This window comes from Apodemus sylvaticus, chromosome X, assembly GCF_947179515.1.
Source record: "Apodemus sylvaticus chromosome X, mApoSyl1.1, whole genome shotgun sequence".
Taxonomy (NCBI): Eukaryota; Metazoa; Chordata; class Mammalia; order Rodentia; family Muridae; genus Apodemus; species Apodemus sylvaticus.
Window position 1 is genome coordinate 77,705,606 of NC_067495.1, and position 72,089 is coordinate 77,777,694.

The following is a 72,089-nucleotide window of genomic DNA, read 5'->3' on the forward strand; positions in this document are numbered from 1 at the left end:
CTGAGAGTAAATGCCTGGTCTGTTGTGGAAACTGTACTTCAATCTTAAGAAAGTGAATACCTTTGATTGCCTTGATCCATCAATTGTAACTGGCAATGAATAAGGTGGCCCAGTATACAGTATTTCCTACAGTTTGGGGGAATATATGGAAACTAATTTTGCTAGATTGTTGCTATTAGTATCACTGAAAAGATTAATTGATAAAGATATAGAATGAGCTATCTGATAAAATTAAATGACTCCAGGTTTTAATAAACAATCTAAGGTTTTCTAAATGTGTCCTTAAAGAGAATCTTCTCTCCAGCAGCCATAGAGTTAAAATTGTGAAAAGCAATCTGCAGCCTTCACTATATGGTTGGCTATATTACAGTGAAAATTCAAATCTCAGCCTCAGATGGTGCCAGCTTTTAAAGTAAGGACTTAATTGATAAACAATGGGATCCTATAACTTGAGATGTGGATGTATGGGAGGACCATATTGAAGTTAAGAATGCTAGATTTTAAGATTTTCAAGGGTTTGCCTCACCTCAGAAAAAATTACTTTCATCCATACCCCTTAAAATAATGTCCTTTTCACAAGAGGAAATCAATTGTTCATTTCCTGATAAACCAGCAGTGATTTTCTTTGAAGAAATTGAGAAGCAAGACAAGGCTGATGTTCTTCTAGGCCAATAATTTTTTCTAGACCTATAACGAGACTCAAGACAAAGCAGGACCCTAAAAAGGAGGTAGAAAGTGTAGTCTATGAGGAAATGTGCTATACTACTAAGGATCTTAATGAGTCTGTTAATTCATTCAATCAAAATTCTGAGAAATATGTGTGGGAATGTATTTTAAGGGTGTCAGATTGTGGTGGAAGGATCATAAAACTATATCACGCTGTTTATTGATATGGGTCCTCTGAGTGGAGATTCTAGGTTTATTATGGAAGCTCTCACAGTTAAAAATGGTGTCAGAAGTTTGTTTGAATAGTTAGCTGACACAATTATCAAAAGATTGCCTAGTGGATATGAGTTAGAGATGCCTAATATTCTTTGGCTTGTTGTTGATGAAGCTATTTTAAGGCTCAGAAAAATTGCAATGCTAGTTACTCTCTGTAAAACACATTCCTCCACAATGGGAAGGTGATTAAAACAGACTGGTATCACTGAGATGAAATCTGGAAACTGTGTTCTGAGAGCACAAAGAAGCTGTGTTCCAAATATAACCAAGGATATGCTGGTAGCTGGACTTGGTAACATATAAGAGTCATCCAAATGGTACTGGTTTGTAGGTATGAAGGGGTCATGGTGAGCAGCTGAAGCTTGGCCTAGTGAGAGGCCAGGAAAGGCCATTGGTGAAGTTATAGCCTCAGCTGTAGCTGGCAGTCCAGAACTGAAGTGGTCATGCAAAAAATTTGAGGCTTGACATGATAGTGGAAGCCTATGAGAGGCTATTGGTGAAGCCTAGTTGCAGCAGAAGACCCCAGTGTACTATAGATGCCAGTACCATGGGATAGCCACCAAGAACATCAGCAGCACTAGAGTGGACTCATCTAGAGCCTAGAGTGCTACAAAATGTCAAGCTGGGAAAGTGACCCAAGCTCTTTTGAAAAGCTCAGAAGATCATGTGCCGATCCCTGACACTGGAACAAGAAGCTGTAAAGCTGAAGTTGCCTTGGAAGAACCAAGATGTTGGACATGACACAGCTGTGGGAAAACTTCCAAGGAAAGTTCTTAACAGAGTGTGGAATTGGCCCAAGTGACATAATTGTACTGGATTAAAAAAAAAAGAGCTGAAAGGAGTTGGACATATGACTTGGAGATGCAGAATTTAGAGTTTGCCAACTGGATTTTAGTCCTGATATGTATATGGTTTCCTCACTATGTCATTTTGGAATGGCAATGTTTATACTGTGATGTTGGTAATTGACCTACTTTTTAATTTTGATTTTATAAAGGATTACAATTAAAAGACTGCATGAGTCTCAAAAGAGACTGAATTTTGGACTTAACAATCTTGAGAATGTTATAGAGAGTAGGACCTTTGAAATTGTACTAAACATATTTTGCATTATTCTATGAATAGATATTCCACCCCCCATCAAATCATGTGTTTGAACAAGCCTATGGGTGTAGCTGCCTGTGGCTACTTATGAATGGTTCCCTGGAAGGATAGGAAACAGGGTGACAAGAGAAACATAGAACCAAGGAAAGATTCCTTTTCAAGGCTCAAACTTTATTTGGGGTCTGAGAATTTACGACTTTGGGGTGAGACCCTTCTCCCAAAGTTGAAAGTCTGCTCCACAGGTGTGGGCTCCACTCTTCCATACTGCTCAGCAGGTAGCCTGCTTGATTCTGGAAACTGTAGGTCTGGCAGATCAAAGGACTTAACCTTGATCTCAGTGCTCCATCCTTGGCTAGCATCAGGTGCTCTCAGGTATATCACAGGAATCTGCAGGTTCTTTGCAGAACAATGGGCCAGAACTTCAAAAGCTGAGAAGTAGTAGCTAGCCCCAAGTTCCGAACTCCCCCCCCCCAAAGGCTGGGGGGAGGGCACAGTTCTTGACAGGTGGCATGACACCCCAATTTCAGCCCTCTATATATGAGGGCCAGGCCATAGGATGTGGTGGTTTGAATATGTTTCACTCAGGGAGTAGCACTATTAGGAGGTATGACCTTGGTGGAGGAAGTGTGTCACTGTGGGTAGGCCTTTAACCCAGTCTTCCAGATGCCTTCAGAACAAGAGGTAGAACTTTCAGCTCCTCCAGTGCCATGTCTTTTCTGGATGCTGCCATGTTTCCTGCCATGAGAATAATGGACTAACCTTCTGAACATATAAACAATCTCCAATTAATGTTGTTCTTTATAAGAATTGCCTTGGTTTTCTCTTCATAGCAATGGAAACCCTAACTATGTCAACTGAATAAAGTATCTCCCTGAGATGAATAGTTTTCCTTGCAATTTAAGAAAAAAAAAGAATTTATGTTTACTCTTATTATAAAAGAAATTGATATACCAAGGGATAAATAATTTGAAGAATGGGCTACTAAATTAAAATGCCCAGTTCTTCTGAATTTACTATGAAACATTGTTGAACATGCATCATAACATTATCATGACAAAAACCTGAGGATTCTTTTACCTTAAAATTGTGAGTCCTGTGTGTAGGGGAGGAACAGCTACCTTAGTGTTTACAGTCCAGAACACCAGAGGTTGGTGGGCTGGTCTTGGAACCCAGAAGTTTATAGTTAGGTTTTGACCCTGAAAATTTGAGGTGAATGGGTTCAAATCTCAAATTCATACATTCAATTATCTGTGTGTAAATACTTATGAGTTAAAGGATTTTGATTAAAGACCTTTGACAATCTGGTTCCACATCATGATAAACGTTCTGAAAAGACTCAGTATACAAGAGACTTACCTCCAAAAATAGAGGTGATTTATTTATGCTAGTCCACCCAACATCTTTCTAATAGAGAGAACCTTCTTTAAAACAGGAAGAAGATGGGATGTCCACTTTTCCCCTACCTATTTAATATATAACTTGCAGCCTTAGCTAAAGCAATAAGACTACTGTAGAGGAGTAAGGCAATACTAAGAAAAAGGAAAGAAGTTAAAGTATCTTTATTTGAAGATGATATTATAGTACACATATATGATTCTAAAATTTCTACAAGGAAAATCATATAGCTTTGAAACATTTTTTAGCTAATAGGATAAATACAAGTACACAAAAATCAGTACCTTTTGTATATACTAATTAATACTAGAATGAGAAAAGAATATGGGAATAAATACCTTTTACAATAACCTAAAAATATTTTGGATGAACTCCACCCAAACTAGTAAAAACTCCTGTAATTAAAGCAAAATAAAACATATGGATCATTCTCTACTCAGTTACCATCATAGAAGCTTTTTCCTGAAGCAGATAGAAACAAATAGAGAGCCAATGTTCAGAGAATGAAAAACCTTACTGAAAAACAGTACTGAATGGGATTTTTCTATGACATTCAACACCTGAGACACAGAAAAAACAGTGGAAACAGAGACGGGAATCTTAATTTCCAAAGGAGATGGAGAACACTAAGGAAATGAGGCATTTCAGACACAGCAAGACTGATGAACATTTGAAGTCAAAGACTGTTGCAACATGAACAGGGCCAGCACCAGTCTGTGCCAAATGAAGTCCCAGTTCTGGGACTAGAATTGGAAAACACTGAACAATCATGAGAATGCTGTTTATGCTTTTGCATCTTTTAATATTACTTTGAAACTTTTCCAATAAAATTTATTTTCTCAAATATGCATGGCTTCTTCAACTTGTGTACAGGATTGGCTCTACAGCCTCATACAAGTTTTCAAATGTTCATTATATGATGACATTTATTGTAAAGTCTATTCTTCACACCCAGAGAGTGAGTTTCTGAAGCTTTACCTATCCTTTCTTGTTTAATCTGATATTGAACATGGTTTGTAGCTATAAAACTCTAAGATTACAATGAAGGACAATGGAGAATGTATCAGAAATGTAAAGTTTTTCAGATAGTGTTGTAACAATGTTACTCATGAAACTTTAAACAGAATAAGATATAAAGAAATGTGGACAAAGTATTAAATGCAATTTCCTTTATTTTCACTGTCTGAATTACTGATAAAAGTCATTATGGCTGTCATATAATTTTCTTCACGTATAGTATAGTTATTAACGTCTATCATACAATTAGACTCTGCCACTCATGGAAATCTCAATTAATTTTTTCGACAAAAATCTCAACTATATTACATTGTACAATTTATTCCATATACCTATTAGATTTGAGGTGAGGATACTTACAATTTTTCATATGAGAATGCCTTATTTACAAATGTGTAAAGAGTTATTTGCAATTTCACTTTTATTCCCATTTAAATGCATATGGGAGAAACAATGCATCTAATTAATTTAAATAAAAGATATTACTTTAATTCATGACTAAAACAATGCAAAAGCTATGTGTTGCCCTATAAGTATTCAAGTAATACTATTTTTATATATTTTACTCCTCAGCTCTTGTTGACAATTAATGCAGCCTGCCAAAGTTGATTACATGTGTTTGAAAAGCTGCAAATGTAAGATTCCTGGTTGAGGAAACTACAATGTAATCATTGGTTCATTTTTGTTGAACCAGTTATTTGTATTATTTTCCCATGTACTGCTTATATTATAGTTAGGTTGTGGTGTCTGTTTTTGAGATACTTATTTCAAATATATATTATTTTCTCTCAGAGGTTGTGGTGGTTTAAATAGGTTTGACCCTTTTAGATGCATACATTTAAATGTTTGGCCCATGGGAAGTGACACAGTTAAGAGGTATAGCACTGTTGGAATATGTGTGGACATTTTGGAGAGAGTGCATCATAGTGAGGGTGAACTTTCAAGTCTCTATGTTCATGCTTCACCCAGTGTGGAATTCCAATCTCTCCTGGCTGGCTCTGGGAGAATCTCCTTCTGCTGCCTTCAAACAAACATGTAGAACTCTGGGCTCTTCCAGCACCTTGCCTGCCTGCACATTGTTATGCTTCTCACCATGATGAAAATGGACTGAACTTCTGAGATGATAAGCTAGCACTAATTAAATGGTTTCCTTTCCAAGAGTTGCCTTGTTCATGGTGTCTCTTCACAGCAATGAAACCCTAATTAAGGCAGAGGTATGGGTAGAAAAAGAGACTGTTTACCATTTTATAGGAAGTCTCATCACACAACAAATGAATTCTTTTAGAATATGGCAGTAAAAGAAATCTGGATATGGTTTTAATCTTTGTCATCATAGATGAAACCAAAGAACTTTGAGTAAATAAAGTAGTACACTAGAATATCTATATAATATAAAATTAATGAACATATACTTTTTGCAATTAAATATTTGACTTAAAAAGTTATGTGACTTGAGAAAGATACTACGGATGATACCAGGGAATGGCAGACTTAAATATAAAGAAACCTAGAAAAGCAATAGTATATTTCTCCTTGAATTGGTCATGGTCCAAGACATTCTCTTTTTGTTTCAAGTAAAGTAAACATACAAAATATCTATTTGATACAATCAATAATATTTAATTACTGTCTTATCAAAAACTGTTAATAATGACATTATTTTCATGTTATCCAGAGAACTGTGTCATCCTAGTTAAGTGAATGTTGAGCATTTAATTTATTTTTAAGAAAAAAACTAATATGGGGTAATTACCATAATTGACTTTGTTCAGAACAAGATTTTCTTTTGTAATAGAGGAATTTATAACAATTTTGATAGTAAAAGACATTGCATTGATAAATATACAATATGACATTTGTCAGGAGTAAAAAGTATTGGATATGGATATCATTAAAATCACCTGAGGAGAGAGTTCAATTAATTATCAAAAGTAAATGAATCACAGGTACTGAAAGAATACAGAAATGCTCATATATTTCATGAGGGTTATCCACAAATTATATTTTTGTTTTTAAAATTGTTTAAGTCCTAAATATAGTAAGATGTGATTCCATTTGTAGAAAGCAAAAGGTAAAATGGAGATTAATGAGGTACAAAAATCTGGTAAACTGAAAGAGTTATGAAACATGAGATGATGAGAATGTTTTAAATATAAATTAATTGCCATCTATCAGATAATTTAGAAATGCATGTGAAGGCTAGAGACATTGTAAGTACACCAGGTCAATATCAAATGCTGCTACACATGACACCACAGAAATTTATAATCTGTGTCTTACATAGGTAATGCCTTAACCATCAAATACGATGAGAAATTGAAGAGTATGATAAATCCTTACCTGTTACACATTTTAAGATGTTCATAAAATTCTGTAAAATTTACAGAAGTTCATTTTGAGAGGTAGAGTGGTGAAATTGGAGCATGAAGAATAACATTGTGAACAAATAACAGTGTGAACATGAGGTAAAAAGAAAAATTGTATCTCTAATAATTCATATAGGAAAGAATGTGTGCAGAAAATCATAGTTCTATGCCAAGCATTAGTGTCACTTACCTTTAATACCAGAAGTTTGGAGGCAGAAGTAGGTGGATGTCTGTGGGTTTGAGGCCAGCCTGCTCTAGAGAACTAGTTCCAGGACAGCCGTGGCTACACAAAGAAACCATTTCTGAAGAAAACCAAAAGCATACAAACAAAAAAGAACAACAAAATCATCAAAAATAATAGTTCTTTAATACATTTTTAAAGACAATCACATTCATGAATTTTAGAATTGTGAAAGGATTTAATTTTATAAGTTTTCCTCACTTGATATAAAATAATATTCTTAAATATTAAATATAATTTTCATAATAGGTAAAATAGCTATCTAATTAATAAATGACAATGTAATTACAAAATTCTAAAGAGCAAATATATGTGAATCCAGTAAATGTTTCTCATTTGATACTAGAATCAATTTTTACTTCCAGAAAATCAAAATTAAAGACTTGAAATTCCATCATTTACAGACAATGAATCCTTTTGTAAATGTGAACTATAAAATGAATTAATTATTCTGATGAAGAAAACATACTCAGAACTCTAGATAGTATTTGCCTAAGCTGTCTGAAATACTCAACTAAATTTTCCACAAATTAAACTTCTTAATTTTATGTTTGATGAGTATTTCTGCTCCCACAGGAATGTGGTACATGCAGTAATGTTCACATGAGATTTCTTCCAGTATAAAGTTTTCTTTTTTGTTTTGCTTCTTTGTTTTGGTTTCACAATTTGTATGATAAGAATTATTCAATCCTTCTGTATGAGATACATCTTAAGTCTTTCAAAGATTTTGCTGTAGTCAAAGCATATATAAGCAAAGAAGACTCAGCTAAGATCAATTTGTGTTGCTCCATAAATTTTTAAATCTTAGTGAGGAGAGGATGAAATAGAGAAACTACTAACATTGTGTGGACTAAACTTTCAAGAAATTATTCTTGGGAAACCAGAAAAGCAATGATCAGAAAAACACAGACATTCTAAATAGCTTTAAAAAGTCAGGGTGACACCACAACAGCAGAGGAAACTAAGCAAAACCCTTTCTCCTTGATTCTGGGTGTTTTGGCAACTAAAAGGACAAAGACAAGATGAAATTTCCAAAAGATTTCTGATGCTGTGGCAGTTCAGCAGCTGGACACCCTCCGCTCATTTCACTGTAGCAAAAGTCAAACTTAGTGTTATGAGACTAGGGTGAAAAGTACCAACCAGATGATAGCTAAGGGACTGCAAAAAGAAAATTTGAACCACATCTTTGAACTACATTTAGCAAGCTGAAAACCTGGTAGTAACTAAAGTACAAATGGAAATTTCATACATATTCTATGGAGTGAGCATGATGTTAAAAAGGGTTGCTCAGAGGTGAAACACAGATTCACAATCCTAAATGGATTTGCAGAGGTTTGACTATAACTTTGACTCTGAATATGAAACACTGGCCACAAACTAGAACAGCATCAATTCTAAAAACAAAAAGGTAGACTCATCAGAGCAAACAGAGCTTTTTACCTCAGCAAATCTCTGAGGGGTGGCACAACATTTCAGGAGAGAGAGAGAGAGAGAGAGAGAGAGAGAGAGAGAGAGAGAGAGAGAGAGAGAGAGAGAGAGAGATTAAGAAAAGCCAAAGCAACAAGCAGGCCAATTAGTTTTCATAACTGATTTATCCACTTCTCTTTCTGCATCTATCACAACTTTGTTTTAATACTCTGTATCATTTTGCCTGTCATGACACTCTCACTTTGTTTTTGACATGTTTCACTTCTATTTCCTCTCTTTACTGGTTTCTCATTCTCTTTCTTCTCCAAAATTACCAAATCTGGCTTAAATTGAAAGATCTATGTGCCCTATGTTCCTGGTCATATACCTTTACTTCTCTTTTCAGCACACATGTAGTCAACATTTCATCAATCTCTAAATTTTTGCCTTTGTAGTTTCCCCTTCTATTTACATGCTCCCATGGTTTGAATATCCTTTAGCCATAGTAAGTGGAACTGTTGTGAGTTGTGGCCTTATTGAAGGAAGTGTGTCACTGTGGGAGTCGATTTGTAGACCCTACTAATAGCTACTTGGAAGACTCCTTTGGATTAAGGTATAGAAAATTCACCTCAACCCAAGAAATGCCTGCCTGAACTCTGCCATGTTCCCACTTTGATAATAATCAACTGAATCACTGAACCTCTAAGTCAGCCCCAATTAAATGTTGTCTTTTATAAGAGTTGCCTTTGGGGCTGGAGAGATGGCTGAACAGTTAAGAGCACTGACTGCTTTCCAGAGGTCCTGAGTTCAAATCGCAGCAACCGCATGATGGCTCACAACCATCTGTAATGACTTCTGACGCCATCTTCAGGAGTGTCTGAAGAGAGCCTAAATACATTAAATTAATTAATTAGTTAATTAATTAATTAATCTTAAAAAAGTTGCCTTGTCATATTGTGTTTTCATAGCAATGGAAACTCTAAGATATATAACTATCTTCCTTTGTAGTTTATCATCTCAATACTAGCTACTAGGCTTGAAGTTTTACCCATTTTCTTTTATTTTGTTTCATGAATATTTAAAATAACTAATATATTAGTTTACATTGTATCAACAGAATAGCCTTACTCCTTAAAATAATTAGGGCTTAAGAGCTAGTTGTTTATAAGTTACTAAAAATGTTAGTTGTAGTATGTTTATCAGTAGATATTTACAGTGGTTCAAGGCAGTATTGTACTCATAAGGGAGGACGAATATAAAGCCTGATGCCCTGTAAACATCTTTGACAGAAAACTCCAACAGTGCAAATATATTACAATTATGTCTGCTATGAATATTGGAAAGACATCTTTTGAAAGGATACAGCTGACCAAAATAGAAAAATGAAATTCATATAGTAATCTAACCTAAAGCAAATCCAAAGCCAAAAATAAAAGGAAAAATAAACCAAGACATGAAGTCTCAATTATTATGAGAACAAACATCTACAATGAAAGCTATATAAATAAAATTAAAACAAAAATTCAAAATAAATGATGATAGATATATTAAAAAAAGGTAAAATGATAGACTTGTACTAAAAAGATTCCTAAATTATTTCCAAGAGAAAACAAAAATCAGAATGAACGATGAATGAAAAATGCATATAAAATTGAATTCAATACAAAGATTCAGATAGTGAGTAAAAGGCACATGAAAATGATGCTTGAAATGACAAACTCAATAATCAACAAAGCACAGAAAAATTATCAGTATAATGGATCCTGAGATAGAATATCACTGAGTTAAAACATGGAAGAATTTATATATGCTTATAAGAAAATGATGTTTTTTAATATGAAAAAGAACATGTAAGATCTTTAGAGTACCATGTAAAAGGCTGCATCAATGAATCATGGTAATAGAAGAAAGAAAAACTCCCCTCTATTAAGAAGGCATAAGGACTATTTTCAATGCCATCATTAAAAAAACCCACATCTAGAAAAACAATTGACCTAATATAAGGAGCATGTGGAACACCAAATAGATAGTACCAGAAAAAGACAACTGAAGCCCATATTTTAAATAAACTGCAATACTACAGTATAAAAGAGACAGTGTTATGAAAGCCTAAAGGAAGTAATATGAAGTCACACATAAGGACAGGCACCTGAGCTAAAGATCCCAAGAAACAAGCTGGAGTATCCATTGTAATATTGAATAAAATTGACTTCCAACCTAAAATTATCAAAAAAGATAAGAAAAGATATTTAAAAAACACAGAAGAACACTTGATACTCATCAAAGGAAAAACACACCAAAATATACTCTCAATTCTGAACAACTATGCTTTAAACACAAGCGTACTCACATTCATAAAAGGACCTTTACTCAAGTTCTAAACACATATTTCACCCCACACAGTAATAGTTGGAGACTTCCACACCCCATTCTAATCAATGGACAGGTCATTGAAACAGAAACCAAACAGAGAAAGAGTAAAACTAGCAGAAGTTATGAACCAAGTGGATTTAACAGATATCTATAGAACATTTTATCCTAAGACAAAAGAATATACACACTTCTCAGCAACTCATGGTACCTTCTCCAACACTGACCATCTGATCAGTCACAAAACAAGCCTCAACAGCTACAAGAAGATTGAAACAAGTCCATGCATCATATCAGATCATCAAAGATTAAAGCTGATCTTCAATAACAACAAAAATAATACAAATAATACAAAGCCTGGATACATGTGTAAGCTGAAAAACAACACTCTACTCAATGATAACTTGGTCAAGGAAGAAATAAAAGAAATTAAAGACTTTTTAAAAATTTTAATGAAAATGAAGGCACAACATACCCAAACTTATGGGACACAATGAAAGCAGTACCAAGAGGAAAACAGAAAAAGTGCTTCCAAGAAGAAACTGGAGAAAGCATACAATAGCAGCTTGATAGCACTCCTGAAAGCTCTAGAACAAGAACAACAACAACAGCAACAAAGCAATTACACCCAAAAGGAGTATAAGGCAGGAAATCATCAAACTCAGGGCTGAAATCAACCAAGTAGAAACAAAGAGAACTATACAAAAAATCAACAAAACCAGGATCTGGTTCCTTGAGAAAATCAACAAGATAGATAAACCTCTTAGATAGACTAACCAGGAGGCATAGAGACAGTATCCAAATTAACAAAATAATGAAAAGGGAGACATAACAAAAGAAACCGAGGGAAACTCATATCCCATTACAGAAGCCTTAATTCAACAAAACTGGAAAATCTGGATAAAATAAACAATTTCCTAGACAAATACCAGGTACCAAATTAAATAATGACCAGATAAATTATCTAAACAGTCCCATAACCCCTAAATGAAATAGAAGTAGTCATCAATAGTCTACCAACCAAGAAAAGCCCAGGACCAGATTATTTTAATGCAGAGTTCTATCAGATCTTTAAAGAAGACCTAATACCAATACTCTTCTACCCTTAGATGTCCAACAAGGCCATGTTCTGCTACATATGCATCTGTAGCCATGGGTACTCTTTGGTTGGTAGCTTAGTCCCTGGGAGCTTTTGGGGTACTGGTTGGTTTATAATGTTGTTACTCCTATGGGACTGAAAGCTTCTCAGTGCCTCGGGTATTATCTCTAACTCCTACATTGGGGACTCTGTGCTCAGTCCAATGGTTGCCTGGGAGCACCCACCTCTGTATTTTTCAGGTACTGGCAGAGCTTCTCAGGAGACAGCTATATCAAGCTCCTGTTAGCAAGTGCTTGTTGGCTGCTAATGTACACTCTCTCCAGTTTCTTTTTAGAGGCACTCACAGCTATGAGTTTTCATCCTAGCACTGCTTTCATTGTCTCCGATATTTTGGGGTATGTTGTGCCTTCATTTTTATTAAATTCTAAAATGTCTTTAATTTCTTTCTTTCTTCTTTGACCAAGTTATCATTGAGTAGAGTATATTTCAGCTTCCATGTGTATGTGGGCTTTGTATTGTTTTTGTTGTTATTGAAGATTAGCCTTAATTAGTGATGGTCCTAGCATGCATGGGATTATTTCAATCTTATTGTATATATTGAGGCCTGTTTTGTGACTGATCATATAGTCAGTTTTGGAGAAGGTACCATGAGGTCCTGAGAAGAAAGCATATTCTTTTGTTTTAGGACAAAATGTTCTATCGATATCTGTTAAATCCATTTGGTTTATAACTACTATTAGTTTTATTCTTTCTCTCTTTAGTTTCCATTCCCATGATCTGTCCATTGATGAGAGTGGGATGTTGAAGTCTTCCACTATTATTCCACTATGTAAAGCACAATGTGTACCTTGAGCTTAATAAGGTTCTGTTTATGAATGTGGGTGCCCTTGCATTTGTAGCATAGATGTTCAGGATTGAAAGTTCTTCATGGTATATTTTTCCTTTGATGAATATGAAATGTCCTTATCTTTTTTGATAGCTTTAGGTTGGAAGCCGATTTTATTCGATATTAGAATGGATTCTTCAGCTTGTTTCTTGGGACCATTAGCTTGTAAAATTGTTTTCCAGCCTTTTCCTTTGAGGTAGTGTCTGTCTGTGTCACTGAGGTGAGTTTCTTGTATGCAGCAAAATGTTGGGTCCTCTTTATGTATCCAGTCTGTTAGTCTATGTCTTTTAATTGGAGAATTGAGTCCATTGATATTAAGAGATTAAGGAAAAGTGATTGTTGCTTCCTGGTAGTATTGTTTTTAAAGGTGAGTTATGTTTATATGGCTATCTTCTTATTTGTTAATGGAAGATTACTTTCTTGCTTTTTCTAGGGTGGCTTTTACCTCCTTGTGTTGGAGTTTTCCATTTATTATCATCTTAAGGGCTGGATTTGTAGAAAGAAATTTTATAAATTTCATTTTTTCATGGAGTATCTTGGTTTCTCCATCTATGATTATTTAGATTTTTGCATGTTATAATAGCCTGTGCTGGCATTTGCTTTTTCTTAGGATCTGTATGATATCTGCCAGATCTTCTAGCTTTCATATTCTCTGGTGAGAAGTCTGGTGCAATTCTGATAGCTATGATATGTCCTTTATATGTTTATTGACCTTTTCTTCTTATTTCTTTTAGTATTCTTTCTTTGTTTTGTCCATTTGGTGTTGTGATTATTGTATGACAGGAGGAATTTCTTTTCTGGTCCAATCTATTGGAGTTCTGTAGGCTTCTTGTATATTCATGGTCATCTCTTTATTTAGGTTAGAGAAGTTTTCTTCTATAATTTTGTTGAAGATATTTACTGGCCCTTTAAGTCGGAAGCCTTCACTCTCTTCTACACCTTTTATGCATAGGTTTGGCCTTCTCATTGTGTCCTGGATTTCCTGGATGTTTTATATTAGGAGACTATTGCATTTTGCATTTTCTTTAACTGTTGTGTCAATGTGTTCTATGTTATCTTCTGCACCTGAGATTCTTTCTTCTATCTCTTGTATTCTGTTGGTGATGCCATGACTCCTGATCTCTTTTCTAGGATTTCTATCTCTAGAGTTGTTTCTCTTGGTGGTTTCTTTATTGTTTCAACTTCCATTTTTAGATCCTTGATAGTTTTGCTCAGTTCCTTCAACTGTTCGGTTGTGTTTTCCTGTAATTCTTTAAGGGATTTTTGTGTTTCCTCATTAAGGCCATTAAACCATTTTCCTGTGTTCTCCTGTATTTCACTACGGTTGTTATTTATGCCATTTTAAATTCCTCTATCATTATCATCAGATGTAATTTTAAATCCAACTCTTGCTTTTATGTGTGTTGGGGTATCCAGGACTTGCTCTGGTGGGAGAACTGGGTTCTGGTGTAGCTTTAGTTTCTGTTGGTAAACTTCTTGTGCTTCCCTTTAGTCATTTGGTTATACCTGGTTTCAGTTGGTCTTGCTGTCTCTGGCTGGAACATTTTTCTCCTGTGGACCTGTAAGCCTGTGTCAGCACCCCTGTGAGACCAGCTCATGTCTTGGGGTATCTGTGTACAGATGGCTGTGGAATTGCCTAGCTCTGGGGAGCAGATGACAATTGGAATGGTCCTGTCCCAGCTGTTCCACTGATCCTATCTATGCTCTGTGTGCTCCTAGCCATTCCCCTCTGTACAGTTATTGGAAAGAATGTCAGAATATGTAAGACTTAATAGCCTTATGAAGACTCATGGCTCCAGCTGCATATGTAGCAGAGGATTGCCTTATGTGGCTTCAGCTATAGGGGAGACCCTTGGTTTTGTGGAGATTTGATGTCACAGAATAGGGGGATGCTTGCACAGTAAGGCATGAGTGTGCTTGGGTGATGAAGCACCCTCATAGAGGCAGGAGGAGGGGGATAGAATGGGGTGTTGTAGAGAATTCCTGGGAAGGGGGACAACATTTAAAATGTAAATAAAAAATGACCATTTAAAAACAAACAGAAAATGTACATGAATTAATTTGCTTTTCACTAATGATGCTTTCTCAAAGACAAATGTAAAAGATTATTTTTTTTCATTTTTCGTTATTACTATTTTCTTTTTGTTGCTGTTACTTTTTGAGACAAATTTTCTCTATTGCACCCTGTATGTCCTGACATGTATAGTTTTGTCTGGCCTTAAATGCCTGCCTCTGCCTCTCTGCCTGTCCCTCTGCCTGTGCCTGTACCTGTGCCTCTGCCTCTGCCTCTGCCTGTGCCTGTGCCTGTGCCTGTGCCTGTGCCTGTGCCTGTGCCTGTGCCTGTGCCTGTGCCTGTGCCTGTGCCTCTGCCTGTGCCTCTGCCTGTGCCTCTGCCTCTGCCTGTGCCTGTGCCTGTGCCTGTGCCTCTGCCTCTGCCTCTGCCTCTGCCTCTGCCTCTGCCTCTGCCTCTGCCTTTGCCTCTGCTTCTGCCTCTGCCTCTGCATCCTAAGTGTTGGGATTAATAATGGACACCATAATAGAACAAAAGATTCTATTTTTCATCTTTGTATATGAATATTTTTTGTAATTATTTTTCAATGCAAGGGGTTGAAGATGGGACACACCAAAACTGAGGGAGAATATTTTGGAAAGAATGTCAGAATATGTAAGACTCAATAGCCTTATTTTGTAGTAATTATTTTTCATTGCAAGATGGGTTGAAGATGGGACATGCCAAAGCTGAGGGAGAATATTTCAGTGTGCAATGTAAATGCAGTTACATCATCAGTTGTTCCCAAGTGCTACAGGAAATTAGTAGAGAGCACTTTAACACTGATATAGGATGTACGAAGAAATAGAATGTTGGTAAGTAGAATTATAGGAAAAATCACATATTTGTAATTTCTAATTCTATATTTGCTCAAGCTACTAAGAAAAAATACTAAACCTTTGATAATATCATTTGAAAATGATGATTTATGATAACCTTTATTCAGATAAATCAGTTTTCTTCTTTGTAAATAACATTTTTTTAATTTCTTGTAATGTATCATGAATATTTTTTTAATTCCACTACTTTTGAAGACAAACATAATATATTAAAAAATATATCAAACTTTAGGAACACATGAAAATGTTGTGATATGTGGAAATATGTTATTAATCTGAGAAGTTTTTGTTCTATTTTAAGTAGGAAAAATTTAGGATGTAACTGAAATGAGGACAACTTATACTTTTATTTCTTTTTTTTTTTAACTGTTCTTTTTTTATTCGATATATTTTTTATTTACATTTCAAATGATTTCCCCTTTTCTAGCCCCCCACTCCCCGAAAGTCCCATAAGCCCCCTTCTCTCCCCCTGTCCTCCCACCCACCCCTTCCCACTTCCCTGTTCTGGTTTTGCCCTATATTTCTTCACTGAGTCTTTCAAGAACAAGTTTTATTTCTTAAAGAAAATAAAAGTTATAAAGATTCAACACATCAGATATCAGGATAGGAACCTTCTAACTTAAAGAAATGCCTAAGTCCTTATGTGCTATGTACTGCACCATATAGGTAAAAAGAGCATATGAGCTATACAGAAATTAAAGAAATGTCATCTTCTGAACACCTGCTCTATAACTTACAAATAACTTTTATTTGCAAGATGTAATTGTCATGTTGGGGGTTTACTGCTGAATAGGCTCACTCTTTCTAATTCTTTCTTAACTCTGCTGGCTGATTCAACTCTGCTATTCTAGCTCAAAACTCCTGTCTATGCTGACAGATTCAAAATGTTTTTTTCTTGGCTTCTTACTGAGTTAATCTGCTTGGAAATACTACCTCTGAACTCTATGAACCAAAGTGGTCTGAACTGAACGGCTTTGAACAGCACTGAACTGAACTCAGCTGAACCCCATAGCATTGCCTGAACTTGACTCAACTGCACTCTCTGAACTGTATGCACTGAATTACATTACATTCCTGACTCATTCTGTGCTGATCTTAGGAATCCTCCTTTTCCTTTTTCTTCTCATAAGAACAGAGTATATCCTATTTCTGACTCATTCTGTCACATCTTTTTCTGATTCATTATTTTGCCATCCCCTCAATTATACTTCACTTTCTAACATACCTGATTACTTCTACAAACTTACTACATGATTATTGTTTTGGATTAAAGGTGTGCACTAAGGGTGTGTTTTCTTTGTTTTTTTTTATTGATATATTTTTATATACATTTCAAATGATTTCCCCTTTTCTGGGTCCCAACTCCCCACAAGTCCCATAAGCCCTCTCTGTCCCCCTGTTCTTACATCCACCCCTTCCCATTTCCCTGTTCTGGAATTACCCTACACTCTTGCACTGAGTGTTTCCAGAACCAGGGGCCACTCCTCCATTATTTTTGGACATCATTTAATTTGTGGATTATGTCCTGGGTATTCAAAGTTTCTAGGCTAATACCCACTTATCAGTGAGTGGATACCATGACTGATCTTTTGAGACTGGGTTACCTCACTTAGTATGATGTTCTCCAGCTCCATCCATTTGTCTAAGAATTTCATGAATTCATTGTTTCTAATGGCTGAATAGTACTCCATTGTGTAAATATACCACAATTTTTGTATCCATTCCTCTGTTGAAGGACACCTAGGTTCTTTCCAGCTTCTGGTTACTACAAATAGGGCTACTATGAACATAGTGGAGCATGTGTCCTTATTACATGCTGAAGAATCCTCTAGATATATGCCCAGGAGTGATATAACAGGGTCCTCAGGAAGTGACATGCCCAATTTGCTGAGGAACCGCCATACTGATTTCAAAGTGGTTACATCATCTTGCAATCCCACCAGCAGTGGAGGAGTGTTCCTCTTTCTCCACATCCTCACCAACACCTGCTGTCTCCTGAGTTTTTGACCTTAGCCATTCTGACTGGTGTGAGGTGAAATCTCAGGGTTGTTTTGATTTGCATTTCCCTAATGATTAATGATGTTGAACATTTCTTAAGGTGTTTCTCAGCTCTTCGAAGTTCTTCATGTGAAAATTATTTGTTTAGCTCCGTACCCCACTTTTTAATGGGGTTATTTGTTTCTCTGGGTTCTACTTTCTTGAGTTCTTTGTATATATTAGATATTAGGCCGCTGTCAGATTTAGGGTTGGTCAAGATCCTTTCCCAATCTGTTGGTTGACGTTTTGTCCTTTTGACAGTGTCCTTTGCCTTACAGAAACTTTGTAGTTATATGAGGTCCCATTTCTCAATTCTTGATCTTAGAGAATAAGCTATTGGTGTTCTATTCAGGAACTTTTCCCCTGTGCCCTTGTCCTCCAGGGTCTTCCCCAGTTTCTTTTCTATTAGTTTCAGTGTGTTAGGTTTTATGTGGAGGTCCTTGATCCATTTGGAGTTGAGCTTGGGACAAGGAGATAAGAATGGATCGATGCACATTCTTCTGCATGCTGACCTCCAATTGAACCAGCACCATTTGTTGAAAAGACTATGTTTTTTCCACTGGATGCTTTCAGTTCCTTTGTCGACAACCAAGTGACCATAGGTGTGTTGGTTCATTTCTGGGTCTTCAATCCTAATTCATTGATCCGCTTGGCTGATATTGTACCAATACCATGCAGTATTTTTTTTTACTCTTTATTTTTTTAAATGTATTGATATGTTTATTTATATTTCAAATCATTTCCCCTTTTCTGGACCCCCACTCCCTGAAAGTCCCATCATTCCCCTTCCCTCCCCCTGTTTTCCCACCCATCCCTTCCCACTTCTCTGTTCTGATTTTGTTCTATACTGCTTCAATGAGACTTTCCAGAAAAAGGGGCCACTCCTCTTTTCTTCGTGCACATCATTTGATGTGTAGATTATGTTTTTGGTATTCCAGTTTTCTAGGTTAATATCCACTTATTAGTGAGGGCATACCATGATTCATCGTTTGAATCTGGGTTACCTCACTTAGTATGATGTTCTCCAGCTCCATCCATTTGCCTAAGAACTTCATGAATACATTGTTTCTAATGGCTGACTAGTATTCCATTGTGTATATATACCACATTTTTTTTATCCGCTCTTCTGTTGAGGGATACCTGGGTTCTTTCCAACTTCTGGCAATTATAAATAGGGCTGCTATGAACATAGTGGAACATGTATCCTTATTACATGCTGGGGAATCTTTTGGGTATATGCCCAGGAGTGGTACAGCAGGATCTTCTGGAAGTGAGGTGCCCAGTTTTTGGAGGAACCGTCAGACTGATTTCCAGAGTGGTTGTACCAATTTGCAACTCCACCAGCAGTGGAGGAGTGTTCCTCTTTCTCCACATCCTCACCAACACCTGCTGTCTCCTGAATTTTTAATCTTAGCCATTCTGGCTGGTTTAAGGTGAAATCTCAGGGTTGTTTTAATTTGCATTTCCCTAATGACTAATGAAGTTGAGCATTTTTTAAGATGTTTCTCTGCCATCCGAAGTTCTTCAGGTGAGAATTATTTGTTTAACTCTGTACCCCATTTTTAATAGGGTTGTTTGGTTTTCTGGAGTCTAACTTCTTGAGTTCTTTATATATATTGGATATTAGCCCTCTATCTGATGTAGGATTGGTGAAGATCTTTTCCCAATTTGTTGGTTGCTGATTTGTCCTTTTGATGGTGTCCTTTGCCTTACAGAAACTTTGTAATTTTATGAGGTCCCATTTGTCAATTCTTTATCTTAGAGCATACATTATTGGTGTTCTGTTCAGAAAATTTCTCCCTGTACCGATGTCCTCAAGGGTCTTCCCCAGTTTCTTTTCTATTAGCTTCAGAGTGTCTGACTTTATGTAGAGGTCCTTGATCCATTTGGATTTGAGCTTAGTACAAGGAGACAAGGATGGATCAATTCGCATTCTTCTGCATGCCGACCTCTATTTGAACCAGCACCATTTTTTGAAAAGGCTATCTTTTTTCCATTGGATGTTTTCAGCCCCTTTGTCGAGGATCAAGTGGCCATAGGTGTGTGGGTTCATTTCTGGATCTTCAATCCTGTTCCATTGATCTGCCTGCCTGTCACTGTACCAATACCATGCAGTTTTTAACACTATTGCTCTGTAGCATTGCTTGAGGTCAGGGATACTGATTCCCCCAGAATTTCTTTTGTTGCTGAAAATAGTTTTAGCTATCCTGGGTTTTTTGTTATTCCAGATGAATTTGATAATTGCTCTTTCTAACTCTGTGAACAATTGTGGTGGGATTTTGATGGGTATTGCATTGAATCTGTATATTGCTTTTGGCAAAATGGCCATTTTAACTATATTGATTCTGCCGATCCATGAGCATGGGAGGTTTTCCCATTTTTTGAGGTCTTCTTCCATTTCCTTCTTCAGAGTCTTGAAGTTCTTGTCATACAGATCTTTCACATGTTTGGAAAGAGTCACCCCAAGATACTTTATACTGTTTGTGGCTATTGTGAAGGGGGTCATTTCCCTAATTTCTTTCTCAGCCTGCTTATCCTTTGAGTATAGGAAGGCCACTGATTTGCTTGAGTTGATTTTATAACCTGCCACTTTGCTGAAGTTGTTTATCAGCTGTAGGATTTCTCTAGTGGAGTTTTTTGGGTCACTTAGGTAGACTATCCTGTCATCTGCAAATAATTATAGTTTGACTTCTTCCTTTCCAATTTGTATCCCTTTGTCCTCCATATGTTGTCTAATTGCTCGAGCTAATACCTCAAGTACAATATTGAAAAGATAAGGAGAAAGTGGGCAGCCCTGTCTAGTCCCTGATTTTAGTGGGATTGCTTCAAGTTTCTCTCCATTTAGTTTGATGCTGGCTACCGGTTTGCTGTATATTGCTTTAATGATGTTTAGGTGTGGGCCTTGAATTCCTGTTCTTTCTAAGACTTTAAGCATGAAAGGATGCTGAATTTTGTCAAATGCTTTTTCAGCATCCAATGAAATGACCATGTGGTTTTTTTCTTTGAGTTTGTTTATGTACTGGATTGGATTGATAGATTTCCATATATTGAACCAACCCTACATCCCTGGGATAAAACCTACTTGATCATGGTGGATGATCGTTTTGATGTGTTCTTGGATTTGGTTGGCAAGAATTTTATTGAGTATTGTTGCATCGATGTTTATAAGGGAGACTGGTCTGAAATTTTCTTTCTTTGTTGGATCTTTGTGTGGTTTTGGTATCAGCGTAATTGTGGCTTCATAGAAGGAATTGGGTAGGGTTCCTTCTGTTTCTATTTTGTGGAATATTTTGAAGAGTATTGGTGTTAGGTCTTCTTTGAAGGTCTGATATAATTCTGCACTGAAACCATCTGGTCCTGTTCTTTTTTTGGTTGGAAGACTTTCTATGACCCCTTCTATTTCTTTAGGGGTTATGGGACTATTTAGATGATCTAATTGGTCCTGATTTAATTTTGGTATTTGGTATATGTCTAGGAAATTGTTCATTTCCTCCAGATTCTTCACTTGTGTTGAGTATAGTCTTTTGTAGTAGGATTTGATGATTTTTTGGATTTCCTCAGTTTCTGTTGTTATATCCCCCTTTTCATTTCTCATTTTGTTAGTTTGGATACTTTCTCGGTGCCCTTTGGTCAGTCTCGCTAAGGGTTTATCTATCTTGTTGATTTTCTCCAAGAACCAGCTCCTGGACTCATTGATTCTTTTCATGGTTCTCTTTGTTTCCACTTGATTGATTTCAGCCCTGAGTTTGATGATTTCCTGTCTTCTACTCCTCCTGGGTGTAATAGCTTCTTTTTGTCCCAGGGCTTTCAGGTGTGTCACTAAGCTGCTAGTATATGCTCTCTCCATTTTCTTTTTGGAGGCACTCAGGGCTATGAGTTTTCCTCGTAGCACTGCTTTCATTGTGTCCCAAAGATTTGGGTATGTTGTGCCTTCATTTTATATTAAATTCTAAAAAGTCTCTGATTTCTTTCTTTATTTCTTCTTTGGCCAAGGTGTCATTGAGTAGAGTATTGTTCAGCCTTCATGTGTTTGTGGGCTTTCTGTTGTTTTTGTTGCTATTGAAAACCACTCTTACACCATAGTGATCTGATAGGAGGCAAGGGATTAGTTCGATATTCTTGTATTTGTTGAGGTCTGTGCTTTTTTTGGTCAGTAGGCTATCTATGACCCCCTTCTATTTCTTTAGTGGTTATGGGTCTGTTTAGATTGTCTATTTGATCCTGGTTTAATTTCGGTAATTTGTATCTGTCTAAGAAAATGTGTATTTCCTCCAGATTTTCCAGTTGTGTTGAGTACAGGTTTTTGTAGTAGGATCTGATGATTTTTTGAATTTCTTGGTTTCTGTTGTAATATCTCCGTTTTCATTTCTAATTTTGTTAATTTGGATACTTTCTCTCTGCCCTTTGGTTAGTCTGGCTAAGGGTTTATCTATCTTGTTGATTTTCTCAAAGAACCAGCTTTTGGTCTTGTTGATTCTTTGTATGGTTCTCTTGGTTTCTACTTGATTGATTTCAGCCCTGAGTTTGATGATTTCCTGTCTTCTTCTCCGCCTGGGTGAATTAGCTTCTTCTTGTTCCAGGGCTTTCAGTTGTTCCATTAATCTTCTAGTGTATGCTCTCTCCAATTTCTTTTTGGAGGCACTCAAAGGTATGAGTTTTCCTCTAAACACTGCTTTCATTTTGTCCCATAGATTTGGGTATGTTGTGCCTTCATTTTCATTAAATTCTAAGAAATCTTTGATTTCTTTCTTTATTTCTTCCTTGACCAAGGTATCATTGAGTAGAGTATTGCTCAGTTTCCATGTGTATGTGGGCTTTCTGTTGTTTTTACTGTTACTAAAGACCACTTTTACTCCATAGTGATCTGATAGGAGGCATGGGATTATTTCAATCTTCTTATATTTGTTGAGGTCTGTCTTGTGACCAACTATATGATCTATTTTGGAGAAGGTACCATGAGGTGCTGAGAAAAAGGTATATTCTTTTGCTTTGGGATGAAAAGTTCTATATATATCTGTTAACTCCAATTGGCTCAAAGCTTCAATTAGTTTCATTGTCTCCCTGTTTAGTTTCTGTTTTCCTGATCGGTCCATTGGTGAAAGTGGTGTGACACCACAATTATTGTGGGTGACATCAGCACTACATGATTATTGTTTTGGATTAAAGGTGTGCACTAAGGGTGTGTTTGTATACCTCCCAAATAAGAATGTAATCCAGAACATGTGTACATTCCAGCAGAACCTTCGTTTGGATGAGTCCTGCCAAGAGAAGCTATGCTACTAAATTAAATATTCCTGTACAAGAACTGGTCCATATAATATAAGTAATGCTAGGAATTCATCCATCTCTTTCTGTCATCTTAGTAAAAACACATCTTGAAATTGTATTTATTACATAGTAATAATAATATTAACTCATGAATCTCTTACTACTTTTAAGATATTGGTGATTTTTTTCACATAAAGAATAAAAGATTAAAATCATGGAAGCATTTATGCTTTTCATAAGAAGGTAGATGTGTTTGAAATAGTAAGGTTCAATATTTAGGTACTCATTATTTTTAAAGTCTTATTTTATTTTATGTGTGAGCTTTTTCCCTGTGTATATATGTGAAACACTTAACTCCAGTACCTACAGAAGAAGGAAAGAGTCAGCAGATCCTCTGGCACTGGAGATACAGATGAATGTGGGTCGTCATGTGTGTAAAAGAAATGAAGCCATGATCCTCTGCAAGATCTTGTGCTATTAAGCATTGAGAAATTTCTCCAGACCTTTGTTTTACATTTTCAAGTTCCACAAATTATAACTATTAGTGAAATAAAATGCATCAATGTATTTAGAAATGTTTTGATTACTACATATGTGATACTTTTGTACTACTTAACTGGAGTATTTGCTTATCTTATTTATCATATGTTAAAGGAACATGTTAGATCATGGAAAACTTAGGCCAGAACATATAAATATATATGGAATTTATGTATATAAAATACAATTCCTTGGTTCTTTTGTATCCACAATCCTTCCCTAAACATTAATAAAATAACTAAACATTAATAAAATAATCTTAGGTGAGCTAGAATGCTTATGAATAAGTCCTTTACAAGGGCATTGGTAGGGGCTTCACCCATGGATAATGGGGCTGTATTGAATACATCTGAAAAAATTTAAAGAAATATTTTGCAGTACATCAATTTCTGTTGAATTTTCTGATATGTATATTATGACTCAATGAATTTTCTAAAAAAAACCACCTAGCTACCACTTATTCAATATTCTTACCCCCAAAAGGAATAAAAACACATATGTTTCAAAACAGAATGTACATGGATAGTGACAACATTTTTATTCACATTATCCCACATGGGAAGCCACCCAAAATGCTCATCAAGAAACTGGATAAACATTTTCTAGTTTATTCAGACAAATCAAATCACTCAGCTTCATAAACAGAGTCAGCTGCTTATTCATAGCCATAAAATTTGGAAGGTTCTCAAAAATGTTATTTTGAGCAAAATGAAAACATCAAAGTATAAATTAGAATTCATTTCGCTTTATGGTATTCAACATGTTGCCAAATTGACAAGTTAATAGATATCTAAACAAAAGGCACTGTATGATGGTGATTGGTAGGTATTCAGTGACAATGTAAGGGAGACATTTCTGTGCTATGAATATTGATTATACATTATTAGAGTTGTTGGATACTGTAGACAAGATTGATTTTAAAGGTAAACCAGGCATATATGAAGGTTGGCATGTTTTAACATTTTTATATTTTGTTGATGTAAACAGATGTAAACTATGATTAGTGAGTATTAAGAAGACAGGCATTTCATTTGTACCTCCTACCCCAAGTATACACACATTGTATGGATATCCAATCCAGAAGCCAGGATGATCTTTGGTGGTAGGGTTTTAAGAAAAATCTTGGGCTTTTCTCTTGATGTGCTTGATTAAATTTGGGGTTATAGAACTGCATTTGCAGTCATTGAGATGCTGCCATACTCCAGGATCTGGATCTGAATCTGGCTCATCCTATGGCAAGAAAATATTCAGGGAGGATGGAATTCTTCACCAACAATGCAGCTCACTTTCTCAGTTTTTAACTATAGATGATATACCTGGAAAAAATGTATATGTCTTCACCTAATCATGCATCTGTCTCTTTCTTCCTTGTCCTGCTGTGGATTTCACTCTATTCAGTATTTTTCAGGAGGCTTCCTCATTACATGAATTTTGAAAACACAGAAGAAATGTTTGCTCTAAGGGTTGAAGATAATAACCAAATCATTGACTAGATGACCACTAGACAGGAAAAAGTATCATTAAATATTCCCAGACTTAGAGCTGCTGGTAGAAAGCATAGAATGAAGAACATATTAACTTCACAAACTGAAGGAAAACAAAGTTTCAAACTGCAAAATAGAAAAATAAAGAGTAAACAATGCTAAGTTACTAGGAAAGTTCATGAGAATTACTAAACCCCAATGTGTCCTTTTCATAATTGCTAGTAGATAAAGAGACAAGCACCTGGTACTTCATACAGGCCAGTGTCTCTCAAGCTGGCAGGCTTCTTTCTCATTTTTACTTCACTTGAGAGTCTTCTCAGCCAAACTTCTCTCTCTAGTGGAGGTCCTTTTCTTTCATATGGCAGACAAAATGAGAAATTTCTGTTGGAATCAGTCCCCAAATCTGAATTTAAAACTTTACTGCATAATCAATAAATGATAGTTTGTCTATTCAGAGACTTCAGCAGTAATGAAAAGAATGCTGTAATAAAGTTGGAAACCTTTTACCAATATCAAATCTTTATCAAATTACACTTGTCAAGATAATCATTTGTAAATATTATTCATAAATTATCATAACAAATAACTTTATTTTTATTATACCTTAACATTGCATTGTAATTTTGAAATATGTTGAAGGTAGCAATAAGGACTTTTAGTAATAGATAACATATTTTCCTGATGCTATACTATAAATGTTCAGTAATAGGACTATATTTTTACTTTAGTAAATATCTACTGAAATATATGTGTTTCTTTGAGTTAAATGTTGTGCTTTGAGATAAATTTCTAGTAATTAATAATATATCAATGTTAAATGTATATATTATTTTACATTTTTCTATATTTTTGTCATAATATTTCATCTTGGTTTACTCAGCATATTTTGTTTTAGAAATACCCTCAATCATTATGTGGTTCTCATGTGCTCACTAACATCTATATGCTGTTATTTTCTGTGGATACTCTAAGACCCTGTGTTGAATATGTCTTTTGTTGCTTCCATGGATGTTACTTGGTGAAGACATCTTCAAATCAAGAGGTCTTTTCTCTACATATCCATACTTCCACTCAAAAGTATTCTGCACTCTACTGTTTAGCAGCAGTGAGCATTCTAGACACTGAGTAGGAAAAGGATGGTGTATGTTTTACTATTGTTTTGCTTACTGTTCACAATGCATCTCTTTCAGAGCCCAGTATTTTCTCTTATTGGGTACTACAAAATTGAGCATTATGTGCTCATTAGTATTTTATCTGTTTTCCTAAAGAATAATTCTAACATTTTTGAGTTCCTTGGGCAGTTTAGAATCAATACTGTTAAAGTGTTTAGCAACTTTTACTTATTATGTTATTGAGTGATAGCAATTATATGCTTCTGGATTTATAAAAGTTCTCTCTCAGTCTGTCACTCACCTAGTCAATATACTGAGGCCTTTGCTTTTTATTAGTGCTAATGAATTCAAAATAGAGTGAAAATATTACACCTAAAAGACCAGATTTACTGCCACTTCTCCTTATATTCTGCTTTTAAAACATTTCTGCTCCTTCCTATGAAGCATTTTCTATGCCTTTGCAGTGGGTGATACAGATTCTGATTCAGGGTTCAGCACTCAATAGGCACTTATTCCTAGCATTTTAACTAGTTGTGATTTTTTTTTTTGAATTTCCACCTCTCACTTCAAAGAAATGTTTCTCTCCCTAAGACTGGGGATAGAACTAGTCTATAGTTACAACCAAAATATTTGGACAGCAGTTTGGATTTATGTTCATTTGACAAATGTAGTAGATTCCCTCACTAAGGAGTATAATTTCTCCAGTTATAGATTTTAACTTGGTTTATAGTCCGAGCCTTATATTCATTTCAAAGAACCAGCCTCAATTTTAAGCAGAAAGTTGGTGGTTAACCTTAAAACAGTTTCTTATCTTATGAGTTCGTACTGTGTCCTGAAAAATTCATAGCTGAGTAAGACTTTTGATGCCTTTTCTACTCCAGAAATCTGCACATCACCTCCTGAAAACTAGACAGCTAAGACAAAGTTTCTAGTTCTTTTTCTGCTTGATTTTCTTTGTCCTATATCTGATATTTATGGATTCTTCAGCATAAGGTCTTACAACCTAATTCCAATGGATAATGAAGAACAATAGCAATATCCTGGAATGTTCTGGGGGCCTTGGCAACTCTCTGAAACTTAGGTAGTAGGAAATGTACTGTGAGATCTAGGCAACTACCCTATTTTAAATACAGGCCCCTGCACATTCTACCTTTTCACCAGATCCTGGAATGTAGGTGCATGAACATAACAACCCCTGACTCCTAACCAGTTCCCTAGTCCCTGAAAAAACAATACGCAGAAAAGGCCTGAACAGAAAATCAAGGCCATCTCCCATAGCAACAGTCAGTCAAGCAAAACCTGTTTTTTTATGGGGGAGGAGAAAATGGCCTTAAGTGATTTAACAGTCATAATGAATGACCTCTTTGATGCCCTTTGCAACAGACTCCTCTTATTTGCACCAAAATCCCAAAACAAAAAACAAAAACAAAAAAAACAAAAAAAAAACAAAAAAAAACAAAACAAAACAAAACCACAAAACAAAATGAACAACAATAAACAAAACAAAGTCATATAACAAATAAGAACTTTGAAATACTAACCAATCCAGATCCTACTTAAGTGGATAATTATTGAATGTGTGATGTGTCCTATAAAAGTTTTGTCTCCTCTGAGCTCTTGGCTCTCATTTAAAGTCCACTGTTTTGGAGATGGTGAGAGACCCTGCTGGAGCTTGTAATGAAGACCTTGTGTGAATTGCACAAGAAATAGCTCATTGGTGATCTTTGAGGTATCTGTGATCTGGGCATAACAGTATCACATCATGCAATAGAATTTATTTCCTTACTAGTGGCCTCTAGAAGAATATCCCATTTAATCTGTGTACATTATTAACAACATCAACTTTACACCTTTAATTCACATTTTTTTATTTTGTCTTGGAAACTTGAATGAATGTAAAGGCAGAGCTTCACAATGTGTTTTTCACCCCATTTAGTTTTGTTTCGTTTTTTTATTCGATATATTATTTATTTACATTTCAGATGATTTTCCCTTTTCTGGCTCCCCACTCCCTAAAAGTCCCATAAGCGCTCTTTCCTCCCCCTGATACCCCATCTACTCCTTCCCACTTCCCTGTTCTGGTATTCCCCTATACTGCTGCACAGAGTCTTTCCAGAAGCAGTGGCCATTCTTCTGCTCTTCTTAGACATCATTTAATATAAGGATTATGGCTTGGGTATTCAAAGTTTCTAGGCTAATATCCACTTATCAGTGAGTGCATACCATGATAAATCTTTTGAGACTGGGTTACCTCACTTGGAATGATGTTCTCCAGCTCCATTCATTTGTCTAAGAATTCCATGAATTCATTGTTTCTAGTGGCTGAATAGTAAGTACTCCATTGAGTAAATATACCACATTTTTTGTATCCATTCCTATGTTGAGGAACACCTGGGTTCTTTCTAGCTTCTGGCTACTAGAAATAGGGCTGCTATGAACATAGAGGAGCATGTGCCCTTATTGCATGCCGGGGAATCTTCTGGGTATATGCCCAGGAGTGGTATAGCAGGGTCCTCCGGAAGCGTAATGCCCAGATTGCTGAGGAACCACCAGACTGATTTCCAAAGTAGTTGCACCATCTTGCAATCCCACCAGCAGTGGAGGAGTGTTCCTTTTTCTCCACATCCTCTCCAGCACCTGCTGTCTCCTGAGTTTATGACCTTAGCCATTCTGACTGGTGTGAGGTGAAATCTCAGGGTTGTTTTGATTTGCATTTCCTTAATGATTAATGATGTTGAACATTTCTTAAGGTGTTTCTCAACTCTCCGAGGTTCTTCATGTGAAAATTCTTTGTTTAGCTCCATACTCCACTATTTTTTTATTCAATATATTTTTTATTTACATTTCAAATGATTTCCCCTTTTCTAGCCCCCCACTCCCCGAAAGTCCCATAAGCCGCCTTCTCTCCCCCTGTCCTCCCACTCACCCCTTCCCACTTCCCCGTTCTGGTTTTGCCAAATACTGCTTCAATGAGTCTTTCCAGAACAAGGGGCCACTCCTCCTTTCTTCTTGTACCTCATTGGATGTGTGGATTATGTTTTGGGTATTCCAATTTCCTAGGTTAATATCCACTCATTAGTGAGTGCATACCATGATTCACCTTTTGAGTCTGGGTTACCTCACTTAGTATGATGTTCTCTAGCTCCATCCATTTGCCTAAGAATTTCATGAATTCATTGTTTGTAATGGCTGAATAGTACTCCATTGTGTAGATATACCACATTTTTGCATACACTCTTCTGTTGAGGGATACCTGGTTCTTTCCAGCATCTGGCAATTATAAATAGGGCTGCTATGAACATAGTAGAGCATGTATCCTTATTATATGGTGGGGAATCCTCTGGGTATATGCCCAAGCGTGTTATAGCAGGATTTTCTGGAAGTGAGGTGCCCAGTTTTCAGAGGAACCGCCAGAATGATTTCCAGAATGGTTGTACCAATTTGCAACCCCACCAGCAGTGGAGGAGTGTTCCTCTTTCTCCACACCCTCTCCAACACCTGCTGTCTCCTGAATTTTTAATCTTAGCCATTCTGACTGGTGTAAGGTGAAATCTCAGGGTTGTTTTGATTTGCATTTCCCTAATGACTAATGAAGTTGAGCATTTTTTAAGATGCTTCTCCGCCATCCAAAGTTCTTTAGGTGAGAATTCTTTGTTTAACTCTGTACCCCATTTTTTAATAGGGTTGTTTGGTTTTCTGGAGTCCAACTTCTTGAGTTCTTTATATATATTGGATATTAGCCCTCTATCTGATGTAGGATGGGTGAAGATCTTTTCCCAATTTGTTGGTTGCCGATTTGTCCTTTTGATGGTGTCCTTTGCCTTACCGAAACTTTGTAATTTTATGAGGTCCCATTTGTCAATTCTTGATCTTAGAGCATACACTATTTGTGTTATGTTCAGAAACTTTCTCCCTGTACCGATGTCCTCAAGGGTCTTCCCCAGTTTCTTTTCTATTAGCTTCAGAGTGTCTGGCTTTATGTAGAGGTCCTTGATCCATTTGGATTTGAGCTTAGTTCAAGGAGACAAGGATGGATCAATTTGCATTCTTCTGCATGCTGACCTCCAGTTGAACCAGAACCATTTGTTGAAAAGGCTATCTTTTTTCCATTGGATGTTTTCAGCCCCTTTGTCGAGGATCAATTGGCCAAAGGTATGTGGGTTCATTTCTGGATCTTCAATCCTGTTCCATTGATCTGCCTGCCTGTCACTGTACCAATACCATGTAGTTTTTAACACTATTGCTCTGTAATATTGCTTGAGGTCAGGGATACTGATTCCCCCAGAATTTTTTTTTTGTTGCTGTGTACTCCACTTTTTAATGGGATTATTTTTTTCTCTGTGCCAGGAGCCATCCTCACTTAGAACTCAATGCCAAGAACTCTCCATACCAGGAGCCATCCCCACCTGGCTCTCAATGCCAGGAGACCTCGATACCAGGAGTCATTCTCACTTAGATCTCCATGCCAGGAACTATTCCTACGTAAATCTCAAAACCCCCTCCTTTTGACGTTCATCTGTAGATAGGTTACTGTAGCAACCCCTTTCAACTTCACCGCCTCATGACCCCCCTTTTATCATGCCAACATTCCCACAACAATAACTAGCTTTACCAGAAATTATGAGAAACTGTTTCTTAGAAATGATGCCAACCCCTTGAGATTGTTCACCCCTTTACCCCTCCCAAACCTTGTATGCTTCCCTTTATATTGACTTGTCTGAAAATTAAAGTTTGACAGCTTGATCAGAACTAGACAGGCTGTCCGGCCTCTCTCTCTTGTGTCTTGTCGCCCCATCACCTTTCCTCTAGGTGGCTTAAAGGAACCCTGTTGACTGTCCTGCGGGTCGGGACATCTCTGGGTTCTACTTTCTTGAGTTTTTTGTATATATTAGATATTAGCCCGCTGTCGGAATTAGGGTTGGTGAAGATCCTCTCCCAGTCTGTTGGTTGACGTTTTGTTCTTTTGAAGGTCTCCTTTGTCTTAGAGAAACTTTGTAGTTTTATGAGGTCCCATTTGTCAATTCTTGATCTTAGAGCATAAGCTATTGGTGTTCCATTCAGGCACTTTTCCCCTGTGTCCATGTCCTCCAGGGTCTTCCCCAGTTTCTTTTTGATTAGTTTCAGTTTGTCAGGTTTTATGTGGAGGTCCTTGTTCCATTTGGAGTTGAGCTTGGTACAAGGAGATAAGAATGGATTGATACACATTCTTCTGCATGCTGACCTCCAATTGAGCCAGCACCATTTGTTGAAAAGACTATCTTTTTTCCACTGGATGCTTTCAGCTCCTTTGTCGAAGACCAAGTGACCATAGGTGTGTTGGTTCATTTCTGGGTTTTCAATCCTATTCCATTGATCCACTTGCCTGACATTGGACCAATGCCATGCAATTTTTAAGACTATTGCTCTGTAGTATTGCTTGAGGTCTGGGATACTAATTCCCCCAAAAGTTCTTTTACTGTTGAGAATAGTTTTAGCTAACCTGAGTTTTTTGTTATTCCAGATGCATTTGAGAATTGTTCTTTCTAGCTCTATGAAGAACTGGGTTGGGATTTTGATGGGGATTGCATTTAATCTGTAGATTGCCTTTGGCAAGATGTCCATTTTAACTATATTAATCCTGCCAATCCACGAGCATGGAAGATTTTTTTTCATTTTCTGAGATTTTCTTCGATTTCCTTCCTTAGAGATCTGAAGTTCTTGTCATATAGGTTTTCACTTGTTTGGTTAGAGTCACCCCAAGATACTTTATCCTGTTTGTGGCTATTGTGAAGGGTGTCATTTCCCTAATTTCTTTCACAGTCTGCTTATCCTTTGAGTATATAAAGGCTACTGATTTGCTTGAGTTGATTTTGTAGCCAACCACTTTCCTGAAATTGTTTATCAGCTGTAGGAGTTCTCTAGTAGAGTTTTTTTTGGGGGGGTCACTTAATTATACTGTCATATCTTCTGCAAATAGTGATAGTTTGACTTCTTCCTTTCCAATTTGTATTCCTTTGACCTTCTTATGTTGTCTAATTGCTCTAGCTAGGACTTCAAGAATTACATTGAAAAGGTATGGAGAGAGGGGGCAACCTTGTCTAGTCCCTGATTTTAGTGGGATTGCTTCAAATTTCTCTCCATTTAGTTTGATGTTGGCTACTGGTTTGCTATATATTGCTTTTACTATGTTTAGATATGGGGTTTGAATTCCTTTCCTTTCTAAGACTTTTAGCATGAATGCATGCTGAATTTTGTCAAATGCTTTTCAGCATCTAATAAAATGATCATGTGGTTTTTCTCTTTGAGTTTATTTATGTAGAGGATAGCATTGATGAATTTCCATATATTGAGCCATCCCTGTATCCCTGGGATGCAGCCTACTTGATCATGGTGGATAATCATTTTTGATGTGTTCCTGGCTTCAGTGGGCAAGAATTTTTTTCTTTTTTTTCTTTTATTTTATTCGATATATTTTTTATTTACATTTCAAATGATTTCACCTTTTCTAGTCCCCCACTCTCCGAAAGTCACATAAGCCCCCGTCCCTCCCCTGTTGTCCCACATACCGCTTCCCACTTCTCTGTTCTTGATTTGCCTTATACTGCTACACTGAGTCTTTCTAGAACCAGGGGGCACTCCTCCATTCTTCTTGTACCTCATTTGATGTGTGGATTATGTTTTGGGTATTCCAGTTTTCCAGGCTAATATCCACGTATTAGTGAGTGCATACCATGATTGATCTCTTGAGACTGCGTTACCTCACTTAGTATGATGTTCTCCAGCTCTATCCATTTGCCTAAGAACTTCATGAATTCATTGTTTCTAATGGCTGACTAGTACTCCATTGTGTATATATACCACATTTTTTGCTTCCATTCTTCTGTTGAGGGACACCTGGGCTTTTCCAGCTTCTGGCTATTATAAATGGGCTGCTATGAACATAGATAGTGGAGCATATATCCTTATTACATGCTGGGGGATCCTCTGGGTATATTCCCAGGAGTGGTATAGCGGGATCTTTCGGGAGTGACGTGCCCAGTTTTCTGAGGAACTGCCAGACTGATTACCAGAGTGGTTGTAACAATTTTCAACCGGTGGGCAAGAATTTTATTGAGCATTTTTGCATCGATATTCATAAGGGAAATTGGCCTGAAATTTTGTTTCTTAGTTGGATCTTTGTGTGGTTTTGATATCAGCGTAATTGTGATTTTGTAGAAGGAGTTGAGTAGTGTTCCTTCTGTTTCCATTTGGTGGAAAAGTTTGAAGAGTATTGGTGTTAAGTCTTCTTTGAAGGTCTGATAGAATTCTGCACTAAAACCATCTGGTCCTGTGCTGTTTTGGGTCAGAAGGCTATCTATGACCCCTTCTATTTCTTTAGGGGTTATGGGTTTGTTTAGATGATCTATTTGATCCTGAATTAATTTTGGTATTTGGTATCTTTCTAAGAAATTGTCCATTTCCTTCAGAATCTCCAGTTGTGTTGATTATAGGCTTTTGTAGTAGGATCTGATGATTTTTTGAATTTCCTCGGTTTCTATTAAAATATCTCCCTTTCCATTTCTAATTTTGTTAATTTGGATAATTTCTCTGTTCCCTTTGGTTAGTCTAAGGATTTATCTATCTTGTTGATTTTTTCAAAGAACCATCTCCTGTTTTTGTTGATTCTTTCTATGGTTGTCTTACTTTCTACTTGATTGATTTCAGCCCTGAGTTTGATGCTTTCCTATCTTCTTCTCCTCCTTGGTAAATCAGCTTCTTTTTCTTCCAGTGCTTTCAGTTGTTCCGTTAATCTTCTAGTGTATGCTCTCTCCAATTTCTTTTTGGAGGCACTCAAAGCTATGAGTTTTCCTCTTAACACTGCTTTCATTGTGTCCCATAGATTTGGGTATGTTGGGCCTTCATTTTCGTTAAATTCTAAAAAATCATTTATTTCTTTTTTTATTTCTTCCTTGACCAAGGTATCATTGAGTAGAGTATTGTTCAGTTTCTATGTGTATGAGGGATTTCTGCTGGTTTTATTGTTATTAAAGACCACTTTTATTCCATAGTGATCTGATAGGAGGCATGGTATTATTTCAGTCTTCTTATATTTGTTGAGGTCAGTCTTATGATCGATTTTGGAGAAGGTACAATGAAGTGCTGAGAAAAAGGTATATTCTTTTGCTTTGGGATGAAAACTTATATACATATCTGTTAAGTCCAATTGGTCCAAAGCTTCATTTAGTTTCGCTGTCTCCCTGTTTAGTTTCTGTTTTCCTGATCAGTCCATTGAGGATAGTGGAGTGTTGAAGCCACACACAATTATTGTGTTAGGTGTAATGTGTGCTTTGAGCTTTAGCAAAGTTTCTTTTATGAATGGGGGCACACTTGTATTTGGAGCATAGATGTTTAGGATTGAGAGTTCTTGTTGTATTTTTTCCTATGACCAGCAAGAAGTGTCCTTCCATGTCTCGTTGATGACATTAGGTTGAAAGTCAATTTTATGTGATATTAGAATGGCAACTCTGGCTTTTTTCGTGAGACCATTTGTTTGTAGAATTGTCTTCCAGACTTTTACTCTAAGGTAGTTTTTGTCTTTGACATTGAGGTATGTTTCCTGTATGCAGCAAAATGTAGGGTCCTGTTTAAGTAACAAGTCTGCTACTCTACTTCTTTTTATTGGGGAATTGAATCCATTGATGTTAATAGCTTATGCTCTAAGATCAAGAATTGACAAATGGGACCTCATAAAATTACAACGTTTCTGTAACGCAAAGGACACTGTTAAAAGGACAAAACAGCAACCATCAAATTGGGAAAGGATATTCACCAACCCTACATCTGATAGAGGGCTAATATCCAATATATACAAAGAACTCAAGAAGTTAGACCCCAGGGAACCAAATAACCCTATTAAAAAATGGGGTACAGATCTAAACAAAGAATTTTCACCTGAAGAAATTCAGATGGCCGAGAGGCACCTTAAGAAGTGCTCAACATCATTAGTCATTGGGGAAATTCAGATCAAAACAACCATGAGATTTCACCTTACACCAGTCAGAATGGCTAAGGTCAAAAACTCAGGAGACAGCAGGTGTTGGCGATGATGTGGAGAAAGAGGAACACTCCTCCACTGCTGGTGGGGTTGCAAATTGGTACAACCACTCTGGAAATCAGTCTGGAGGTTCATCAGAAAACTGGACATGACACTTCCAGAGGATCCTGCTATACCTCTCCTGGGCATATACCCAAAGGATTCCCCGGCATGCAATAAAGACACATGCTCCATTATGTTCATAGCAGCCTTATTTATAATACCCAGAAGCTGGAAAGAACCCAGATGTCCCTCACAGGAGGAATGGATACAGAAAATGTGGTATATTTACACAATGGGATACTACTCAGCAATTAGAAACAATGAATTCATGAAATTTTTAGGCAAATGGTTTGATCTGGAAAATATCATCCTAAGTGAGGTAACCCAATCACAAAAGAATACACATGGAATGCAATCTCTGATAAGTGGATATTAATTAGCCCAGAAGCCCTGAATACCCAAGGCACAAATCGCATAACAAATGACTCCCATGAAGAAGTATGGAGAGAGTCCTCATCCTGGAAATGATTGATCTAGCATTGTAAGGGAATATAAGGACAGAGAAAAAGGAGGGAGGTGATTGGAGAAGGGATGGAGAGAAGAAGGTTTATGGGATATATGGGGAGGGGGGATCCGGGAAAGGGGAAATCATTTGGAATGTAAACAAAGAATATAGAAAATAAAAATATTAAAAAATAGATATTAAGGAGTAGTGGTTATTGATTTCTATTATTTTTGATGTTAAATTTGTACTTGTGGTTATCTTCCTTTGGGTTTGATGAAAGAAGTTTAATATCCTGCTTTTTCCAGGGTATAGTTTCCCTCTTTGTAATGGTGTTTTCCCCCTGTTCTCCTTTGTAGGGCTGGGTTTGTGGAAAGATATTGTGTAAATTTGGTTTTTCATGGAATATCTTGGTTTCTCCATCTATATTGATTGAGAGTTTTGCTGGGTATAGTATTCTTGGCTGGCATTTATGTTCTCTTAGAGTATACATGAGCTCTGCCCAGGATCTTCTAGCTTTCAAGGTCTCTGGTGAGAAGTCTGGTATAATTCTGATAGGTCTTCCTTTATATGTTGCTTTCCCTTTTTCTCTTACTGCCCTAAGTATTCTTTCTTTGTTTAGTACATTTGGAGTTTTGATTATTATGTGATGGGAGGTTTTTCTGTTCTGGTCCAGTCTGTTTGGAGTTTTGTAGGCTTCTTGTATATCCATGGGCATCTCTCTCTTTAGGTTAGGGAAGTTTTCTTCCATAATTTTGTTGAAGATATTTGCTGGACCTTTAAGTTGTAAATCTTTACTCTCATCAATGCCTATATTCCTTAGATTTGGCTTTATCATTGTGTCCTAGATTTCCTGGATGTTTTGGGTTACAAGCTTTTTGCATTTTGCATTTTCTTTAACTGTTGAGTCCATGATTTCTATGGTATCTTTGGCTTCTGAGATTCTTTCTTCTATCTCTTATATTCTGTTATTGATATTTGCATCTATGGCCCTAGAATTCTTCCCAAGGTTTTCTATCTCCGAAGTTGTCTCCCTTTGTGCTTTCTTAGTTGTTTCTACTTCTGTTTTTAGATCCTGGAAGTTTTTGCTCAGTTCTGTCATTTGCTTGTTTGTGTTTTCCTGTAATTCTTTGAGAAATTTTTGTGTTTCCTCTTTCATGACTTCTGCCTGTTGATCAAAGTTCTCCTGTATTTCTTTATGTGATTTTGCATTTCCTCCTTATTGGCTACAACTTCTGACCCATATTCTCCTGAATTTCTTTAAGTGATTTTTTTGTTTTCCTTATAAGGGCTTCCAACTTTTGATCATTTTTCTCCTGAATTTCTTTAAGAGATTTATTTATATCCTTCGTGTGTTCCTCTAACAACCACCTTACCAGTAATTTTAAATCCAACTCTGGTTTTTCTGGTGCGTTAGGGTATCCAGGACTTGCTGTTGTTGGAGAGTTGGGTTCAGATGCTGCCACAATACCTTGTTTTCTGTTAGTAAAGTTCCTAGGTTTGCTTTTAGCCATCTAGTTCTCACTGGTGTTAGATGGTGTTATTGTCACAGGCTGGTGCTTCAACCTACTATGGACCTTTAAAGCTATTACTGCGACACTGGATGACTGGGTTTCCTCTGGCACAGATTGCTGATATGCTGCCTTCCTCTTTTGTGCCTTTGGAGCTTTGCTCAGTCTTGCCTCAAGCAATGTTATACTTGGTTTGTCACAGTGAACCAGGTGTTCTCTGATTTCTCTGTCATGGAGTGAAGAGGGTGGTGGTGTGGGGGGTCATTCCCTCTGTTGATTCTCATGTAGGACACAGGCCCCATGACAGACTGGCTGGCAGATGAACTGCCTATGTGCTCAGGTCCTGGGTGTAGACAGACCCCTGGCGGTTTGTACCCCCAGTGATCTTAAACTCGGGATAATGCAGTACCTAGTGATGCTTTTCTGCCCTAGGGTGCAGCAAATATGGCCACAGGGAGCCTCTCCCTCTGCTGTTCCCAAGCCGGACACAGGCCCCATGACCTGCAGGCTGGCAGAAGAACTGCCTATGTGCTCAAGTCCTGGGTGCAGGCAAATCCCTGGCTGTTTGCACCCCAAGAGATCTTAATCTCAGGATAATAACAGTACCTAGTCATGCTTTCCTGCCCCAGTAGGCAATGAAGATGGCCGCACCCCCCCCATTTAGTTTTAAAGATATAATTTATTTCTTTACTTATAAGGTTTTGTCCTGTTGGAATAAATCATTTTTATATTGGCTTCTTTTACATGTAATAATCATTTATTCTTCCCACCATGGCTTGATATTTAATGAGTCAACATTGTTTTGTACCTGGCTATATTTCTTTCTTTCTTTCATTTTTTTTTTTTTTGGAACATTGTCAGAATATAATTGTCATTCCCTTTAATTCACCAATTGAAAATGTAAAGGGGAAATAGTTTTGGCATATTCATAGTCTTGATAAATATTTAGGTGAAACAGAAGATACTATTGGTAAGCATTCAAATTATTACAGCTAATGCTAAATTAGTTTGACGGCTCCAAAAATGTAAAAAAAAAAAAAAAAAAAAAAAAAAAAACTATAGCTTTCATTTGATCTAAATCTACTACTCTTGTGTATGGCCCTTGCTCAGCAATATAGTGATTTTACAGCCATAGGAGTTTGAGATATCTGGTCATATCATATTCACATTCATGAGCAGAGCAAGAATTCATGCATGCTTCTTGTGCATGCTGTATATGTAATGACACACTGTTTATTATATTCAAGCTACAGATTCAGGGTACATACCCATCAATGATCAATACATGAAGAAAATCTGAGATGTATATATTATGGAGAATTAATGAAGAAAATATAGTATACTAGCTACTGTTCTCACAGAAATTGCAGTACATTGAGCTCCATAGAGACAGTGCCAGGGCAAGGGAGGGCTGGATAGGCACTGGGTGACTAAATATGGGTAAAGGAGATTCTAAGAAGCCAAGATGCAAACTTTCCTCTTATGCATTCATTGTGCAAATATGCTGGGAGGAGCACAAGAAGAAGTAACCGGATGCTTCATTCTGCTTCTCAGTGTTCTCCCAAAGGGCTCAGAGAGGTGGAAGACCATGCCTTCTAATGAAAATGGGAAATTTGAAAACATGGTAAAGGCTTACAAGGCTCGTTATGAAAGAGAAATGGAAACCTATATCCTTCCCCAAAGGGAAGACCAAAGAGAAGTTCAAGGACCCCAAAGCACCTAAGAAGCCTCCTTTGCCTTCTTCTTAAATTCTGAGTCCTGCTCAAAAACCAAAGGAGAACATCCTGGCTTATCCATTGGTGATGTTGCAAAGAAACTAGGAAGCAACACTGCAGCAGATGACTAGCAACCCTATGGGAAGAAGGATGCCGAGCTGAAGGAGAGGTACAGAAAGGATATTGCCACTTACAGAACTAAAGGAAAAGTTGATGTAGTGAAAAAGCAGGTTTACAAGGATTAAAAGAACAAGGCAAAGAAGGAAGAGGAATATGATTATGAGGAAGAATAGGAAAATGAAGATTAAGAAGATCATGATGACAATGAATAAGTTGGTTCTAGCACAGTCTTTTATGTTGTCTATAAAGCATTTAACCACCCTGTACACAACTCACTCCTTTGAAAAAAAATTGAAACCTAAGTCTGTGTAAGATTTGTTTTTCAAATGTACAGTGTCTTTTTAAAATTAACACACACTATGGAATGTTTCTTTGCATAGCCCTGTCCTGATGGTATTTCAGTAGCCACTAACGTTGCCTGGTGCATTCTGGGGCTTATAAATTATAATGGAAATTTAAAGCAGGTTCTTGTTGGTGCATAGCACAAATTAGTTATATATGGGGAGGTTAGTTTTGCTTTTTGTTTGTTTGTTTTTTTTTGTTTATTTCCTTCCATCTTCACTTGTCTTTGATGCAGATTACATGAAGATAATTTTTGTCCTGTTATCTGAATATGACTCTGTCATTGAACCAAAAAATATGGCTGTTTTGTTGACACTCTGAATGCTTCTAAGTAAATACAATTTCTATTAGTATTTTCCTTTTCATGTGTCTGAAAGTTTTTTTTTTTTCTTGAGGAGAAGCTCCTGTTTTGCTTTTGCCCATTTTGGGTCACATAGATTATTACAGTGTATATCTTTTCAGATAGTTAGCTGGAAAAAGTCTTTTGTCCACATACCCTGAATATTTTGGTAGGGGTAACATCTTCATCTATACATGAATAATCTTCAAAATCGTGATCATTTGGATAAGATATTTTATATAAACTATTTGATAAAGCAAGGGGGTGATCAATTCTGCCACACTATGGGATTATTAGAATCAAGCAATCTGAATGACTGTCCTTGAATGACTAATAGAAAAGTATGTTCTAATCCTTGCATGAGGACTCTCTTTTAACTGCCATTACTGTGTAATGAAAATTATATGTTGCAGTTCCCCCTACTAAAGAACACCTGAGAGTGTATTCCCCAAAACATCAGCTTAAGATATAAGACTGATTTACAACTTGTTGACCTTAGTCTCAGCAACGGTTATCATGAGAATGCTGGGTATAATGTCTTTGCCCTTGTATATAAATACGGATTGCTCAGGAAACTTGACTGTTTAGGGGCATGTTTAATTAGTAGAGCCAGGTTTTAAATTATGTCACATTTAAAATCAAGGGTATATTTTTCTATATTGTTGTTTGTCCCTTTATAAGTCAGATACAATGAAAGAGGATAAACTTTGCACCCGTTATCCAATCCATTTGCTTTTTCTTTATAAAATACAAACTCATTCATTAATCATGTTTAGCCTGCTTAGATTAGGGGACAATTTGGTAATTTTGTGTGTTTTGAGATTATCTTTCTCTTTAAGTTCCCGTGTTTTAAAATGGCATCCTTGTAATTTTACACACTTTTGTGATGGAGTTTCTGTTATATAATTTTTACTTGGGTTCTTTACATTTGCACCTGTTTATGTAATTTGAGGAGGAATTCTGAACATGAGTCCTATATAATATTAATAAACTACTAATTGAAGAGGTTTTAAAAAGAGAAAATATTATATATATGCATATATACATATATGCACAGTACACCATTAGTGTGCCATATAAAATTATTTTCATTATTTGCAGAGAAAATGCAATTAGTTGGAGTTAACCATGTTAGGAGAAAAAAGCTATACTAAAAATATAGATACCTGCTTATTCTCATATGAGTATTTTGAAAACAGAAAACAAGAAAAGAGTAGGATGCCTCTTAATATCATAGGACAAGATAGAAATGTAATTAGAAGCTGAATACACAATAAATATTTTATGTGTGCATAACAACTCATTTATTTATATAACTAATATATATTAACTATGAAACAATAATTACAATCAATCACAATCACTTCCATGCAAAACTTGATATAATAATGATATGGAATTCATTAGTAGATGGTCAGAGAAAGAATTTTTCTTTGTGATATAAACATAGAGAAGAAAAAACTTTCCCTACTGTAGAAATGTTCTAAAGTCATATACAGCTTCATTCCCTCAAAGAAATAAAAGCTTTAAAACACTTAAAGATGTTCAAAGTGTGTTTTCAACAAAGGGAGGGAATAACCACTACTGTGCCAAAGGAAATGCACAAAATTTACTCTCGTTCCAAATGATTAAAATCTTCTAAAACTTTTGAAGAGACTCACTGAAAAAGCCTCATCCCTCAGATTCTCTAACATAGGTCCTACCTAAACATAATGCTAAAACAAAACAAAACAAAACAAAACAAAACAAAAAAACAAAAACAAAAACAATTCATGCCCTAGAACCACAGTAATAACTATTAAATAATTACATAAGAGACTGAATTTTTTCTTCTAATTACCATTCTTACATTTGTTCTGATGAAACACTATGACCAAAAACAACTTGTGGAGGAAAGGTTTTATTTGGACTATATATCTCAAGTTATAAGCCATTAAGGAAATCCAAGACCAGTCCTCAAACAAGCCAGGAACTAGAACAAGAGTTGATGCAGAGGCCATGGAGGAGTGATTACTCCTATGATGCTCATAGCTTGTTCAGCCTTCTATCTTAAAGAGCCCTGGGTGGCCCTACCTAAAATGTGTTGGTTACTCCCACATCAATCAATAATTTAAAAATATGCCATACAACCTTGCTGACATTCTGATGCTATGGTGTCATTTTTTCAGTTGAGTTCCCGTGTCTCAAATGATTCCAAATTATGCCAAGCTGACATACTTTAGCCATCATAGTTTTATCCTTCTATTCCAATTTATCAACAACGGTCTCAGATATTATAAAATTATTTTCAACATGAGTTTTTTTTTAACTGCCTAGGCTACTTTTTCCAATGATGCCAGTATTATGTTGGACATTAAATCTCTTACTAAGATGGATTCCTATGTATTCCCTTTTTCCATTTATTTAGGCACTGTCTCAAAAACAAATAATTATTTTATTCTTTCAAATCAATAGACATACAAGACTGGTCTTGAGCATTTTTTCCCTTAAAGCCTTAAGTGTTGTGATTATAGCTGTTTACTCTCATGACATATGTTATATTTGTCTGTGTGATACAGCTTCTAGATGTTATTATTTTGTTTTGTGGCACTAGGTGTATAACCTAAGTTATATCCTACATATGAAAAGCAATCATATTACCATTAAACCAACTACCTAGCTTACGCTATATTTCCTTTTTTACTTTTTATTTTTTATTAAATATAGTCTTTATTTACATTTTAAATGATTTCTCCTTTCTGTTCCCGCCCCTCCTTGAAAGTCCTGTAAGTCCTCTCCTCCCCACCCCCTGTTCCCCAATCAACCCCATTGTGCTTTCCTGTCCTGGTATTCCCCTACACTGCTGCATCTACCCTTTCCAGGGCCAGGGGCATCTTCGATGTCCAACAATGCCATCCTCGGCTGCCTATGCATCTGGAGCCATGGTTAACACCATGTATTATTATTATCTGGTTGACGGGGCTTTTTTTGTTGTTTTGCTTTGTTGTTTTTTTTGTTTGTTTGTTTTGTTGTTTTGTTTTGTTTTGTTTTGTTTTGTTTTGTTTGTCCCTGGGAGCTCTGGGAATACTGACTGACTCATATATCTTTGTTTCTCCTATGGCGCTGCAAACCCCTTCAGCTCCTTGGGTCCTTTCTCTAGCTTCCCCACTGGGGACCTTGTGCTCAGTTCAATGGCTGGCTGAGAGTGTTCCCCTCTGTATTTGCCATGCATTAGCAAAGCCTCCCACATGACAGCTATATCCAGCTCCAGTGAGCAAGTACTTGCTGATGAGGGTGGACGTGATGCTTGTGGGCATTGATAATAATGTCTGGGTTTGGTAACTGTCTAGGCAAGAGATCACTATGTGGGGTAGTCTCTGAATGATCTTTCCCTCAGTCTCTGCTCTAAGATCAAGAATTGACAAATGGTTTTCAACTAGACTATATTTGGAATGAACTACTATTAAGAATTAGAACGCTCACCTATGATCCTAATCTGGAGGCTCAGAGATACAAGTTTCTGACCTAGAACTTAGCCTGGAGATCTTGCAGCACAGTGGCTATGAATTCCAGAGATAAAGACAAGGAAATATCCGAGGCAGTGGCACACACCTTTAATCTGTGCCACACCCCCTTCTGGAGACCTACACAAGGACATTAGAATACTCACTCACACACTCTTCTTTGCCTGTTCACTTCATGGGACTGAGCAACATCTAGATCCTTGGATCCACAGCTGCCTCATGAGACTGAGCAACTGCTAGATCTGTGGAATTCCATTCACAGCTGCTGCTGACCATTGTTGGGGAGTTGGACTACAAGCTGTAAGTCATCAACAAATTCCCTAACTATATAGAGACTATTCATACATTCTGTGACTCTAGAGAACTTGACTAATATAGGGACTGTACAAAGTTTCTGTAAGGCAGAGGGCACTGTCAATAGGACAAAATGGCAACTAACAAATTGGGAAAAGATCTTTACAAACCCTACATCCCACAGAAGGCTAACATCCAATATTTACAAAGAACTCAAGAATTTAGCCTCCAGAGAACCAAATTCACTATTAAAAATGGGGTACAAAGGTAAACAAAGAATGTTCACTTGAGGAATATCAAATGTCCAGGAACCACCTAAAGAAATGTTCAACATCCTTAGTCATCATGGAATTGCAAATCAAAATAACCCTGAGATTTCATGTCACACCAGTCAGAAAAGCTAAGACCAAAAGCTCAGGAGACAGCAGGTGCTGGGGAGGATGTAGAGAAAGAGGAACACTCCTCCAGTGCTGGCAGAATTGCAAGCTGGTACAACCGCTCGGGAAAACAGTCTGGAGGTTCCTCAGAAAACTGGGCATCATACTACAGGAGGACCCCATTATACCACTCTTGGGCATATATGCAGAGGATTTCCTAGCATGTAATAAGGACACATGCTCCTTATTCATAGCGGCCCTATATATAATTGCCAGAAGCTGATATATATATATATACTATATCTCTATCTCTATATCTCTATATCTACATATCTGTATTTATATTTATATTTATATCAGATGCCCTTCAACAGAGGAATTGATACAGAAAATGAGGTATACAACAGAATACTACTCAGCTTTAAAAAGGATGACTTCATGTAATTCTTAGGCAAATGGGTGGAACTGGAAAATATCTTCCTAAGTGAGGTAACCCAAACACAAAAGAACACACATGGTATGTACTTAATGATAAGTGGGTATTAGACCAGAAGCTTGTAATACCCAAGTCACAATTCACATATCAAATTATGCCCAAGAAGAAGGAAGAACAAAGTATGCACACTCGGGTCCTTCTTAGAAGGGGGAACAAAATACCCACAGGAGATACACTTTCTTTCTTTGTTTCTTTCTTTGTTTCTTTCTTTCTTTCTTTTTTTCTTTCTTTCTTTCTTTCTTTTTTTCTTTCTTTCTTTTTTTCTTTGGTTTTTGGTTTTTTGGATTTGTTTTTTTGGAGACAGGGTTTCTCTGTGTCGCCCTGGCTGTCCTGGAACTCACTCTGTAGACCAGGCTGGCCTCAAAATCAGAAATTGGCCTGCCTCTGCCTCTCAGAGTGCTGGTATTACAGGCATGCACCACCACTGCCCAGCTACTACATTTCTTAATAAAATTATAGGTATTTGTTCAAGGTAAGACAAAACCTATCTCATTCTTTGATTTATTTTCTTTTGTGGAAATCCTTTTAAATGGAGTCTTGCTAAAATTCCTATACAGTCTTTGAATTAAAGCACTTCAGGGATTCTCCAGTATAATTCTGCAGAGTAGTTAAGAATATAGTGAACACTGTGTGTGTGTGTGTGTGTGTGTGTGTGTGTGTGTGTGTGTGTGAGTGTGTGTGCGTGCACACGCGTGCATGAGTGCACAGACATGCATGTGCCTTAGGAGTAAAGGAAAGGGCAATTTCTACATCTAGAAAAGATAACATGACTTGAGTATTAGGGATGTGATCACTTGAAGCGCCTTCCATACCTCATTCAGCAACATATATTATTATAACGGCATGCAAAAAATGACGTTTGATAAAAGCTTTAAACATCCAAATATTTCCATAAAGTCACATGAAGAAGACATCAAAATGCTGTGTGTTACCTCATAGCTTGACAAGCAACACCACGTCTTCTCAGACCCCAATTGTAGTAAATACATTCATATCCATTTAATCCTCCCAATTTTGATTAAATCACCATTTCATCTAAAGAGCATTGATATTGCATGCATCTATGTACTATTGTATTTTCATCTCCACTTGGAGCTTATTCATTCCTATGTAATTACGAGTGCAAACATTACATATGGATTTAGTAAATCCTCAATGATAGACAGACCCAATCAAATACAAATACCTGATGGCATGCTGACAGAAATATGGGATGGAAAAAAATAATAACTACAGATGCTCCAATAAGATATCTTGGATGTATGATTCTGAGAATTCAAAGAAAATTAGGACACACATACACATATTAAATAAGAAAATAAATAGAGTCTGTATATGAAATAACTGAATTGAATTAACTTTTATCTTTGGTAGGTTAATTAGTATCAAGTAGGTGAAATTTTGATATGGCGTTAATTTTTAACATTTCTGAAATTAAAACAATCAAATGAATATGGAAAAAAGACAAAACACTATTTTTAAATAGTATGAGTCATCGAGGACAAAGATTATTATGCTTACTATTAGGACTTATTATTCAAATTATACCTTTAAGTTAATATTAAAATAAAAGATTAGTGTTTGATTATCATGTACAAGGACTTTATGAAAAGTCTCAAGACCAATTTCAAACTCAAGGAGGAACAAACAAGCTTAAAGTCAAATACTACCAAATTGAATTAGGAAAGACAAATCAATTAAATTCAAATACTGACGTTCCTACTCTTAATCACTATCAAAAGTGGTTAAAATGCTGCATAGTCCAGGACTTCCAGTAGCTTACTTATTTGGATACAAATACAATTGAAATGATTTACAAGTTTGATTTACATATCTGTTAATCTAAAAATAGTACTGAAACTATTGTTATTTCAGTCACAGAGTTAAATACTTAATTTCAAGGGGGATATAATTCATTTCTTAGTTTACATATTTCAAGTAATTTAAGGGAATGCAAGTAAAACCATGCTTGTATTGGAATTTATAATGATAGACACATATTAAAGTAGTATACACATTCCAAATAAAAAATATAACCAATGTACATGCCAAGTAAATGATCTTTTGAAATGCAGAAAAAAGCTAATGATGAACTTCAAACTCTACCTGAATTCTGTTGTTTATAAGGTAAAGTTTGAATGAGATTCTTAACTGAAATATAAAAATTAAAGTTAGTATTTTCTCCACTTTGAACTTTTTATTTATTTTCTATATTCTTTGTTTACATTCTAAAAGCTTTCCTCTTTCCCATTTCCCCCCTCCCCATACGTCCCATAAGTCCTCTTCTCTTCATCCATTCTCCTGTCTTTCCCCCTCGCTTTTCTCTGTCCTGGTACTCCCCTACAATGCTGGAAATATATATCACATTTTCTGTATCCATTCGTCCATTGAGGGATATCTGGGTTCTTTCCAGCTTCTGGCTATTATAAATAAGGCTGCTATGAACATAGTGGAACATGTGTCCTTATTGCATGCTGGGGAATCCTCTGGGTATATGCCCAGGAGAGGTATAGCAGGGTCCTCCAGAAGTGTCATGTCCAGTTTTCTTAGGAATGACCAGACTGATTTCCAGAGTGGTTGTACCATCTTACAATCCCACCAGCAGTGAAAGAGTGTTCCTGTTCTCCACATACTCACCAACACCTGCTGTCTCCTGAGTTTTTAATCTTAGCCATTCTGACTGGTGTGAGGTGAAATCTCAGGCTTGTTTTGATTTGCATTTCCCTAATGACTAATGATGTTGAGGATTTCTTAAGGTGCTTCACTGCCATCCAAATTTCTTCAGGTGAAAATTCTTTGTTTAGGTCTGTACCCCATTTTTTAATAGGGTTATTTGGTTCCCTGGGGTCTAACTTCTTGACTTCTTTGTATATATTGGATATTAGCCTCCTGTCGGATGTAGGGTTGGTGAAGATCTTTTTCCCAATTTATTGGTCGCCATTTTGTCCTTTTGATGGTGTCTTTTGCCTTACAGAAACTTTGTAATTTTATGGGATCCCATTTGTCAATTCTTCATCTTAGAGCATAAGCTATTGGTGCTCTGTTCAGGAACTTTTGCCCTGTGCCCATGTCCTCAAGGGTTTTCCCCAGTTTCTTTCCCCCAGTTTCAGTGTGTCTGGTTTTATTGATCCACTTGGAGTTGAGCTTAGTACAAGGAGATAAGAATGGATCAATTTGCATTCTCCTACATGCTGACCTCCAGTTGAACCAGCACAATTTGTTGAAAAGGCTATCTTTTTTCCACTGGTTGTTTTCTGCTCCTTTGTCAAAGATCAAGTGACCATAGGTGTGTGGATTCTTTTCTGTGTCTTCAATTCTATTCCATTGGTCCACTTTCCTGTCCCAGTGCCAATACCATGCAGTTTTTAACACTATTGCTCTGTAGTATTGCTTGGGTTCTGGGATACTAATTCCCCCAGAAGTTCTTTTACTGTTGAGAATAGTTTTAGCTATCCTGGGTTTTTTGTTGTTCCAGATAAATTTGAGAATTGCTTTTTCTAACTCTGTGAAGAACTGAGTGGGGATTTTGATGGGGATTGCATTGAATCTGTATATTGCTTTTGGCAAGATGGCCATTTTAACTATATTAATCCTGCCAATCCATAAGCCTGGCAGATTTTTCCATTTTTCAAGGTCTTCTTCAATTTCCTTCTTCAGAGACCTGAAGTTCTTGCTGTATAGATCTTTTAATTGTTTGGTTAGAGTCACACCAAGATACTTTATATTGTTTGTGGCTATTGTGAAGGGTGTCATTTCCCTAACTTCTTTCTCAGCCTGCTTATCCTTTGAATATATAAAGGCAACTGATTTACTTGAGTTGATTTTATAACCTGCCACTTTGCTGAAGTTGTTTATCAGCTGTAGGAGTTCTCTGATGGAGTTTTTTGGGTCACTTAAGTATACTATCATGTCATCTGCAAATAGTGATAATTTTACTTCTTCCTTTCCAATTTTTATCCCTTTGACCTCCTTATGTTGTCTAATTTCTCTATCTAGAACTTCAAGTACTATATTGAAAAGATATGGAGAGAGAGGGCAGCCTTGTCTTGTCCTTGATTTTAGTGGGATTGCTTCAAGATTCTCTCCATTTAGTTTGATATTGGCTACCAGTTTGCTGTATAATGCTTTAACTATGTTTAGGTATGGGCCTTGAATTCCTGTTCTTTCCAAGACTTTTAGCATGAAAGGATGCTAAATTTTGTCAAATGCTTTTTCAGCATCTAATGAAATGATCATATTTTTTTTTTCCTTTGAGCTTGTTTGTGTAGTGGATTGCATTGATGGATTTCCTTATACTGAACCATCCGTGCATCCCTGGGATGAAGCCCACTTGATCGTGGTGGATGATCATTTTGATGTGTTCTTGGATTCAGTTGGCAAGTATTTTATTGAGTATTTTTGCATCGATATTCATAAAGGAAATTGGCCTGAAGTTCTCTTTCTTTGTTGGATCTTTGTGTGGTTTTGGTATCAGTGTAACTGTGGCTTCGTAGAACAAGTTGGGTAGTGTTCCTTCTGTTTCTATTTTGTGGAATAGTTTGAAGAGTATTTGTGTTAGGTCTTCTTTGATGATCTGATAGAATTCTGAACTGAAACCATCTGGTCTCATGCTTTTTTGGTTGGGAGACTTTCTATGACCCCTTTTATTTCTTTAGGCGTTATGGAATTGTTTAGAAGATCTATTTGATTCTGATTTAATTTTGGTATTTGGTATCTGTCTAGGAAATTGTACATTTCCCCCAGATTCTCAACTTGTGTTGAATATTGGTTTTGGAAGTAAGATTTGATGATTTTTTGAATTTCCTCACTTTCTGTTTTTATATCTCCTTTTTCATTTCTAATTTTGTTAATCTGGATACTGTCTCTGTGCCCTTTGATTAGTCTGGCTAAGGGTTTATCTATCTGGTTGATTTTCTCAAAAATCAGCTCTTGGTTTTGTTGATTCTTTGTATGGTTCTCTTAGTTTTTACTTGATTCATTTCAGCCCTGAGTTTGATGATTTTCTGCCTTCTACTCCTCCTGGGTGAATTAGCTTCTTTTTGCTCCAGGGCTTTCAGGTGTGTCATTAAGCTGCTAGTGTATGCTCTCTCCATTTTCTTTTTGGAAGCACTCAGGGCTATGAGTTTTCCTCTTAGCACTGCTTTTATTGTGTCCCATAGATTTGGATATGTTGTGTCTTCATTTTCATTAAATACTAAAAAGTCTTTGATTTCTTTCATCATTTCTTCCTTGACCAAGGTATCATTGAGTAGAGTAGTGTTCAGTTGCCATGTGTATGTGGGCTTTCTGTTGTTTCTGTTGCTATTGAAGACCACTTTTACTCCATAGTGATCTGATAGGAGGCATGGGATAAGTTCGATCTTCTTATATTTGTTGAGGTTTGTCTTGTGACCAATTATGTGGTTGATTTTGGAGAAGGTACCATAGGTGCTGAGAAAAAGGTATATTCTTTTGCTTTAGGGTGAAAAGTTCTATATATATCTGTTAAATCTAATTGGTCCAAAGCTTCAATTAGTTTCATTGTGTCCCTGTTTAGTTTCTCTTTTCCTGATAGGTCCATTGAGGAAAGTGCAGTGTTGAAGTCACCCACAATTATTGTGTTAGGTGCAATGTGTGCTTTGAGCTTTTGTAAAATTTCTTTTATGAATGAGGGTGCCTTTGCATTTGGAGCATAGATGTTCAGGATTGAGAGTTCTTCTTGGTGTGTTTTTCCTTTGACCAGCAAGAAGTGTCCTTCCATGTCTCTTTTGGGCTACTCTGGCTTGTTTCCTGAGGCCATTTGCTTGTAAAATTGTCTTCCAGCCTTTTACTCTAAGGTAGTGTTTGTCTTTGACACTGAATTATGTTTCCTGAATGCAGCAAAATGTAGGATCCTGTTTAGATATCCAGTCTGTTAGACTATGTCTTTTTATTGGGGAATTGAGTTCATTGATGTTAAGAGATATTAAGGAATAGTGATTATTACTTCCTGCCATTTTTGATGTTATCTTTTATATTTGATTGGTTATCTTCTTTTGGGTTTGATGAAAGAAGGTTACTATCTTGCATTTTCCAGGGTGAAGTTTCCCTCCTTGTATTGGTGTTTTCCTCCTATTATCCTGTGTAGGTCTGGGTTTGTGGTAAGATATTGGGTAAACTTGGTTTTATCATGGAATATCTTGGTTTCTCCATCTATGGTGATTGAGAGTTTTGCTGGGTCTAGTAGTTTTGGCTGACATTTGTGTTCTCTTAGAGTCTGCATGAGATCTGCCCAGATCTTCTAGTTTCATAATCTCTGGTGAGAAGTTTGGTGTGATTCTGATAGGTCTTCCTTTATATGTTACTTGGTCTCTTTCTCTTACTGCCTTTAATATTCTTTCTTTGTTTAGTACATTTGGGGTTTTGATTATTATGTGATGTGAGTTATTTCTGTTCTGGTCCAGTCTGTTTGGAGTTCTGTAGGCCTCTTGTATGTTCATGGGCATCTCTCTCATTAGGTTAGGGAACTTTTCTTCCATAATTTTATTGAAGATATTTGCTGGCCCTTTAAGTTGTAAATCTTAGCTCTCATCTATGCCTATAATCCTTAGGTTTGGCCTTCCCCTTGTGTTGTGGATTTCCTGGATATTTTGGCTTACAACCTTTTTGCATTTTGCATTTTCTTTGACTGTTGAGTCAATGGTTTTTATGGTATCTTATGCATCTGAGATTCTTTCTTCTATCTCTTGTATTCTGTTGTTGATATTTGCATCTATGGACCCTGATTTCTTCCGGAGGTTGTATATCTCCAAAGTTGTCTCCCTTTGCGATTTCTTAGTTGTTTCTACATCTGTTTTTAGATCCTGGATGTTTTTGCTCAGATCCTTCTCTTGCATGTTTGTGTTTTCCTTTAATTCTTTGTGAGATTTTTGTGTTTCCTCTTTCATGTCTTCTGCCTGTTGATCAAAGTTCTCCTGTATTTTTTTAAGTGATTTTTGCATTTCCTCCTTATTGGCTACTATATTTTGACCAATATTTTCCTGAATTTTTTTTAAGTGGTTTTTGTGTTTCTTTTGTAAGTGCTTCTAGCTTTTGATCATTTTTCTCCTGAATTTCTTTAAGAGATTTATTTATTTCCTTCATGTGTTCTTGTAACAGCATCATGACCAGTGATTTTATATCCAAATCTTGTTTTTCTGGAGTGTTGGGGTTTCCAGGACTTGCTGTTAATGGAGAATTGGGTTCAGATGCTGTCATATTGCCTTGATTTCTGTTAGTAACGCTTCTACATTTGCCTTTTGTCAACTAGATCTCACTGATGTTAGTTGGTCTTGTTGTCAATGCAGGACTCACCCGTGCAGGCTGACTCCCTGCCTCCAGCCTCCAGATGTACCACTGGCCCTCTGCATTGCTTGGGGATGGGGCGGGTGGCCCAGACTGCTCCTGATCCAGAGGTGGCGATTTGAAGGCTCCCTCCAGAGGCCTCCTTATTGGATTCTCCACTCTGCCAGATCAGATGTACTCACCAGTGCAAGCTGCCTCCCTACAGCTGGCCTCTGGGTACACTGCTGGCCCTCTACATTGTCTGGAGAAGGGGCACGTGGCCCAGGCTGCTCCTGATCCAGAGGTGGCAACTGAAAAGCCTCCACTTTGAATTTACCCTCAATTTGAAAATATATAAGTCACAAATACCATGATGTGATCAGGGTAAAAATGCAATTACTAAGAATAAGCTGTTCTTCAAACCATATAAAATAAACATCATATTTTGTCCAAGATGATCAGAATGAACTCCAGATCCAAAAGGACAGGACTTCATATGTTCATATTTCAAAGGCTAGATTCATTGATATTATATCAATGCTATAAGTTATATGTTCATGCAAAGATCCTGTATATTTTTATTTTCTTTACCACCCAGGTTCCCTCTTTTGCAAGTTGTAAGATGTCTACTATTCTCATTACACACCTTTACAGAACAATGCAACACAGATGGCATTATATGTTTTTTTTTTTTTTTATCATTTTAGAAACTCTGCCAGTCCCAAGTAAAACCAAAAACTTTCTAATCTTTAGGCTTTCAAATTTGTGTAATTCTAATCAGTTCTAAACATCAATACACAAAATTATTCTCTCTGGAATTTAAACCTAAAAGTTCATTTATTTTGTGGCATTTTACCCCTCTTCCATATCTTTTTTCTGTTTGGATTTTTTGAACTTTTATTTTTTATTCTATGTGTTTGGGTTTGTGGGGGGATCTAGAGAGTTATTTCATTTGATTTATGGTACACATGTGCGGGTGTCTACATAGAACAAAAGACCTTCTGGAACTGGAGTAACAGAAATGTATAAGCAATCACTCTGTTGAAGGACATTTGGGTTCCTTCCAACTTCTGGTTATTATAAATAAGTATGCTATGAACATAGTGGTGCATGTGTTGTTATTATATGTTGGAACATCTTTTGGGTTTATTCCCAGGAGTGGTATAGCTGGGACCTCAGGTAGTACTATGTTCAACTCTCTGAGGAACTTCCAACTGTATTACAGAGTGGTTGTACCAGTTTGCAATCTCTCCAGCAATGGAGGAGTGTTCCTCTTTCTCCACATCTTCAACAGCATCTGCAGTCTCTTGAGCTTTTGATCTAAGCCATTCTGACTGGTGTGAAATGGAATTTCTATGTTGAGTTGATTTGCATTTCCCTGATGATTAAGGGTGTTGAACATTTCTTTAGGTACTTCTTGGCCATTCAATATTCTTCAGTTGAGAATTCTTTGTTTAGCTCTGTACCCCATTTTTAATAGAGTTATTTAGTTCCCTCTAGTCTGACTTCTTCAATTGTTTCTATATATTGGATATTAGACTTCTATTGAATGTAGGATTGAAAAAGATCTTTTCCCAATCTGTTGGTTTCTGTTTTGTCCTATTGACAGTGTCCTTTTACTTACAGGAGCTTTGCAATTTTATGGGGTGACCACTTGTCTATTGTTGACCTTAAAGCAAATGCCCTAGGTGTTCTGTTTAGGAAAATTTCCCTTGTGCTCATGTATTCTAGGCTTTTTCCTACTTTCTCTTGCATTAGTTTCAGTGTATCTGGTTTCGTATGGAGGTCCTTGATCTTTGTCAAGTCCACTTGGACTTGAGCTTTGTACAAGGAAATAAGCATGGATTGATTTGAATTCTTCTCCATGTTGACCTCCAGTTGAACAAGTACCATTTGTTGAAAATGCCACCTTTTTTCCACTGGATGCTTTTAATTCCTTTGTTAAATATCAAGTGAAGTTAGGTGTATGGGTTCATTTCTGGATCTTCAATTCTATTCCATTGAACATCCTGCCTGTCTCTGTTCCAATACCATAAAGAATTTATCACTATTGCTTAGTAATCTAGCTTAAGGTCAGGGATCATGATTCCTCCAGGACTTCTTTTATTGTTGAGAAAAGTTTTTGCTATACTGGTCATTTTGTTATTACAAATGAATTTGCAAATTGCTCTTTCTAAGTCTCTGAAAATTTGAGTTGGAAATTTGATGGGGATTTCAATGAATCTGTACATTGCTTTCAGTAAGATGGCCATTTTAATATATTAATCTTGCCAATCCATGAGCATGGGAAATCTTTCCATGTTCTGAGGTCTTCTTTGATTTCTTTCCAAGTTGTAAGATGTCTACTATTCTTTCTTCAGAGACTTGAAGTTCTTGTCTTACAAATCATTCACTGGATTTGTTAGAGTCACACTAAGGTATTTTATGTTATTTGTGAATATTGTGAATGAAATTCTTGCTCTAATTTCTTTCACAGCCTCTTTATCCTTTGAGTATAGCAAGGCAACTAATATGCTTGAGCTAATTTTATATCCAGCCACTTTGCTGAAGTTGTTTATCAGGTTTAGTTCTCTGGTAGAATTTTTTCATGTTTATGTGGCTATCTTCTTTTGCGTTTGTTGAAAGATTACTTTCTTGGTTTTTCTATGGTGCAGTTTCCCTCCTCATGTTGGACTTTTCAATCTATTATCCTTTGTAGGACTGGATTTGTGGAAAGACATTGTATAAATTATTATGGAATATCTTTGTTCCACCATCTATTATAATTGAGAGTTTTTCTGGGTATAGTAGCTAGGCTGGCATTTTTGTTCTCTTAAGGACTGTATGACATCTGCCCAGTATCTTTTAGCTCGTATACTCTCAGGTGGGAAGTCTAGTGTAATTCTGATAGGTCTGCCTTTTATCCTTAAGTTTTGTCTTTTCATTGTGTACTGGATTTCCTGGATGTTTTGTGTTAGGAGCTTTTTTCATTTTGCTTTTTTTTTTTTTTTTTTTTTTTTTTTTTTTTTTTTTTTTGACTTTTGTGTCAATGTTTTCTATGGCATCTTCTGCACCTGAGATTTTCTCTTCTATCTTTAGTATTCTGATGGTGAAGCTTGTGTCTATGACTCCTGATCTCTTTCCTAGGTTTTCTAACTCTAGGGTTTTCTCTCTTTGTGATTTCTTTATTGTTTCTACCCAATTTTTAGATCCTGGTAGGTTTTGTTCAATTCCTTCACCTTCTTTAAGAACTTCTACCAGTTTTTGTGTTTTCTGTATTTTTTTAAGGGAGTCATTTATGTCCTTCTTAAAGTCCTATATCATCATCATGAGACATGATTTTAGTTCTGAATCTTGTTTTTCCAGTGTGATGGTGTATCCAGGACTTGCTATGGTGGAAGAACTTGGTTCTGATGGTGATAAGTAACCTTGGACTCGGTTGCTTATGTTCTTATGCTTGTCTCTTGCCATATGGTTGTTTCTAGTGCTACATGCCCTCGCTGTCTCTGACTGGAGCCTGTCCCTCCTTTGATCTTGGCTGTGTCAGAACTCTCACAATCCAGCTGTCTTTGTGATCCTGGGATTCTGGGATTCTGGCATCCTGTGATCCTTAGATCCTGGGTATGTCAGAGCTCCTTGGATTCAAGCTGCCTCTGTAATCCTGAAATCCTAGTGTGACCAAGCTCCTTCAATCCTGTGATCCTATGATTCTGGGTGTGTTAGAGTACCTGACAATTTAACTCCCTCTGGGTGTTGTGGTACTGGGTGCAGAGTTAGTGCCCAGAGCTCAGCACACTGGAGCTCAGACCAAAAGGAACCTTTCTCAGTAGCTGCACACAGAGGGGTGGTGGTGGTGGTGATTCCCTGGATCCTGCTGGTCCCAGTTACTCCTGGTGTTGGCAGAGATGTTATGGCCTACTCACCTATGATCCTGGCTGTGTTAAGAGTGCCTGGGAGTAGAGTTTCCTCTGGGTGCTATGGAACTGCGTGTGGATCTATTGCCCAAGTTCTGCTCAGGGCACTGGCTCAGACCAGAAGATATTTTAGTTTTCTGATACGATATTTCTTTGTCTCTGAATAAAAATGAATGAGCCAGACAATTATTTTAGTTCTTACATGGCCTATATTCTCACTATACCCATAAAGTTGTTATGAGACTAAATGTGAATATTTTTGGTTTTCAAGGCAGATGGTCTTTGTCTTAACTACTTATCTGTGCTATAATGAATGAACACAGACATAGATAATTCATGAATTGGGAGACTGGCTAAATTCCAGTAAAACTGTATTTTAAAAAATGTGCTTGGAGCCAAGTTGGACCATGGGCTCATTTTTGTCTGTGATTTAGATTTTCTGAAAGTTAGTAACACTCATGTTTATATTTCAAAAATTATTTTGAATCATATAAAATTAGCTACTTGGTGTTTTCTAACAATGAATGTGAAAAGAAGATAGAATAAAGTAAGTACCTCTTTTCTGTTTTGTCACTGAATTACCATGATTATATAGATGAATAAGGATGTATCATTGTTTATTTAACTTTTACTTCTATATTATTGTTGTAGAGTCCAGCTCTTGCAATCTAACAGCGGGTTCTCTGGAAAGAGAGATGGATATAGGAATGGGGGCAAGAGAAAACACATGGAGAGACACAAAACACATGGCTTCTGGTTCAAGTCTCCATCTTTTAATTTTTCTCTCAGAAGATACAAAGGCAGGCCAAGCCCCTCCCCTGAAGGCTGGAAACCGGTTCGTCTTGTTCTTCAATGAGGTGGGTGGATCAGGTTGCTGGCTGCTATTCTTTTAGAACAGTGGGCAGGAGGAAGCCACTCCTCCCTTTTTATTAATTAAAAAAAAAACCAGTGGATAAATATATTTATCAAAAGACGATGGGTGTTGACCAGTGAGGGAAAATGTTGGCCTCTACCCCCTTAAATATTAATTGACATCCTTTTCAGGGGAGGGGAAATAGACATCCTTTTCAGGGGAGGGGAAATAGACTGCCTTATTATTTTAAAGGGCAGTCTCTCAACGTTGATCCCTATGCAGCCAGGCTTACTTTCAGGGAAACTCAGAAGCAGGGCATTTCCTTTTTCCCTTGTAGTGCCTCCCCTCGCACCTCATAATTGATGCCCATGTTTGTTTAATTAACAAACATGCATAGATCTGAGTTCTATGCAGCCCCATCTTTGGGGATCCATTGGTAAAGTAAATGTCCTGTGAGTGTGGCCTGGATGGCCTGCAGAGCCACCTGTTGAGCCCTGGAAGTCATTGCTGTAGCAGCCCACCTTCGAGTGCTATATCTGAAAGATACCTGCTTGAAACACAAAATAAGAGATTAAAAGGAAAAACTGCTTGGACTGTTTCTCTGGAGAGCCCATGATATTTAATTTGGCTGTAAATTAGTAGCTCAGGAATAAAAACTGCCTTGCAAATTACTGGCTAGCAGAAAAGTAGCCTACCTTCCCAATATGGGAGAAGCAGCTTTAGGAACATTATTGAATTAGTCATACGTACCAGCTGATTCAGGGTCTCTATTTATCTATCATATCAATCTTTCTGGCAGCCATCCGGCTCCATCTTCTTTTTGAGAGAAAATATAAATAGAACATCTTCTCCATATTAAAACAGGGTCTGGACCTTTCCATGTATTAGTTAAAGTATTATTAACTAATATTATTTATAGGTTGAAAAACATTTAATACCATTGTCAGCTCTGCTAACTGAGCTGAGTCCCGGTGTTTCTATAATCACCTATTGATTATAAATAAGATATCTAGCTCTTCCTTTAGCAGAGCCATCTATGAAAATCAAAAGAATATTTAACCATGGCTTAAGAATTATAAGTGGCAAGTTGCCAATGGCAATCCTCTGTAGACTGACCTTTAGCATCAGTTTGGAAGAAATTCAAAACAAACAAAACAAAAGCAAGGCATGCTTTGGGTGATCTATAAGGGTATAGTTTCTATTTTCTTTGTTTTAAAAAGCCAATTTTTAAGAGTGTGATGTGCATGCTCAACAATTCCTTGACCTGTTGAGTTATAAGGAATTCTAGTTTTATGTTTAAAACCAAACTCTTTACAAAATGAGATAAAGTTATTGCCAGTGTAGGCTGGCCTATTATCCATCTTAATGACTTTGGGTAATCCCATGGTATAAAAAGCTTGTGAACAATGATTGGTTACATTTAGACACTTCTCCCAAATGTAGAGAAGGGAAAAGAAATATTGAACAAGTATCAATGCAAACATGTATAAATTTTTATTTTTCAATTTTGTATAGTGAGTTACATCCATTTGTCAAAAATGATAGGGCATAAGGCCACGTGGAACAACCCCTAAATGAGGAGCTGGAGATAAGGAAAGGCAGTTAGGGCATTGTTTTATAATAGTCAAAACAAAGATCCTGATGGCGTATTAAAATTATATGTGCCACAGGCTTCTAATAAAAGGACAAATTTTGCAACATACAAGCTAATTGTAAAAGGATTAAAAATATTATTTATAGGTTGAAAAACATTTAATACCATTGTCAGCTCTGCTAACTGAGCTGAGTCCCGGTGTTTCTATAATCACCTATTGATTATAAATAAGATATCTAGCTCTTCCTTTAGCAGAGCCATCTATGAAAATCAAAAGAATATTATTATACAGAGGCTGCAAAGATCATATTAGGAAATACAACCTCATGCATATCTAAGAAACATTATTAACCTATCTTGAGGACAACGGCCATACCAATAAGTGAGTTCTTTCATCTCATCTAGGTATCAGCATGCCTAGTGATAGGATGCCATATATATTTAGCAAGGATTTTCTTGGCATCTAAATTTTAAAATTTTCTTAAATATATATATGCATAATTTAAATGATGCATGGGGATACCATTTCCTCTCTTTTTAAAAAAAAGAAGATATTGTTTTGTCTTGTTTTTAAAAAAAATGTTTTATATTACCTCATCTTTTAGGATAATAAAGAATCAAATTATCAAAGATATCTCAAATGAACATCATTTATTTATTAAATGGCCAGTTCAATTGTTTGTTCCAATCAAAGATGGAACACCAAGCATATACATAACATAGGCAATAACTATGTAATTATAGAAAATAAACGTAGCATTCTCAGTTGCGTTTTGTTAGGGCAGTTGCAACTAGAATGTCCAAAAATGACGTCTCTACATATGATGTTGGTGCCATATGTAGAGTCCAGCTCTTACATTCTAACAGCGGCTTCTCTGGAAGGAGAGATTGGTATAGGAATGGTGGCAAGCGAAAACACATGGAAAGACACAAAACACATGGCTTCTGGTTCAAGTCTCCATCTTTTAATCCTTCTCTCCCAAGATACAAAGGCAGGCCGAACCCCTCCCCTGAAGGCTGGAAACTGGTTCTTCTTGTTCTTCAATGAGGCAAGTGGATCAGGTTGCTAGCTACTATTCTTTTAGAACAGTGGGCAGGAGGAACTCACAATTGTTACACTAAAGCATTCATCTTTTCTGTTCCTTTTATTATTATTTGCAATGGTAAACTTGGTATTTATATATAACTAGAAAGAGGGTGTTAAAGATAACTCAGAAGTTAAGTACACTTGCTAGTTTTCCACACTACCATACATTTGTTTTTAACATACTTGTTTGGCAATTGGCAACTGATTATGACTTTAGGTCTAAGACATATGATGGCCTCCTTTGGACTCTGTGGCCATCTATAAATACACACACACACACACACACACAGGGAGAGAGCGACAGAGACAGAGAGACAGAGCGATGAGACAAAGATACAAAGTGATCAACAAAAATCAGTTAGAATAATTGTTAAACTTCCACAACTAATTTTTCCCTTGGTATTTAATTTTAGAATTTGAAACAAAATACTACTGATATGTATAATATTGGAAGAAAAATATATATCAATGTTGTTAAACCTAGTATCTTCTCAGATAACCAGTTGATACTGGAAAAGCACACTGGTAAGAAAACTATTTCTGTTATTCATTTTCACCTTGATAATATCTAGAATCTCCTGGAATTAGTCATCTGAATGTACCTGTCTATGATTTTCTTAACTTTAATTGAAGAGGAAACACATACTCTAAATCCAGATGCCACCATTTCATAAGATGTGCTCTAGAATAAAAAACATAGGAGAAAATTAGCTGATCTGCAATTATGCATTCATCCCATGCTGTCTCCATCTTTACTGAAGATAAAGTGTAGCTTGCTGCCTCAAACTTTTGCTGCTGTAACTTCCTGGCAAGAACTGGATGTAAAATTGAAGCATGAATGGAAATAATCCATTTCTTCTCTAATTTTTCTGACATCAGAATGCTTTTATATAAAAACAGTAAAATAAACTAAAATAATATGTTGTATGCTTTTACAAGGTATTAATTTAATGCTACTAATTGGCATTCTATTATGTAAAGAAATCATATCATAAATATTAAGGCTGATTCTAAACATGTATATTGAAGCAGTATAGATAATGGAAGAGAGAGAAAATTCTTAATATCTAATAAGATGTTGGGAATCCTGTTTCTAATATAAGTAAATTCACAAACAAGACTAATAAACGTCTGTCACTTAAATATACAATTTATTCTGGAATCACAGGAGTATATATGTTTTCAAATAAAATGACATAATAAAATTTCATATGAAATAATGTTAATATCTCCTTTATTTTATTTGAACAAATTATTTTATTGATTCTTAACCAATATTCTATTCATGTTTTTTATTTAGGACTGAAAGGAATAACTATTTTTCAAACTTCAAATTTAGAACAAATCAAAATCTACCACAATACACAACACAAACTCCTTTTATTTTATAAGAAGAAGGATAGTCCTAACTTTAGACACCTAGGACAGGGTAGAAGAAAATCACTAGGCATGAGCAGAACACCAGAAGTTAGGACCAGGAAAGGCTGCTGGTCCTGAAAAGACATCACAAAACTATCCAGACAATACAGTCTTTCCAGAAGGGGCTCTTTAATCTACTTCTTCTATGTGAGATATATCCTTATCACTTTTTTGCTAGGAAATCCCTTCAGGAACAGATATAGACTCTATTGTTTTTCCCTTATGCTCACCAATCCATACTTTTTAGAAGCAGATGGAGTCTGTCTGTTGATCTTCAATGGAAACATGAGAGGATAGAAGAACTGTTTTAAACAGCAGCACTACTGGGTCTTTGAGAGCTTATCGATATTTGACTCCCTCAATTTACAGCTGCAGAATTTCCACAATGGAGTTGTAGGGCTTGATCTCTAAGGTCTCATTTGGCCACCTTGTAACCTGTTGTATCTTATTTTTAACATCACTGGGTCTTCATAATCTGTTTCATGCTGGCTGCCCAGGCATAGGTGCTAATCACACTGCAGCATGATGAAGATGCAAGTCTTTTGGACATTGTCACTTGTTCAGTCTTCTTATACAAGGTCTCATTCATGAGCAGGCAGAGACTCTTAAACTTTGCTTTACTCTACTCCATTTTTTTCCTATATTAATTCCCTGTTAACTCTATTCCCTACTTAGTCACTGTTACAATGCTTTTTATTAAACTTTTTATAAAATTGTGAATCATTGAAGTGATTGCTAGTCAATATTCTCTGCTATTTATAGTGCCTCAAAGCTCCTCTTCTGCACATGCTCCATAAGGGTGGAGTTAGTTTCCTGCTCTTTTCTTTCACTGATAAGAGGGTTCTGTGTGTCCTTTATGTGAGACACATACTCTGACAGAGAAGTCATCTCATCTCTAGATTGACAGATGTGACAATAAAGGATATCAAAGACACATCGGAGAGATGCATCACTTAGAATCTTCAGGGACTCCAAGCTTTAGATTCATGGAGAACACATCATAGAATTTTCCTTTGCTCCACCAAGTCAGAAAGAAGCTCAAGATACTTCTTCATAGTATTATTAAGGGTGACTTTCAAGATCGTGCTCTGCTGAAAGAACTTTTAGGAGGTTTTCAGAGGTAGGTCTTCAGAATGATTTATACCATAGATAAAATTTAGATACTTGGGTATCAGATCATTACAACTGCTCATAGTGAATGCATGACAGATTTTAATGTTCTTATAGATTTTTCTAAAATAGGTCAAAAGGAGTTTGAAGAAGGATGCCATGAATTCAAACTGAGCCTTTTATGGGAATACAGTTGACTGCTATTTTAGCTTCAAAACTACTGGTGATGTTCTTAAAGAATTTGACATGTCTCCTGAGTAAAGACATCAAGATTTCTCTTTCTAATGGGCATGATATTGTTCAATTATTTCTGATCAATGTATTTCTACTTAATCTTTGTCACTGTTATCTCCTAATTTGATTCCAAATCTTCAATTTACTAACTTGCATCTTCTGATTTCCCAGATATCTAAGTCTCTGGCTCATTATTACTGACCCCCCTCCCATTTATTCTTGAAATAGAGCTTTATGGGATAGCTTATTATGAATATTTTTGAAGTACTTCCTATTTACTTGTTTCCTGTGCACATTCTAGCTAGTATTCTTAAGTTGAAATATCACTATTTTACCCCTGCCAATAGGTTTACCATGGTCTGCACATATGGTGAATGGAATGCTAGCAGAAGACTCTCAGACTCACTGTTCTTCATAATTGTTAAGGGCCATCTCCATCACATTCTCTACAATCATTCTCTGTAGCCATATACACATGATAGAATCCAATATCAAAATGTTCAATCTGGGAGATATCTGTCCCAGTCTGGAAAGCATTTGTGAATGTTTTTAGCAATTTCTCCCATTAATTATGAGATTAGAATTGATCCTGCCAATGCCTGTCTCTCAAAGTAAGTGGGTGCTGCTGTGGTTTGGGTGTGATATCAATTTTCAGCTCATTACCACTGTACAACTTGAAAGGGTTTCTCATGTTTCTATAGCAAATTCTGTCCAAGACATCAAAACTGATGAAAATCAACTCGTGAAAGGAAATTTGTTTGAATAGGAACAGTTGATTATGAGAGTACATGGGACACATAATGTTTGCCTAAATGGAAAAGATCTCTACCTCCTCTTTGTGGTTCAATTCATGACACCTTAAAGAGAAATATAAGAAGGTAGAAGAGAGTACAGTGTGCCTGGATCATATTGAACCTACATAGTAATCTAGGATGTACAAGAGTGATTCCAGATTGTAACTTTTTAATATGATTTTATACAGAATAATAGAATAATTATATAGGTGACAATTTTCACAGATGAAAGCTGTTTGCCTAGTCTCAATTATCTAATATTCTTCCACGCTGGCAATCTACTTATTGTTTCTACATATTTGATAATTGTATTTATTACATATAGGTATGATAAAATAAACTGTGGTCTTTGTGATTCTTAATTATACCTTAATTTAATTAGTATATTTTCTCATTTAATTACTTTGTTATTTTTTTCTTTTTTTTAAATAAAAATATTTTTATTTTTTCCACTTCTTTTTTTTTAATTTTCTATATTCTTTGTTTACATTCCAAATGCTTTCCCCTTTCCTGGTTCCCCCCTCCCTATCGGTCTCATTAGCCCCTTCCCTCTGCCCATTTCCCAATCACCCCCCTCCCACTTATTTCCCTGTCCTGGTATTCCCCTACAATGCTGAATCAACTCTTTTCAGAACCAGGGCCCTCTCTTTTCCTCCTCTTGGGTATCATTTGATATTCTAACTTTGTCTTGAGAATTCAGAACTTCTGGGCTAATTAATATCCACTTATCAGTGATTCCATTCCATGTGTATTCTTTTGTGATTGGGTTACCTCACTTGAGACGATATTTTCCAGTTCCAAACATTTCCCTAAGAATTTCATGAATTCATTGTTATTAGTTGCTAAGTAGTATTCTATTTTATAAATATACCACATTTTCTGTATCCATTCCTCCATTGAGGGACAACTGGGTTCTTTCCAGCTTCTGGCTATTATAAATAAGGCTGCTATGAACATAGTGGAGCATGTGCCTTTATTGTATGTGGGGAAATCCTCTGGGTATATGCTCAGGAGTGGTATAGCAGGGTCCTCTGGAAGTGTCATGCCCAGATTTCTGAGGAAGCGCCAGACTGATTTCCAAAGTGGTTGCACCATCTTGCAATCCCACCAGCAGTGGAGGAGTGTGCCTCTTTCTCCACATCCTCGCCAACACCTGCTGCTCCTGATTTTTTTTACCTTAGCCACTCTGGCTTGTGTGAGGCGAAATCTTAGAGAGGTTTGATTTGCATTTCCGTAATGATTTTTTTAATATTTTCATTTTCTATATTCTTTGTTTACATTCCAAATGATTTCCCCTTTCCCGGATCCCCCCTCGCCATATGTCCCATAAAACTTCTTCTCTCCATCCCTTCTCCAACCACCTCCCTCCCTTTTCTCTGTGCTTATATTCCCCTCCAATGCTAGATCAATCCTTTCCAGGATCAGGATCCTCTCCATACTTCTTCATGGGACTCATTTGTTATGCGATTTGTGCCTTGGGTATTCAGGGCTTCTGGGCTAATTAATATCCACTTATCAGAGATTGCATTCCATGTGTATTCTTTTGAGATTGGGTTACCTCACTTAGGATGATATTTTCCAGATCAAACCATTTGCCTAAAAATATCATGAATTCATTGTTTCTAATTGCTGTGTAGTATTCCATTGTGTAAATATACCACATTTTCTGAATCCATTCCTCCTTTGAGGGGCATCTGAGGTCTTTCCAGCTTCTGGGTATTATAAATAAGGCTGCTATGAACATAATGGAGTATGTGTCCTTATTGCATGTTGGGGAATCCTCTGGATATATGCCCAGGAGAGGTATAGCAGGGTCCTCTGTAAGTGTCATGCCCAGTTTTCTGAGGAACCTCCAGACTGATTTCCAAAGTGGTTGTACCATCTTACAGCCCTACCAGCACTAGAGGAGTGTTCCTCTTTCTCCACATCCTGGCCAACACCTGCTGTCTCCTGAGTTTTTGACCTTAGCAATTCTGACTGGTGTAAGGTGAAATCTCAGGGTTGTTTTGATTTGCATTTCCCTAAAGACTAATGATGTTGAACATTTCTTAAGGTGCCTCTCAGCCATCCGAATTTCTTCAAGTGAAAATTGTTTGTTTAGATCTGTACCCCATTTTAATAGAGTTATTTGGTTCCCTGGGGTCTAACATCTTTAGTTCTTTGTATATATTGGATATTAGCCCTCTAACAGATGTAGGGTTGGTGAATATCATTTCCCAATTTGATAGTTGCCATTTTGTCCTTTTAACAGTGTCCTTTGCCTTACAGAAACTTTGTAATTTTATGAGGTCCCATTTGTCAATTCTTGATCTTAGAGCATAAGCTATTGGTGATCTGTTCAGAAACTTTTCCCCTGTGCCCATGTCCTCAAGGGTCTTCCCCAGTTTCTTTTCTATTAGCTTCAGTGTGTCTGGTTTTACATGGAGGTCCTTGATCCATTTGCAGTTGAGCTTAGTATAAGGAGATAAGAATGCATCAATTTTCGTTCTTCTGCATGCTGACCTCCAATTGATCCAGCACCATTTGTTGAAAAGGCTATCTTTTTTCCACTGGATGTTTTCGACTCCTTTGTCGAAGATCAAGTGACCATAGGTATGTGGATTCATTTCTGGATCTTCAATTCTATTCCATTGGTCCATGTGTCTGTCACTGTGAAAATACCATGCAGTTTTTAACACTATTGCTCTGTAGTATTCCTTGAAGTCAGGGATACTGATTCCCCCAGAATTTCTTTTGTTGTTGAGAATAGTTTTAGGTATCCTGGGTTGTTATTCCAGATGAATTCGAGAATTGCTTTTTCTAACTCTGTGAAGAACTGAGTTGGGATTTTGATGGGGATTGCATTGAATCAGTAGATCGCTTTCGGCAAGATGGCCATTTTAACTATATTAATCCTGCCGATCCACAGCATTGGCAGATTTTTCCATTTTCTGAGGTCTTCTTCGATTTCCTTCTTCAGAGACCTGAAGATCTTGTTGTATAGATCTTTCACTGGTTTGGTTAGAGTCACACCAAGATGCTTTATATAGTTTGTGGCTATTGTGAAGGGTGTCATTTCCCTAACTTCTTTCTCAGTCTGCTTATCCTTAGAGTATAGTAAGGCAACTGATTTGCTTGAGTTGATTTTATAACCAGCCACTTTGCTGAAGTTGTTTATCAGCTGTAGGAGTTCTCTGGTGGAGGTTTTCGGGTCGCTTAAGTAGACTATCATGTCATTGCCAAATAGTGATAATTTGACTTCTTCCTTTCTAATTTGTATCCTCTTGACCTCCTTATTTTGTCTAATTGCTCTAGCTAGAACTTCAAGGACTATAGTGAAAAGATATGGAGAGAGAGTGCAGCCTTGTCTAGTCCCTGATTTTAGTGGAATTGTTTCAAGTTTCTCTCCATTTAGTTTGATGCTGGCTACCGGTTTGCTGTATTTTGCTTTAATGATGTTTTGGTATGGGCCTTGAATTCTTGTTCTTTCCAAGACTTTTAGCATGAAAGGATGCTGAATTTTGTCAAATGCTTTTTCTGCATCTAATGAGATGATCATATGGTTTTTTTCTTTGAGTTTGTTTATGTAGTGGATAGAATGATGTTGAACATTTCTTAAGGTGTTTCTCAGCCCTCCAAAATTCTTCATGTGAAAATTCTTTGTTTAGCTCGGTACCCCCACTTTTTAACGGGGTTATTTTGGTTCTCTGGGTTCTACCTTCTTGAGTTCTTTGTATATATTAGATATTAGCCCTCTGTCAGATTTAGGGTTGGTGAATATACTTTTCCAATCTGTTAGTTGACATTTTGTCCTTTTGACAGTGTCCTTGGCCTTACAGAAATTTTGTAGTTTTATGAGGTCCCATTTGTCAATTCTTGATCTTAGAGCACAAGCTATTTATGTTCTAATCAGGAACTTTTCCCCTGTGCCCATGTCCTCAAGGGTCTTCCTCAATTTCTTTTCTATTAGTTTCAGTGTGTCAGGTTTTGTGTGGCGGTCCTTGATCCATTTGAGGTTGAGCTTAGTACAAGGAAATGAGAATTGATCGATTCACATTCTTCTGCATGCTGACCTCCAATTGAACCAGCACGATTTGTTGAAAAGGCTTTTTCCACTGGATATTTTCTGCTACTTTGTCGAATATAAAGTGAGCATAGGTGTATGGGTTCATTTCTGGGTCTTCGATCCTATTCCATTGATCCACTTGTCTGTCCTTGTATCAATACCATGCAGTTTTTATCATTATTGCTCTGTAGTAATGTTTGAGGTCTGGGATACTGATTCCTACAGAAGTTCTTTTACTGTTGAGAATAGTTTTAGCTATCCTGGGTTTTTTTTTGTTATTCCAGATGAATTTGAGAATTGCTCTTTCTAACTCTATGAAGAACTGAGTTGTAATTTTGATGGGGATTGCATTGAATCTATAGGTTACTTTTGGCAAGATAGCCATTTTAACTATATTAATCCTGCCAATCCAGGAGCATAGAAGATTTTTCCATTTTCTGAGGTCTTCTTCAATTTTCTTCTTCAGAGATCTGAAGTTCTTATCGTGTTGGTCTTTCACTTGTTTAGTTAGAGCCACCCCAACATACTTTATGCTATTTGTGTCTATAGTGAAGGGTGTCATTTCCCTAATGTCTTTCTCAGTTTACTTATCCTTTGAGTATAGAATGGCTACTGATTTGCTCGAGTTGATTTTGTAATCAGCCACTTTGCTGAAGTTGTTTATCAGCTGTAGGATTTCTCTGGTAGAGATTTTTGAGTCACTTGTTCAAGGAAGAAATAAAGAATGAAATCAAAGACTTTTTACATTTTAATGAAAATGAAGGTACACCATACCCAAATCTATGGGACACAATGAAAGCAATGCTAAAAGGAAAACTCATCGCCCTGAGTTCTTCCAAAATGAAAATTGAGAGATCATACACTAGATGCTTAATGGCACAACTAAAAGCCCTGGAACAAAAAGAATCTAATTCACCAAGGAGGCAAAGAAGACAGGAAATCATCAAACTCAGGGCTGAAATCAATCAAGTAGAAACAAAGAGCACCACACAAATAATCAACAAAACCAGGAGCTGGTTGTTTGAAAAAAATCAAGAAGATAGATTAAACCCTTAGCCAGACTAACGAAAGGTTGCAGAGACAGTATCCAAATTAACAAAATTAGAAATGAAAAGAGAAATATAACAACAAAAACTGAGGAAATTCAAAACAATTATCAGATCCTACAACAAAAGTCTATACTCAACACAACTGAAGAATCTGGAGGAAATGGACAATTTCTTATTTTTTCATTTCATAATTTATTTTTTATTCATATCACATTCCACTTGCAACCCCTGCTCACTCCTTTACTCCAAGTCCCACCCTTACAAATCCCTCACCCATTATCTCTACCCTTTCAGTTCAGAGAAGAAAATGTCCCCTTGAGTACTAGCCCATCTTTCTACATCTAGTCTAAACAGAACTCTCCCTCTGAGACACATCAAGGCAGTCCATGTAGGGAAAGAGGATCCAATCACAGTCAAGTGTCTAAGAAAAATACCCTGCTCTAAATTTTAGGGAATCAACATGAATACTAAGCTGCACATCTGCTACAAATGTCGAGGGGTGAGTCCAACCTCTTTATACTCTTTGCTTGGTATTTCACTCTCTATGAACCCACATGGGCACAGGTTAGTTGATTCTGTAGGTATTCTTGTGATGACTTGACACCTCTGGATTGCTCAATTCTATACCTACTCTTGTATAAGACTCCTTGCTCAAACTGATCCTAATGGTTAGCAATAAGTCCATATTCTGCTGGAAGAAACCTTTCAGGAGACAGTAATGCCAGACTGTTGTCTGCAAACATAACAAAGTATCATTAATAGGGGTTTGTCTCTCCCCTATGGAATAGGTCTAAAATGGGTCCAGTCATGGGTTGGGCTTTGTCCCTGTCTCTCCCACTTTATCCCTTGTAGGCAGGACAAATTTTGCATTGAAGGTTTTGTGGGTTGGTTGATGTCTGTATCCTTCCACTGGAATTCCTGGTTATAGAATCTAGTTGTTTTAATCTTTTTTTCCCCCACTGATAGGAATCTCAGCTTGGGTCACCTCCATTGACTCTCCATAGCAACCCCAGTCCCAGATCTTCAATTAGTTCTAGAGATAACTCCCACTGATTTCTATTCTCACTCTGTTCCCTCTCCTGCCCTCCCTTGGACACCTGATAGCAAACCCACAACCTCTTCTCCCACCCAGTTCCATCTCTCCATCTACCTCTAATGGCTATTTTGTTTTCATTTCTGACTGAGATTTATATATTCTACCTTGGGCCCTCCCTATTATCAACTCTCTTTAAGTCAATATATTGTAGCATGGTTATACTGCACATTATAGCTATTGCACAATTATAAGTGAGTATATACCATTTGTGTCTTTCTGGGTATGCTTTACATCACTCAGGAAGAAATTCTCAAGATCCATCCATTTGCCTGGAAATTTTGTGATATCTTTGTTTTTAATAGTTGAATACTATTCCATTGTATAGATGCACCAAATTTACTTCATTCATTCTTCAGTTGAGAGATATCTATGTTATTTCCAGTTTCTGGCTATTATGAAGAAAGCTACTGTGAACATAATTGTTTAAGCATCCCTGTGGTATAGTGGGCATGTTTTCAGTATACATGCAGGAGAGATATAGCTTGAAGAAGATATAGCTTGAGGTCTTGAGGAAGGAGAACACTTCCCAGTTTTCTGAGAAACCACCAAATTGATTTCCAGAGTGATTGTACAAGTTTGCAATTGAAGAGCATTCCCTTGTTCTATAATCCTCACCAGCATGAGCTGTCACTTGATTCTTTCAAATTTAACCATTCAAATGGGTGTAAGATGAAATCTCAGAGTCATTTTGATTTGTATTGCCCTGATGGATTGAACATTACAATAATCTCTTATGGGCAATTTGAGGTTCTTTTGAACAATACTTGTAGCTCAGTACTCCTTTTTCAATTACAATATTTGGCTTGTTGGGGTCTAATATCTTGAGTTCAATATATATCTTTGTTGGATGTAGGATTGTTCAAGATCATTTCCTAATTGGTAGGCTACTGTTTTGTCCTATTGATTGTGTCCTTTGCCACACAGAAGCTTGTGGAAAGCCGCGGCTGTATTCGCCATTACAAGATGGTGCCGGCTTCCACTGTGCCAGCTCCACTTTCTTAGTGAGCAAGCTATCTGCGCAAGTGCAAGAGTATTTTCGCACCAAATCTCTGCCTGTCCCAGGGCACTTGAATGAGGTCATGAGTAAACAGCCAATCAGGTGTGTACATGCCACGCCAAGGGGTATATAAACGGCGTCCATGTTGGACGCGGGGTCCCCTTCCACGAAAAGCATTCAATAAAGGCCTGCAGAAGGATTCTAGTGTCCTGCGTGCGTTCTTGCTGGTGAGACGAAAAGCGCAGGACATCTGGTGCCGAAACCCCAGATATGCCTTATCATCGCCGGCACCGAGGAGACCTGACAAAGGCACCGAGGAGACCTGACAAAATAGTTCCTCAGAAATTGGAGATTCGCAGAGATCACCTGCGTACATTAAATGATTTTCAAAAGTTACTGGGGGACATAAATTGGCTGAGGCCATTTTTAAGGATCTCTTCTGCTGAGTTAAAACCTTTATTTGATATTCTGGAAGGAGATCCTCATATCTCCTCTCCGAGAGCATTAATACCAGCTGCAAGCCAGGTTTTGCAAGTTGTGGAAAATGCCCTACAAGATGCCCAATTGCAGCGCATTGATGAAACTAAGCCTTTTGATTTATGTGTTTTTAAAACTATACAACTACCGACAGCTGCCTTATGGCAAAATGGGCCGTTATTGTGGGTTCACCCCAATGCTTCTCCTGCTAAAATAATAGACTGGTACCCTGATGCAGTTGCACAACTTGTGCTTCGCAGGATAAAAGTCGCAGTTACTCATTTTGGACAAGATCCTGATACTTTGATTGTGCCGTATACTGCAGCACAAGTTCAAACTTTGGCAGCTACATCCAATGATTGGGCAATTTTAGTTACCTCCTTTGCTGGACAGATTGACGATCATTATCTAAAGCATCCAATTTTGCAGTTTGCTCTGAGTCAGGCTGTAGTATTTCCACGAGTGACAGCCAGAAATTCACTCCCAGATGGAATCGTGGTGTATACTGATGGATCAAAAACTGGTGTAGGTGCTTATGTAGTTAATGGTGAGGTAGTATCTAAACAATATAATGAAACCTCACCTCAAGTTGTGGAATGTTTAGTGGTACTAGAGGTTCTCGAGACCTTCCCAGGACCGCTTAATATTGTGTCTGATTCTTCCTATGTGGTTAATGCAGTTAACCTTCTTGAGACAGCTGGGGTAATAAAACCCTCCAGCAGAGTTGCTAACATTTTTCAACAAATACAAACTGTCTTATTGAATAGAAAATTCCCTGTTTATATTACTCATATCAGAGCACACTCGGCCCTCCCTGGTCCTATGTCGCTGGGAAATGATTTGGCAGATAAAGCCACCAAGATCGTGGCTGTTGCACTGTCTTCCCAGATAGAAGCAGCAAAAGAATTTCATAAGCGCTTTCATGTAACAGCTGAAACCTTATGCCGCCGATTAGCTCTGACTAGAAAAGAAGCTAGAGAAATAGTTACCCAGTGTCAAAATTGTTATCAGTTTTTGCCTGTGCCTCACGTGGGAATTAACCCACGGGGAATTCGACCGCTACAAGTATGGCAGATGAAAGTTACTCACATCCTTTCTTTTGGAAGACTTCAGTATTTACATGTTTCTATTGATACATGCTCTGGCATTATGTGTGCTACACCTTTAAAAGGAGAAAAGGCCTCACATGTAATTCAACATTGCCTTGAGGCATGGAGTGCTTGGGGCAAACCCAGACTCCTCAAGACAGACAATGGACCAGCATATACTTCTCAAAAATTTTGGCAGTTCTGCAGTCAAATGGATGTAACTCATTTAACTGGCCTTCCATATAATCCCCAAGGACAAGGTATTGTAGAGCGCGCCCACTGCACTCTCAAATCTTACATAATTAAACAAAAGGGGGGAATCAAGGAGGCTTTACCCCCGGTACCAAGAGTAGTTATTTCCATGGCACTCTTTACTCTTAAATTTTTTAAATCTTGATGACCAGGGCCATACTGCCGCTGACCGACACTGTTCAGAACCTGACAGGCCAAAAGAAATGGTCAAATGGAAAGATGTGTTGTCTGGTCAATGGAAAGGCCCGGATCCTATTTTAATAAGATCCAGGGGAGCTGTTTGTGTTTTCCCACAGGGGGAAGATAACCCATTCTGGCTGCCGGAGCGACTGACGCGGAGAATTCTGACACCTGAAGATGACACCTGGACGGATCCCACAGAAACTACTCCTGGCCCTTGAAATTGGT